Source organism: Quercus lobata, chromosome 10, assembly GCF_001633185.2.
Source record: "Quercus lobata isolate SW786 chromosome 10, ValleyOak3.0 Primary Assembly, whole genome shotgun sequence".
NCBI lineage: Eukaryota > Viridiplantae > Streptophyta > Magnoliopsida > Fagales > Fagaceae > Quercus > Quercus lobata.
Window position 1 is genome coordinate 53,969,147 of NC_044913.1, and position 72,089 is coordinate 54,041,235.

Sequence of the window (72,089 nt, forward strand, 5' to 3'; positions counted from 1 at the left end):
CAGATGGTTTGGATGATTCTGTTTCGAATATTCTCCGATTTTGGGGTTGAAGTTCTTGATGCTCTTGAAGACTTTGAGGCTTGATTCTTGCAGAGCTTTTTCACTTCTGAAACTTGGTCCTCCTAAATGTCTTAGGAAGGCTTCTATTTATAGGAGTTTGGGGGTGGGTGAACGACATGTAGTGGAGTCTGATTGGTGACACATGTCACAGCCTGATTGGTCCGCTTGTGTCATCGCTTACACGTGTGAGGCTGCTTGTGTCATCGCTTACACGTGTGAGGCTGCTTGTATCATCGCTTACATGTGCGCTAATGCGTGATTGGTTTTTTGCATGACACTTGGCAAATTTCTGTTGGCTTCTGAATAGTGATAGTAAAACCTAGTAGCAGTACATGGTGCTTTGTAATCGGTTGTATTTTGTGGACTTGGTAATGTGACGTGTCAGCTTATGATAGGTCGGGAATTTTCCCTCTCTACACTCGGTATTGTTGCAAATTTTGTTCTTCAGATTGTTGCTTTTATCATGAAAATGACAACCTTGATGGTCTCTAGATACATGGAGTTTAGTAGTATGAGTTGTTCGGAGATGAATTTGGGACCTACGCTTTCCACGCGTGTAAATCTCCTAGTTTGCATGGCACCTCTCACTGCTTTAGTTCCCTCTTTTTTATAATTTCCTCTCCTCCCAGCTTTGTTGCCTTATCTGCTTTCATTTCCTCTCTCTCTCACTCTCTGCTCATAGATTTTTCTAAACCAGTTCATTTCCATGACGGTGCGTCGACATTCTGTGTCTCATGAGCCTCCTACTCTGTTGATATTGGTATTACTGGGCTTTGAAGTTATAGAGGTGGCAGAGCTTCAAGGCTGAACCGATGGGAGTCAGGGATTCGAACGCCCACAGAGAAGGATGATGCAGAAGATGTTGATGGAGAAGTTGGCACTAGATGGGCTGTTCTTGTTGCTGGTTCATCCGGTTATGGAAATTACAGGCACCAGGTATTTTTCTTTTTCTCTTATGGTCACTTGTTCAAGATATAAGATGGTCAATTTTAGTATAACAGATGAAAATTATTTTGGGTTACCAAGAGCTATTTGTTTGTAATGTAGTTTTGATATGGTTTATTAATTTTTATATATAGTTATTGAGGTGTTATTTTTGAGTTCATGTACAGGCGGATATATGTCATGCGTATCAGTTGCTGAAGAAAGATGGGCTGAAGGAGGAAAACATAGTGGTTTTTATGTATGATGACATAGCCAACAACGAGTTGAATCCAAGGCCTGGGATAATCATCAATCATCCACAAGGTTCTGATGTGTATGCAGGAGTGCCTAAGGTAACACAGATATAGAATATTCTTTGCCATATAGGATCATGGTATTAATGTAAAAAAAATACAAGTGGTAGGTCACTCAATTAATGTAAGTGGTAGGATACCTCTTGCTAATCATGCCTCCCCTGATATGAGTTTCAATGATCAACTTCATCAATGAAGTCTTGCACATAAAGTTGAATTAAGATCATTCATCTCATTTTAAATTGAGCACAGTTGGATTTGATTAGAATTTCTTATCTTTTGGAATTTTAGAAATTTGATTTTTCAAGTGGAATTGGGTTGAATCAGTCAAAATAGTGGCATTGGAAATTGGATCTCCAATGCTGGCCAAATGGAATGTAGTGATTTGAAATTTAAAGAGAAGATTGCTTGATGTAATTAGTCAACTGTGCTTGTTGTATTGGTTTAGTTTAGTTCTTAAATATGAATAAGATGGTAGCTGTATTAAATTATGTTACTTAAATTAGGTGTATTAGCATTTTTTCTAATCAACAAGTTGGAGAATGCTTCATACCATGGCAGGCCTTTTCTGGATGAATCTTGAGATTGGCCGTCATGGTCCTCTTCCTGCTCATTCTAGTAAATGCAAATATCTGGAGATATTAGATTGAGTTGTTATATTTGGGGAGAGGGTAGAGAATTTGGCCCCCACATGATAATGGAATCATCCTGTAGTATTAGATAGGAGCCAGTTAAAAATTACTTTCATCTTCTTTTGGGGTAAAGACTCCATTTTATGCAACAACCTGGTTGTTTCAGATGCATATAATTCATAAGTAAATTGTTTAATTTCTGCTATCTTCTAGTATATTTATATATAATTTTTTTTTTAGTTTAGGTTAGTGGCTCACTGTCAAAAAAATTAGTCTCATATATCATGTATATTTTCAGTTTTCATATTGTCTTCTCTGGCTTATTTAATTTTTTATATTTTTGTTTGTGTTAATACAAATTTTAACATACTATTAATTTTTTTGATAAGTATGTATTATACTACTTTATTATGTTGTACAATATATATATTTTTTGGACCTCAGATGCTCTTCCAAGGTTAAGAAGAAGAAAATCAGAGACTTTTAGGGCACAGTATATAAACTCAGAGGAACTCAGGTATGGTACACTTAATCTAACAGTTAGATTGATACGGGTAAGTGTAAAAGTGATGGTCTATCTGTCTGAGTTAGCCAATTATTCTAATTTCTGGTCCTTTTTTGTCCTAGAATATGTGTTGGGACTTGGAATGTTGGAGGGAAACTTCCACCTGACAACCTAGATATTGATGATTGGCTAGATATCGATGAGCCAGCTGATATCTATGTGATTGGGTGAGTGTATGTTTTCTTGAATTTCCCTTGGTTACTGATATTACATTGAATAGGTTAGTGAAAATTTTGTATCATTGGAATTATTGTTGAATGATACATAGATAATTCTAGCTCCAAGTTTAATCTGGCATTTGCATGTGTGCATTTCTGCATGGGGGTGATTATTGATAGACTCTAATTAGTAACCAATGATCTCATCCTATGCAGCATGGCAATTAATGGACTATAGTTCATGGTGTCAGTCGGATTTAATGCAGCTGTAAGGTCAGTCAAATTGCAACTACTGTTATTAGTACATTTAATTTATTATTCAACAATTTCTTTTGATGTACAATGATACAAGTTTGCTTTATCATTCAAAGATTCTAATGTAACCACTAAACACCTTTGTGTCAATATTTTTCACATTTTTTTTTTTTACAATCTGCTAAGGTAATAGGTTAAAATTAGAGTAATATATCACTTTTATATTAGCCTAGGTACCACTGATATTGATGTTATAATGTATAGATCAGGACATTATTTTTATAATAAAATTGTGACAAATTTTGTATACAGGAATAATATTCATGTTTTGCCTACATATTTATGCTTGAACCCAAATAATTTTTTCTAACTTTTAAGGCCTGAATAGCATTTGATTGAAACAGTGTCAGGGTGAGCAATGAGCTAGGGGCTGGTAATCCCAAATCAGCAGCATTCAGTGTTAGAATCATGAATATAGTTTCTTTCATTATTGCTGTAATAGAAGCAATTGTTGTGCTCTCACTACGCCATGTCATAAGCTATGCCTTCACTAGTGGTGAAACCGTGGCTGATGCAGTCTCAGAGCTCTGTCCATACTTGGCTGTCACTCTCATTCTCAATGGAGTTCAACCAGTCTTGTCTGGTAAGTACTCCACACATAAAAATTTGGTTATTCAACATAATTTCTGATAGATATTGAGATTTTTTGTATCAAGTAACATATAATTTTTCACAACTATTTGCTTGATGTATATAAGTTTTTCTGCTGCTGTAAGTCTTTATTATAATTAGATCCACTTTAAATAACATTTTTAAGTTTTAATTGTAGGGGTGGCTGTTGGATGTGGATGGCAAGCATTAGTGGCATATGTAAATGCGGGATGTTACTACGTGGGTGGAATACCTTTGGGTTGTGTTCTCGGCTTTAAGTTCGACCTTGGTGCTAAGGTTTACCAATTAAGCACCCTTCTTATAAGTCATAAATTTGATGCAACTTTGTTTTCATGCACTGATACACATTATTTTAGATGTGACCAAAGAAATGAAGCACTGAATAAAATTGCTTGACTGAACGAAACAGGGAATATGGACAGGGATGATAGGAGGAACTGTGATGCAGACCTTCATTGAATTGGGATTTTTTGTTCCCTGAAGGAGCTTTAAGAGGCTGGGTTTTAGTAAAAAAGATGTTAGCTTGCTGTTTTGCAATTCTACTTGTTGAACTAGACCAGATAAAATGGGAAAAAAGTGTCATGAACAATTTGTGCATGTGCTCAAGTATCTTTAAATTAGGAATTGGTTAAAATTTGATTTTGTTTGTTATTGATGTTGTTGGCTAGTTATAAACTTTTTTTACACAATTGATTTGATGTGGATTGTTTCACTTGGGAATGCACTGTTATTCTTCTCTTTCCTCTGCATCTCTTATTGAAAAGGTGAATTGTTTTCTTGTTTGTCTTCAAGTTGATGATTCTGTGCCTGTAAAAATTTACAGATTAATGCCTTTTGGAATTACAAGAGCATGTTAAATGGATGATGATTGTACAAATGGATAAAATGTCTGCTCCTCCATCAAGGGAGCGTGCCCAACGTCTTTATGAGAAGGTATCTACTTTTCCTGTAGTTTTGGGACTTGACTTATTATCTGTCTAAACTTCAACTAATTTATACTCTTAAAAATTTTAATTGAATTTTCACTTCCAGGGCTCTGTGTGTGTGTGTGATTTGTGTCTTCTTTAAAATCACACTTGTCCATAATCCTTTGTCTGAAAAGAGTTTTGGAGGCCACTTATGCAATAAAAAATGAAAGTAGGCCCCGTTGGTTCAATGATAGGTGGGGTTTGGGTTATTTTTATTTTTTAAATGAGGGTGTGGGGTAGGTAAGAAAAAAAAGCATAGGCTACAATTTGAGTTTGAGATAACGACCCCACTTGAAATAAATTTTGCTAAAAGACAATATAGTACGTTTTTTATGGTACAAGATTTTCTAACATGCCCTTGCCAAGTTTTGCTTATTAGCGAGTATATTGTGGATATAATATTTTCTAATTATATATTCTGCAAATTGTGTACCTGGACTGATATTTGGACACTTGCATTCTAAGCAATAATGGGTATCGTGGGGCGTCCTTGGACTATGGCCTTTGATAGTTGTAGTGATGGTAATGCAGCATTGAAATTGATTCAGAGATTTAATTGATTTTTAAAAATTACGTCTATTTCATTCAGGTCCAATTTCTTTGTCATATTTGTTCCCTTTAAGAACAAAGAATGGTTTTGGCAACTATTAATAGATTTTATGTATCAAAACCTATATGCTCCTCATATTGATACTAATTAATTCATCTAAGAACACATACTTTGTACCTTACAGATGTCAATTGAATTAATATATATGGTTTTATGTCTATGGAAGCTTCAGAATGGCTTTTCCGATTAGTTTACTACTGTGTTAATGGAACAAAGTGAAGGCATTCTTGTGCTTCATTTTGAAACTACTAAGATAATATATTTAACTTTTTCCGGTATAATTAAAGCAACATCTAAAGGAAGTTTTTGAAAAAAAGCTAAATCTAAATCAAGGAAGCACATGAGAAATGCTAAGTTCTTAGCACCTAAACCATGTAAGTTCTTTAGAAACTATAATCCCAAGTACTCAGAAGTGATCAATAAAAACAAAACAAAGTTATGACAGTAAAGAGAAAAAGAGAAGCAAAGTAACTTGAAGTTTAAAACTACCAAAACTGTGATAGTTCTAAGTGATTAGTGAGAGAATATTGGTTGTAGAAGTCAAGTTTGAGAGGAAGTGAAATGCGAGAATGGTGTTGAAGGTGGTTCACCTTTATTGGCTAGTGAGCTCTCACAAGAAATCCTACATTTTTTTTTTCTTTTGTGTTTATACTATTAAAAAAAATATTATTGCATAAATTAATGTGGCCATTCTACAATGCTCTATGAGAGTCCACCGCTTACATTAGTCCAATTTTCTCGACTCCTCTAATTGCACCAAGAGAGGCCATTTTTAGCCAAACATCTATCCCTTTCAAATTTATGATTCAAAACTTTGGTAGACCAGACAACTGGAAACTCCCCTTTTTTTTACAATATTTTAGATCCATACTTTATTCCTTTTTGTTAAATCAATTGTTGTGTTGTAATTCTTAAACAAATTATTTGACCCATGGAAATTATGACTATTTATGTTTTCTATGTTGGTGTTTAGCTTTGCTTGAAGCTTCAAGAAAAGTTAATTTCAGACATCTCTTAAGACAAGGCTTGCATCTAGAAGGTATAATTTTTCCTTTTCCTTTTCCTTCCAGTGGGATCTAAACATATTTATTTATATTAGTTTTGTTTACAAGTTTATGCTTTAAGGTAGAAGAAAGTGATGCACATTCTAGAATGTTAATTTCAAGTTCAAAACTTCGGTAGGCAAGAGGATTAGAAACTCTTTTATAATATTTTGTCTACAATATTTTAGATCCTTATTTTGTCTATAATATTTCAGATCCTTATTTTGTCATATTTTCCCCTATTGTGTTCTAATGCTTAACCACATTAAAATTTGATATCTTGTCTCGAAAGTTGTTTATATATTTTCAATCTTTAAAGCAAATATTTTTAATAATCAACAAAGTGGAATAAGATAATGGGGTGGCAGATTTTTTTTTTTGATATGAGAAAAAGTATAGAGAAATTTTCATAGCAAGTCTTAATGACAACTTATGTTTGTTTATTAAAAAGAGTATTTTCTTTCTTTCAAGAGACAAACTGAACTTTGGTGAGATACAGTTTTATTTAATTAAATTCCTAGAACCATTGTTCTCTGTCAGATTTTTTTATGAAGTTTGTCTACAAAAATTTCTAGAAGTGAATTAATAGAGAGATTGAAAATAATCCATTTGTTTTCTCATGTGTAAATAATCCATTTGTTTCTTTATTTGAGTACTGATCTTACGTTATGAGATTCCGAAAATTTTGATCCTAGAATTTGTTTTAGGTTTCAATTTTAAGTAGAAGTTGAGTCTAATCTTGATGTCAAATATGTATTCTTGTATGATTAATGGGGTCAGGAAATCTATTTGTGAAGACTCCATGTTTATTGTCATGCATTATGAACGGAATATTGTATCTGTGAATATGAAACAACATAAGATTGTTTGAAGAAGTTATTCCCTAAATTATGTCCTTTTCTTGGCAAGCTCTTGGCCAGTAACAATTTGTCTTCTTTTTTTAACTAAATTGTAGCTTTCATTTTTAATTTTATGGTATTAGTTAGGTAACTAAGAGTGGTCACTTTTTTTAGTTAATTAATTTATTTTTTATTGTTTGTGTGTGTAGTTTATCGCTGGTTGTGGGAAATTTTTTGAGGGAACACCAGAGCAGATGTATCAATCGCTATGTGTAACACTGGGTTCATTGCCAAAGCCAACTAGAGTATACTGTGGCCATGAGGTAATGGTATTTTGTTACTATCCTTTCTTTGGGTTGATTTTTAGTTCATAAGGATAAATTAATTTTGTAGAAGGAGTTGGGGTTGCTTTTATTGTGTCCACGTGTGTAGATTTTTCTACTGTTGATGTATACTTAGTGCATAATATTCCATTTGGCATAATTACAATCAATAATCACTGGTTTGTTTCTATAACCACCTTAAAATCTCTTTACTTAGATTAGATAAAAGGCCCCAGGTATATACCTTTCTTTGTGAGTGTAGAAAAACATACCCATTGAGGAAATTGCACAGTAAGTTCTTTGGTTTTTGATATATTGGCTTGTGTTTTTTTGTCTCAAATTTTGTTCTTTATGGACTTGCACCTTAAATTTGGTTTGGATCGTTCAGTAAGCTCCCTTAGCTTCGTTTTTCAATTTGTGATGTATTTGACTGCGGGCAGTTAGAGGGGCTGAGCCTCATGAAGTTGGGGAGTTTGAAAATGTGGTTTTTGATTATGTTTTTTATCAGGAGCTTATCTATTTTTCAACTTTGCTCAGTACGTACGGTCCAAGGAAACTGATTAAAATGCTGTGCTGTGACTTTGTTTGCTGGTATATGTAAGAATTAAGAAATAAGCTATCTCTAGTATAGAGATACATATTTTGAAATTTTCAATTGCTTCATCCTTTTTTTCCCTAGTTTTACAGGAGTTACATATATGGCATCCATTGAATTTGACGTCGAGGTACTTTTTTTGATTAATTGTCAAGCTGAGAAGTTCATACAAGCTGTATTAAAATGTATTAGATACCCATCTTATAACTGTTTGAGGATTTGTTCTATATTGTATAATTAACAATTCTAACACTTGATAAGTGCTGGTGTTTTTAAAAACCTTTTTCTTAATACTGTTAGTTATAAGAATAAAAAATCAACTCTACAGGAGGCAAGTCCATGAAGTTTGCGTCTTACCAGGTGAGAAAGCCCTTAGGAAAACCCCGAGGCGAATTGAACTTTTCTTACAAGTTTTGTGAGAAAGTATCTAATGCAGTAGTGGCTCCAAAGGTCTATGGGGCTGAGCCATTGGGCAGGAAAAAAAAAAAAAAAAAAAACTATAGCTGCGTTTTTAAAACGGAGCTATAGCCAAATTCAACCAAAAAAACAAAAGGGCTATTGGTCCTGGCCTATATTTACGGGTTTTAGGCTATGGCTGAAAACGCGGCTATAGGCCGAATTGTCCTATAGCCACGTTTTCAAGAGCTATAGCCGCGTTTTTAAAACGCAGCTATAGGACTCTTTTTTTTGGTAGTCTTGATGCTAAGTAATGGTGTTTTTAAAAACCTTTTTCTTAATACTGTTAGTTATAAGAATAAAAAAATCAACTCTACAGGATACAAGTCCATGAAGTTTGTGTCTTACCAGGTGAGAAAGCCCTCAGGAAAACCCCAAGGCGAATTGAACTTTTCTTACAAGTTTTGTGAGAAAGTATCTAATGCAGTAGTGGCTCCAGAGGTCTATGGGGCTGAGCCATTGGGCAGGGAAAAAAAAACTATAGCCGCATTTTTAAAATGCGGCTATAGCCAAATTTCAAAAAAACAAAAAAACAAAAGGGTTATTGGTCTTGGCCTATAGTTACGGGTTTTAGGTCACGGCTGAAAACGTGGCTATAGGCCAAATCGTCTTATAGCCATGTTTTTAAGAGCTATAGCCGCGTTTTTAAAACACGGCTATAATAATTTTTTTTTTTTTTTTGGGTAGTCTTGATGCTTCTGTTTGAGTTTTACAAATAAATCATGTTACGTTCAAACTCTTATCTAGATTACTATGCCATAACAACTAGCTTGGCTTTAGATTTAGTGATGCCAATGGAACACTTAGGTCCACACGGATTTCTTTTAGTACATAAGGGATCTGGCGCCCCCTACCCACATTGTGCTCTTGTTGTTTTCCCCTACATGAGCATGACTACAAAAGAAAACTTAACGTGGCTCTAATGGTAAAATTATTCCACACGTTAAAACTCAGTTCCCTTCTCATAAAATAAAATAAAAAACCCCTCGTTTCTCTTTCAATATATTAATGTATGGTATGTATAAAATCAAAATAAATTGACTCTCAATTGTTAATATTTTGATTAGGGAAATAATTCTTACATACACACTAACACGCTATTTTTAAACACACCCCCACTTTTGGAGTCTTGTTAGAGGTATCGAAATCTAATAACTGTGAGACATGTCAACACAAAATAATTAAGAGGTGAAGACTTATATGGACCTTGCTGTGATATGTAAGGGGATTTCATTTTAGGCTATAGCTTGCTATAGTATTGACGACTCATTTTGAGAATTTCTTTCACAAAGCCATTGGCTGTTGATGATTACGGCTCTTTAGTTAGGACTGTGAGGTGAACATGAAGTACTGTATTTTTATTTGGGGATAGTAAGAGACTAGGTGTTTGTTTGGGAAAAACTTATTTAGTTAAAACTGAAAACTTTTTGCTGAAAGTACTGTAGATAAAGCTAAAAGGTAGCTGAAATAGTATAGTGAGACATGTGAATAGTACCAAAAAGTTCAATGGGACCCATGAATAGTAGCAAAAACAAGTTGAATGGTAAAAAAATGTTGACTTTTTAAGCCAATGTCAAATGCACACTAAGCGGTGAAGAGGCTCCGTAATATTTATGAAGACCCCTATTTTGCCTTCTATAGCAGCATTGTAGTAATTAGGATTCATGCGTCATACCAATGTTAACCTCTGTTTTCACAGGCTGGCCAGATGCTTGATCAGCTTCAAACAAATTAAAGTGGAGGCATCCATATTGTATTAGTAACTCTAATACATCTTTTCTCTAAAACATATGATCCTTGGGTAAAATGGAAGTTCCAATTCCTATACCTTGTTTTATACTCACACTATTTTGAGAGATAGGAGAGAGAGAGAGAGAGAGAGAGGAGATAAAGGCAACTAATGTGTAAAAAAAAAGGGACTTAAGAATTTGAGAAGCCAATCAAATCATGCCACATTCAAAGTCTTATCTATCCATATATTTAACATCGGAACACTTCTAGCACACAACATTTTTTGCCCTAATTTTTCCATGACTCTGAAGGGCTGTCCATTACTTTTACATTCCTATAATTTTCACAGCCTTTTACTTCAAAATTGTGACAAAATTATGGCAAAAATTGTAATCTTATTTTTGGTTTTAAGGTGTGATTGGACATCTACTTCTAATTCATTCTATTTCCTAATTAACGAAGAGATTCCCTAAGCGCTCCTAAGTTAAAAGGAAGAGAAATGCCTCAAACCAAAGACAGATTTAGAAGTCAAGTTACTTGGGAAAGCTGTTAGGAACTTCACAATGTTTATACTAAGATTTGATTGTACCATACTTTGGAATATATTTCTAATTTTGATTGTTCGAAATGTAACTCAAGTGTTTGGCAATTGGATTTTTGAAAAGTTAATTTTGAAACTATTTTTGAAAGTATAGGTAGACATGCTTTAATCACATATTTATTTGGAAGATAAATTGTAGTTTTTATTAAATTTTGCTTACCTCACTCCATAACATAGCACCAAAAACTCATTTTGCAATTATTTCTCTCAAAGCATTTTGCTAATGCAAAAAGACAACAAGGAAACACAAGAATAAAAAATTTTGAAATGTGGATGCAATTTTGAATGACATTTAATAATTTTACTAATCTTGAAGAAAATCCATTAATTTTGGCTGAAATTTGGGTTTGAAATGGTATTTTTATGATCTTAGGAGCTTTTGTGTAATTTTGGAAAATTTTAAGGGCTTCTCATGATTATAGAAAATTTTTGAACTTTTTCATAGTTTTGGAAAATTTGGAGGATCAAAGTGTAATTTCAGGAATTTTGAGGGTCTAAATGTAAATTTAGGATTAAAAAGTTCCCAATATCCATTAGTCGAGAGTTTATTTCCAAATGTTAAGCATTGGTTTCTTTATTTTATCTTCTTCTTCTTTTTATTTTTAATAATATAAATTTTTGGGTAAATTCCACTAACATACCCTGAGATTTAGGCTAATACCAATAAGGTCCAAGATTTTTCAAAACTAGCCAATTTGGTCCCTAAAGTCAACTTAGTCCCTAAACAGTTAGTGATTTTTTCTCAACTATTTTAGAGACTAAATTAGCTTTAGGGATCAAATTGATTAGTTTTGAAAAGTTTTGGACTTGGATGACATTAGCCCAAACTTTAGGGGGTATGAATGGAATTTACCCTAAATTTTTTATTGAAATAATACAAACTACAACAAAGGAAACTGATTAAGATTCTCAAAATACACATCAAGGAAAGCAGAAGGCCCGGAAAGTTAGAAACTAAAAAACTAAATGCCCCAAAATCTATTCTAAATAGTCCAACCTTCAAGAGCATGCATGGGCGGCGCCATGGATAGTTCAGGGGGGTTCAAATGAACCCCCTGAGCTAGCAATTTTTTTTTTTAATATAGTATATATATTTTTAATTTGACCCTCTTAAATAAAAATTTGAACACTCTGACTCTAAATTTTTTTAAAACCCACTAGAAATAAGTTTAATTATGATCATCTTAACAATATTTTGATATTTTTAAATACAAAAAAATGCCTAACAACAATTCAATTTTATCTAAAATCGGGGAGAAATAGTAAGCTCAACGACAAAGTAATTTTTTTTTCCATCTAAAATCGTTTTAAAAAGCCTATTTAGATCTTAATAAATTTGAAATAAACTAATGGAAAGTTCATAGTTTACATTGTACTATCTATTGTAATATTTACATTGTTTCTAAACAAATGTGTATGATATTGTATAGTTTTTGCAAATGTGTGTAGTATAATTATTTATAATATAAATCTTACATTGATAGTACAATGTAAACATATAATCGTCATGAACTAATAAATAAAAATATTTTAAGCAGTAATAATTAAAATTCACTTAACAACAACAATTAACATGTTCATTATATTAAAAAAAAATGTCATATAAACCTATAGTTTATTTTTTATTCTATTACTAGAACGTACTATAGACAAATTTGTAATAAGAAAACCATTTAGACTGTAAGATTCATATTTTACCTAAGATATATCTTTTTATTGACCCCCTATAAGAAAATCCTAGAGCCGCCATTGAGCATGGCGCACTTTGTTAGCTTTCCTTGAACCCCAACTAGACTATAGGAGCAAGAGGGGAAAGAGGCAGGGAGATCAGAAATTTTGGCCATGCACCCCGCAATTTTCCAAGGGATTTCTGCAACGTTATGTTGAATGGACTTAACTCAATACACAGTTTAGAGTCACTTTCGATCAAGATGGATTCTAAATTGAGGGCCTTTGAAAGATGCATAGCCCATAAGATGGCTTCAACTTCTGCCTTTTTTGAATTGGCTAACAGCAATTCCCCTCTCCAGTCACGACTCACGAACCACCACAGCAATAGACACACATTTCAATTTTCAACCCAATAGCTGCATCACAATTGAGTTTGATACCACCAAAGCTTGGCCTCATCCACCTAGCATCTACTGTAGGAAAACTGGAAAAAGACATCTGATTTTCTTCTTGAATTCCAATGCTCATTGATGGAATTGAATAAAATTCTCAATTGAAATAATACAAACTACAACAAAGGAAACTGATTAAGATTCTCAAAATACACATCAAGGAAAGCAGAAGGCCCAGAAAGTTAGAAACTAAAAAACTAAATGCCCCAAAATCTATTCTAAATAGTCCAACCTTCAAGAGCATGCATGGGCGGCGCCATGGATAGTTCAGGGGGGTTCAAATGAACCCCCTGAGCTAGCAATTTTTTTTTTTAATATAATATATATTTTTTTAATTTGACCCTCTTAAATAAAAATTTGAACACTCTGACTCTAAATTTTTTTAAAACCCACTAGAAATAAGTTTAATTATGATCATCTTAACAATATTTTGATATTTTTAAATACAAAAAAATGCCTAACAACAATTCAATTTTATCTAAAATCCGGGAGAAATAGTAAGCTCAACGACAAAGTAATTTTTTTTTCCATCTAAAATCGTTTTAAAAAGCCTATTTAGATCTTAATAAATTTGAAATAAACTAATGGAAAGTTCATAGTTTACATTGTACTATCTATTGTAATATTTACATTGTTTCTAAACAAATGTGTATGATATTGTATAGTTTTTGCAAATGTGTGTAGTATAATTATTTATAATATAAATCTTACATTGATAGTACAATGTAAACATATAATCGTCATGAACTAATAAATAAAAATATTTTAAGCAGTAATAATTAAAATTCACTTAACAACAACAATTAACATGTTCATTATATTAAAAAAAAATGTCATATAAACCTATAGTTTATTTTTTATTCTATTACTAGAACGTACTATAGACAAATTTGTAATAAGAAAACCATTTAGACTGTAAGATTCATATTTTACCTAAGATATATCTTTTTATTGACCCCCTATAAGAAAATCCTAGAGCCGCCATTGAGCATGGCGCACTTTGTTAGCTTTCCTTGAACCCCAACTAGACTATAGGAGCAAGAGGGGAAAGAGGCAGGGAGATCAGAAATTTTGGCCATGCACCCCGCAATTTTCCAAGGGATTTCTGCAACGTTATGTTGAATGGACTTAACTCAATACACAGTTTAGAGTCACTTTCGATCAAGATGGATTCTAAATTGAGGGCCTTTGAAAGATGCATAGCCCATAAGATGGCTTCAACTTCTGCCTTTTTTGAATTGGCTAACAGCAATTCCCCTCTCCAGTCACGACTCACGAACCACCACAGCAATAGACACACATTTCAATTTTCAACCCAATAGCTGCATCACAATTGAGTTTGATACCACCAAAGCTTGGCCTCATCCACCTAGCATCTACTGTAGGAAAACTGGAAAAAGACATCTGATTTTCTTCTTGAATTCCAATGCTCATTGATGGAATTGAATAAAATTCTCAATTGAAATAATACAAACTACAACAAAGGAAACTGATTAAGATTCTCAAAATACACATCAAGGAAAGCAGAAGGCCCAGAAAGTTAGAAACTAAAAAACTAAATGCCCCAAAATCTATTCTAAATAGTCCAACCTTCAAGAGCATGCATGGGCGGCGCCATGGATAGTTCAGGGGGGTTCAAATGAACCCCCTGAGCTAGCAATTTTTTTTTTAATATAATATATATTTTTTTAATTTGACCCTCTTAAATAAAAATTTGAACACTCTGACTCTAAATTTTTTTAAAACCCACTAGAAATAAGTTTAATTATGATCATCTTAACAATATTTTGATATTTTTAAATACAAAAAAATGCCTAACAACAATTCAATTTTATCTAAAATCCGGGAGAAATAGTAAGCTCAACGACAAAGTAATTTTTTTTTCCATCTAAAATCGTTTTAAAAAGCCTATTTAGATCTTAATAAATTTGAAATAAACTAATGGAAAGTTCATAGTTTACATTGTACTATCTATTGTAATATTTACATTGTTTCTAAACAAATGTGTATGATATTGTATAGTTTTTGCAAATGTGTGTAGTATAATTATTTATAATATAAATCTTACATTGATAGTACAATGTAAACATATAATCGTCATGAACTAATAAATAAAAATATTTTAAGCAGTAATAATTAAAATTCACTTAACAACAACAATTAACATGTTCATTATATTAAAAAAAAATGTCATATAAACCTATAGTTTATTTTTTATTCTATTACTAGAACGTACTATAGACAAATTTGTAATAAGAAAACCATTTAGACTGTAAGATTCATATTTTACCTAAGATATATCTTTTTATTGACCCCCTATAAGAAAATCCTAGAGCCGCCATTGAGCATAGCGCACTTTGTTAGCTTTCCTTGAACCCCAACTAGACTATAGGAGCAAGAGGGGAAAGAGGCAGGGAGATCAGAAATTTTGGCCATGCACCCCGCAATTTTCCAAGGGATTTCTGCAACGTTATGTTGAATGGACTTAACTCAATACACAGTTTAGAGTCACTTTCGATCAAGATGGATTCTAAATTGAGGGCCTTTGAAAGATGCATAGCCCATAAGATGGCTTCAACTTCTGCCTTTTTTGAATTGGCTAACAGCAATTCCCCTCTCCAGTCACGACTCACGAACCACCACAGCAATAGACACACATTTCAATTTTCAACCCAATAGCTGCATCACAATTGAGTTTGATACCACCAAAGCTTGGCCTCATCCACCTAGCATCTACTGTAGGAAAACTGGAAAAAGACATCTGATTTTCTTCTTGAATTCCAATGCTCATTGATGGAATTGAATAAAATTCTCAATTGAAATAATACAAACTACAACAAAGGAAACTGATTAAGATTCTCAAAATACACATCAAGGAAAGCAGAAGGCCCAGAAAGTTAGAAACTAAAAAACTAAATGCCCCAAAATCTATTCTAAATAGTCCAACCTTCAAGAGCATGCATGGGCGGCGCCATGGATAGTTCAGGGGGGTTCAAATGAACCCCCTGAGCTAGCAATTTTTTTTTTTAATATAATATATATTTTTTTAATTTGACCCTCTTAAATAAAAATTTGAACACTCTGACTCTAAATTTTTTTAAAACCCACTAGAAATAAGTTTAATTATGATCATCTTAACAATATTTTGATATTTTTAAATACAAAAAAATGCCTAACAACAATTCAATTTTATCTAAAATCAACGACAAAGTAATTTTTTTTTCCATCTAAAATCGTTTTAAAAAGCCCATTTAGATCTTAATAAATGTGAAATAAACTAATGGAAAGTTCATAGTTTACATTGTACTATCTATTGTAATATTTACATTGTTTCTAAACAAATGTGTATGATATTGTATAGTTTTTGCAAATGTGTGTAGTATAATTATTTATAATATAAATCTTACATTGATAGTACAATGTAAACATATAATCGTCATGAACTAATAAATAAAAATATTTTAAGCAGTAATAATTAAAATTCACTTAACAACAACAATTAACATGTTCATTATATTAAAAAAAAATGTCATATAAACCTATAGTTTATTTTTTATTCTATTACTAGAACGTACTATAGACAAATTTGTAATAAGAAAACCATTTAGACTGTAAGATTCATATTTTACCTAAGATATATCTTTTTATTGACCCCCTATAAGAAAATCCTAGAGCCGCCATTGAGCATGGCGCACTTTGTTAGCTTTCCTTGAACCCCAACTAGACTATAGGAGCAAGAGGGGAAAGAGGCAGGGAGATCAGAAATTTTGGCCATGCACCCCGCAATTTTCCAAGGGATTTCTGCAACGTTATGTTGAATGGACTTAACTCAATACACAGTTTAGAGTCACTTTCGATCAAGATGGATTCTAAATTGAGGGCCTTTGAAAGATGCATAGCCCATAAGATGGCTTCAACTTCTGCCTTTTTTGAATTGGCTAACAGCAATTCCCCTCTCCAGTCACGACTCACGAACCACCACAGCAATAGACACACATTTCAATTTTCAACCCAATAGCTGCATCACAATTGAGTTTGATACCACCAAAGCTTGGCCTCATCCACCTAGCATCTACTGTAGGAAAACTGGAAAAAGACATCTGATTTTCTTCTTGAATTCCAATGCTCATTGATGGAATTGAATAAAATTCTCAATTGAAATAATACAAACTACAACAAAGGAAACTGATTAAGATTCTCAAAATACACATCAAGGAAAGCAGAAGGCCCAGAAAGTTAGAAACTAAAAAACTAAATGCCCCAAAATCTATTCTAAATAGTCCAACCTTCAAGAGCATGCATGGGCGGCGCCATGGATAGTTCAGGGGGGTTCAAATGAACCCCCTGAGCTAGCAATTTTTTTTTTTAATATAATATATATTTTTTTAATTTGACCCTCTTAAATAAAAATTTGAACACTCTGACTCTAAATTTTTTTAAAACCCACTAGAAATAAGTTTAATTATGATCATCTTAACAATATTTTGATATTTTTAAATACAAAAAAATGCCTAACAACAATTCAATTTTATCTAAAATCCGGGAGAAATAGTAAGCTCAACGACAAAGTAATTTTTTTTTCCATCTAAAATCGTTTTAAAAAGCCTATTTAGATCTTAATAAATTTGAAATAAACTAATGGAAAGTTCATAGTTTACATTGTACTATCTATTGTAATATTTACATTGTTTCTAAACAAATGTGTATGATATTGTATAGTTTTTGCAAATGTGTGTAGTATAATTATTTATAATATAAATCTTACATTGATAGTACAATGTAAACATATAATCGTCATGAACTAATAAATAAAAATATTTTAAGCAGTAATAATTAAAATTCACTTAACAATAACAATTAACATGTTCATTATATTAAAAAAAAATGTCATATAAACCTATAGTTTATTTTTTATTCTATTACTAGAACGTACTATAGACAAATTTGTAATAAGAAAACCATTTAGACTGTAAGATTCATATTTTACCTAAGATATATCTTTTTATTGACCCCCTATAAGAAAATCCTAGAGCCGCCATTGAGCATGGCGCACTTTGTTAGCTTTCCTTGAACCCCAACTAGACTATAGGAGCAAGAGGGGAAAGAGGCAGGGAGATCAGAAATTTTGGCCATGCACCCCGCAATTTTCCAAGGGATTTCTGCAACGTTATGTTGAATGGACTTAACTCAATACACAGTTTAGAGTCACTTTCGATCAAGATGGATTCTAAATTGAGGGCCTTTGAAAGATGCATAGCCCATAAGATGGCTTCAACTTCTGCCTTTTTTGAATTGGCTAACAGCAATTCCCCTCTCCAGTCACGACTCACGAACCACCACAGCAATAGACACACATTTCAATTTTCAACCCAATAGCTGCATCACAATTGAGTTTGATACCACCAAAGCTTGGCCTCATCCACCTAGCATCTACTGTAGGAAAACTGGAAAAAGACATCTGATTTTCTTCTTGAATTCCAATGCTCATTGATGGAATTGAATAAAATTCTCAATTGAAATAATACAAACTACAACAAAGGAAACTGATTAAGATTCTCAAAATACACATCAAGGAAAGCAGAAGGCCCAGAAAGTTAGAAACTAAAAAACTAAATGCCCCAAAATCTATTCTAAATAGTCCAACCTTCAAGAGCATGCATGGGCGGCGCCATGGATAGTTCAGGGGGGTTCAAATGAACCCCCTGAGCTAGCAATTTTTTTTTTAATATAATATATATTTTTTTAATTTGACCCTCTTAAATAAAAATTTGAACACTCTGACTCTAAATTTTTTTAAAACCCACTAGAAATAAGTTTAATTATGATCATCTTAACAATATTTTGATATTTTTAAATACAAAAAAATGCCTAACAACAATTCAATTTTATCTAAAATCCGGGAGAAATAGTAAGCTCAACGACAAAGTAATTTTTTTTTCCATCTAAAATCGTTTTAAAAAGCCTATTTAGATCTTAATAAATTTGAAATAAACTAATGGAAAGTTCATAGTTTACATTGTACTATCTATTGTAATATTTACATTGTTTCTAAACAAATGTGTATGATATTGTATAGTTTTTGCAAATGTGTGTAGTATAATTATTTATAATATAAATCTTACATTGATAGTACAATGTAAACATATAATCGTCATGAACTAATAAATAAAAATATTTTAAGCAGTAATAATTAAAATTCACTTAACAACAACAATTAACATGTTCATTATATTAAAAAAAAATGTCATATAAACCTATAGTTTATTTTTTATTCTATTACTAGAACGTACTATAGACAAATTTGTAATAAGAAAACCATTTAGACTGTAAGATTCATATTTTACCTAAGATATATCTTTTTATTGACCCCCTATAAGAAAATCCTAGAGCCGCCATTGAGCATGGCGCACTTTGTTAGCTTTCCTTGAACCCCAACTAGACTATAGGAGCAAGAGGGGAAAGAGGCAGGGAGATCAGAAATTTTGGCCATGCACCCCGCAATTTTCCAAGGGATTTCTGCAACGTTATGTTGAATGGACTTAACTCAATACACAGTTTAGAGTCACTTTCGATCAAGATGGATTCTAAATTGAGGGCCTTTGAAAGATGCATAGCCCATAAGATGGCTTCAACTTCTGCCTTTTTTGAATTGGCTAACAGCAATTCCCCTCTCCAGTCACGACTCACGAACCACCACAGCAATAGACACACATTTCAATTTTCAACCCAATAGCTGCATCACAATTGAGTTTGATACCACCAAAGCTTGGCCTCATCCACCTAGCATCTACTGTAGGAAAACTGGAAAAAGACATCTGATTTTCTTCTTGAATTCCAATGCTCATTGAAGGAATTGAATAAAATTCTCATTGACTTTCAACATCTAATGTGGACCTTGTGATTCCTGAGCTTCCAAATATGGTCAATAGCTCCTTCCCTGTTAGCTTATACTGCCTTAAAGATTCGGGAAAATGTAGTTTTGAAAAAAGGTTGAGGGTTTGAGCTTGATTTGAAAATTGTTATTGTTTTTCTTATTTTTATTTCTTGGATTTAGGATTTTAATTTAAGTTGGGTTGAGTGTCCATTTGTTTTATGTTTCGATAGGAGTGGATTAAATTGTTTTGGGTTTAAAAAAATCAAATTGTGTTGAGCTGTGGGCTTTTTAATTAAAGTTGCGCACCACCGCACATCTTTAGTATGATAGTCATTCTAAAAGTATAAGTGCTTATGAGATGTGGGGGCTAAGAGTCGGGGTTCAAGTCTTCAGGAAAGAGTTTCATATACATATATACTTAGATTATGTTAGAGTAGAATTTTTATCTTGTATTAAAAAAGAAAAAAAAAAAAGTTGCGCTTGAGAGGAAATTTGATTTAAAAATGGATGGGTTCAAGGTGTTGGGTCTGTAAAATTGAGATCTTAAGGTTGCCCTTGGGCTTTATTAATTTCAAAGTGAGATTGTTTTGTTTCAAGGTGGGTTTAAGCAACTTATGCGTTAGTATAAAAAAAAAATAAAAAGCTTATTGTGATGTGGTTTTAGATTTATGTTACAGGGTGGATCATCCGTTAACTTCCATTAGGTGAAAAAAACCTTTTTGATTTTTTATTTTTGATTTTATAGATAATTATCGCTATACCCCCAAGCGTAAGGGGGAGGTGCCGTTGGGGAAAAAACCTAAACAAAATATTGATGTACCTTTTGGTCTTCCTTTTGGAGATACTTAGATTGATTTAATCATAGCACAAGAGATTATATAAAATGTTATATCGAGGCCTATTATGATACTACAATGATTCTAAATTATTGTTATCATCTTGTTTTCAAATTTACTATATAGAAAAATTTCAAGAAATTGAAATAAATTATGTTTGGTGTGTCAGTCTACAATTAGTATTACTGCAATATAATTGCGGTTGTGCTTGAGTTACTTTAATCATGTAGAAAATCAAGCTGATTGGTTAGCCTCCAAGATCTTCAAGAAGGCAGCTTTTATCAAGGACATGTTTATTTCAGATCTCAAAATAGCTTGGTTTGAAGGTGCAGCTATTTGAATTGTCAGTGGGATCCTCCGGGTTAGCTTAAGAAGGTATGCTTTTTATTGAGGAACTTGTATTTATCTTGTTCATTCTGAATTGTCCTCTTAGATTGAAATACCGTATCAATTAAAGAAGTATTTTACCTTTTACATTGGACTCTTCAAAATAAGCATTGCCAACGTTTATTTAATTTCTACTGTAAAGTTCTAATGTAACAATGATTATAGATCAATATATCGATGCACTCCTCATAGTTGATGTCTGGGAAATATGTGGATTTAAGATGGTATAATGGCTGTTCTTATACGCTTGAACGCTGATTTAGTATGACTTTAGTTTAGCAGGCTGCAAAAGAAGAGATCGGTAAGCAACCAAAGAAGAAGGGAGGACAACCTAGAGAAGGGATTGCGAGGTGTACCTTTAAGGATAGGATCAAGATGTGTCACATTGTTTTTTTGCGTGTATGGACTCAAATCCTTGCAAGCTGCTCTCCCATTTGAATGTTCCATTTATTTTGAAGTAAAATATTTTCAAATTTAAATTATTTTACACTGAAAATTTTTCAATCAAACATTTTCATTGTAAAATATTATACCGTATTTGCTTGCATAATGAAAATGCGGCCAAAATTGGGAATTAACCCTGTTTTCCAAACAATATAATTAGTAGGCACTGTTACAAAACTATATATTTTACTAACATCTCGAGTTTAAAAGACTCGATTTAGGGCCTATAAATCGAGTCTCAGAGACTCGATTTTCATGGTCTGATCACATCTGATGTGGCATTTTTTTACGTGGCGTTTACCTGAAAATCGAGTCTCTAAGACTCAATTTATAACCCTTTACAAAACAAGTATAATTTTTTAAGCACACCTTTTACACCTTATCTTCGGAGAAGAAAGAGAGAGAAAAACTCACCAAGCAAAACACATAAGAGAGGTTAAACCAAAAATTTTGAAAAAAACAAAGTTACAGAGAAAGAAATCTTGAATTGCGAAGAGCTATCAGAAACGTTGTCTCCTAATCTCTTAATCTCTGAACTAATCCACCAAGAAAACCCATTCTACTCAGCTTTTTCAAGCCATGGTGATCCACGGCGATCTGAACCCGACCCACGGCTAGCCACGAGCATTGATGGCCACCCACACCCCACCCACCCATGGTCCCACGTCGATCTGAAGCCACCCATGCCGACTTGAAACCCACCCACCCATGGTCCCACGTCGATCTGAAGCCACCCACTTCGATCTCAATCTTCGACGGTGATCTGAACCTGACCCACAGCTAGCCACGACCATCGACGACCACCCATGCCCCACGACCATACACGGCCTACGCCGAGCTGAAGCCACCCACGCCGACTTGAAACCCACGCACCCATGGTCCCACGCCGATCTGAAGCCACCCACTCCGATCTCAATCTTCGACTGACTACAACCCATGTTTCTGTTTCTGGGTAATTTTTTTTTTTTTCTCATCTTCTTTGATGAGAAGGTGTAAAGGGTGTGCTTAAAACATTATATTTGTTTTGTAAAGGGTTATAAATCAAGTCTTAGAGAGTCGAGTTCCAGGTAAACACCACGTGGAAAAAATACCATATCAGACGTTATTAGACCATGAAAATCGAGTCTATGAGACTCGATTTATAGCCGAAAATCAAGTCTTTGAGACTCAATTTATAGCCGAAAATCAAGTCTTTGAGACTTGAGATGTTAGTAAAATATATACTTTTGAAACCGTGCCTACTAACTATATAGTTAGGAAAATGGGCTTAATTCCCAATTTTGGCCATGAAAATGCTGTGAAAATCATTTTCTTGTATTTGGTTCCTTGTAAAAAAAAGTTAAAAAAATATATGAATTCCTTTAAGTATAAACAACCTAAACTCAAAATTCTAACCAACCTGAACTGAAATTCTCAAATTTTAATAAAAAATTCAACTATGAATCAAACTCAAACTCAAATTGGCACAAAAAATCTAGATGTGCAAGATAAAATAAATAAATAAATAAAATAAATCTGCAAAAAAACCCAGCATCCTAGCAAATCTAATACCATAGTCAAGCTCACTGAACCATTAACACTCCTACAACACCACCAAACTACCACCTCCAACACCACCAATGTTGCCGTGAGCCACCACCCAGATCGCAATGCAAAAACAAAGGAAAAAAAAAAAAAAACAAAATCATGAGAAGAGGAAGCTTCCAACTCATGGGATTGGAGCGACAAAGTGATGGCAGTAGCGAGATTTGAGTGTGAATCAGAGTAGGGCGAGCAACGAAGGTGCCAATGGCGGCAACAACGCTAGCTGACAACCAACATTTGCAGTTTGAGAGAGAGAGAGGGGCTTTGCGAGAGAGGTTGCTCTTCAAATTTTGTATAATGTTTAACAGTTGGGTTTTTGTAAAATATTTTAACTCTTTGGGACTTGGTTTTCCTTGTGTTTTCCGGTTAATTGAAAACGTTTTATAGTTAACCAATATTCTACTGCAATACAAATATTGAAAAATAATGAAAATATTTCCTTGAAAATATTTTACTTTGAAACAAATGGAGTGGAAAGTACAAGTAAACATGATTTAATCAACAATTAATTTTTTTTAAAAGATATATAGCATGTTTTCTTGTTAAATAAAGCCAACCTCACTTCATAGCATCGCACAACAAACTCAATTTACAATTAATTCCCTGAAAGCATTTTGCCTATACAAAAAAAAAAAAAAAAAAAAAAAAAAAAAAAAAAAAAAGAAGAAGAAACACAACCATCAAATTTTGTGAAATGTGGAAGCAATTTTAAATGGCATTTGATAATTTTACTAATATGAAAAATATTCCATTTGCTAAAATTTGGGGTTAAAATGGTATTTTGTGATCTTACGAGCTTTTGTGCAATTTGACAAAATTAAGGAGCTTTTCATGATTGTAGAAAAGTGTTGGGTCTTTTTAATAATATTAAAAACTTTTGGGATCAAAATGTAATTTTAGGAATTTAAAGGGTCAAAATTAAATTTGAAATAGTTTTGGGGTTAAAATATGATTTAGGCAAATTTTGAGGAAAAATATAATTTTAGATAAATTTTGGGTTGAAAATGTAATTTTAGGAAAAATTTGAGGGTTTGAACGTGATTTGCGTCTATGTTTCGATGGGAGTGAATTAAATTATTAAAAAATCCAATGGGCTTGAGTTGTTCTTCATGTTTTTTTACTCAAATTTGGGCTTTTTAGTTTGAGCTGGTTTGAGTGGAAATTTGATTTATATATGGGTTGGTTGAAAGTGTTGGGTAGACATCTTAAGGTTGGGCTTCCGCTTTATTAATTTCAAAGTGAATAGCGATGTGCCTTTCGGTCTTTCATTTGATATATTTGGATTGTACCATATGCTTCATTTTGAACATAGCTATAAAAGTCATGTTTTTTTAATAGCATGTAAGATGCTTACATAAAATGCTATGTTGAGGCCTAATATGTAGTATAATATCATATTGGGTCCATTGATAATTGTTATCGAATTTATTATATAAAAAATTTTAAGAAATTAAAATAATATATGTTTGATGTGTTAGGCTATACACTAGGATTCCTGCAACTGTGGTCGTGCTTCAGTTACTTTAATCATGCTAAATTGATCCATTTTGCTAATCAGCCTAAACTATTTCCTTCAGTTATGAATGGACATAGAGAAGTGGCATGTGCAGATCATGCCTGCCTATGGTAAAACGCTTGTCAGCTAATGAAATATAAAATTGCTCATAATTGTTTAAACATTTGATAATCAAAATTATTCTTTTTAAATAATCACTACGAGTGCAAAACACAATAGATTTAAATCAGTCTTTCAAGGAACAATTTGAGAAATTAATAAACGCAAATCGTGTTGCATATGTGAATGTGACAGAAGTGAGAATGTAGGAACTAAAACCCTTTATCAAAACTGAAAGAAATTTGAGAAGAAAACTCTCTCTCTCTTAATTTGATTTATTGACCAATACAACTTACTCTGTTCTTATACATTGAGAACAGAGACTTTTGGGTACAGAGCAGAAGCTGAAAAACTCACTGACTCTAACTGCTTGAAATAAGTAACGTAGCATGATCAATAGGAAATGGACACCTAGATTAATCAATCACGTAATCCACGTTTGACAACTGAAAGTACTAACAGAACTAAAACATTAAGAGCGACAGGTAGTTCGCTGAAGTGCTGAAACACAAATCTTAACTTGGTGTTGATTGATCTGCATCATTTCTGCTACTTTGAGACCTTCTGCAATGCAAAAAGTAGCGTTTAGGAGCTTCATAACATAAATCAACGCACAAGTTGCCACAAGCTAACCAAACATTGCCACAAATCTCCAAAAGGTTGCCAAAGACGAGCACATTTTCAAAATCCCAAGAAATACAACTCATGCTCCAGATTAATTCGTTGTAATAATGCGAACATCCGATAATAATGAAAAGGGCAGGGATGAAGAAGAACAATCCAATAATGACACGATTGGAAATGGCAAGACCCAAGGAATGCATTAACACAGCGAATGTGGCGGTGACAAATGCCAGCAACATTGCTCCCATGGCAGATATGGAAAGGCAGAACAAGATTGTTGTCGTGAAACAACAGTGGCATGTACAGGTAAATAAAGGCAGCAGAACAAGATTTGCAATAATAAATGCTTTGAAAGCAGTATTTCTTATCAGAATTGGAGAGCCTGAGTGTGGCCCTGCATCATGACCTATGAAACCCCCAGGCATGGTAACGCCTGTTGTAAAAGCCACGGTTGCAATGATTGTGTCAACTACCAAATGGACTTGGGATGCTTCTTTCATCATAGAAACAAATCGGGCTTTACGAGTCTCCCACTTAGCCTTCCGGAGCTCCTTGTCACATTTTACCTTTGGTTTAATATCATCTCATAAGAGTCTTCGAAATCCCGCAGGACGATAATTGTACTCAGATGCACGTCTAATCTCCGTATACAACTGTGTTAGAGCAATGTCAAAAGGGTCGAGGTTTTCTTCGTTGATGGCCATTTTATCGACTCTAGAATTAAACATGAGAGCCTTTATATACTTCAATGATCTGGAATGGTGATGGAGAGGTGTGTTCCCTTTGGCATCCTTTTCATTCCAAAGGTTGCTGAGTGATGGTGTATCTAGGATGACCTGCATTGCATACTTAGCCCAATAACTAGATGAGTTCACTGCAAAATGGAGTGCATTCCAGCCTCTCTTGTCAACTAGTTCGCAACAATTAGGACAATATTTTGAGTTTTAACAACTCTTTCATTATATCATAATCACCTTAATGGGCTGCAATGTGAAGAGCTTTCATGCCCTTTGCATCTTTCATGTATGCTATAGATCTATCAACCTCCAGCAACCTGTTTATTGTAGAAGAACAACTGAAGTATGCAGCATAGTGCAGCGGAGTTGAACCTTGTTTGTCAGCTCGCTTAATGAAAACACTTGTTCGTTCTTGAGGTGTTATGCTTTCCAGAATTTTTTCTATAATATCTAAGAGAATTTAAATATTTTAGATATAATAATTTTCTAAATCACACAAAGAAGACTTTTAGAAGATAGAAAAAGCATTCATGATGAATATTATTGAGTTAGCTTATTTTGTCGAATGAAATTCATTTTATCCTCTATATATCAATCGTAGGGTAAAGTAACAAAAGTTTAAAATAACCAAAAAAAAAAAAATCAGACACGTGATAATACTTGTAAGGACTCGATTTGTAACGAACCGTAACAGTGTTGGATTCGCATGTGAAAAGGCCCAAACAATATCATTTATAGAGCGTGGGTTTGAAAGGCTAGGCCCTGGTCACCAGACGATGGGTTTTTCGTGGTGTTCATACATGGTTAAGTAGTTTTCGCCCTGGGAGTCTTTCTCCTGGAGGCGGGCTGGGAGGCTCTGATTTTTGGCCATTTTTCCCAGCCCCTTGTCTGGATTGCTTATTTTTCCTTTTATACTAACCTGTGTTCCTTATCCTTCGTCCACGTGTAGGATCGACATTCCAAGACTGATACTTGTCCCATCAGCCCATACCCAGAGTGGTTGGGGGTGGTTGTAAAAGCTGGAGAGTATGGCTCTGTCAGATGCAGAGTATTAAATGGCAGTAAGGGCAGCTTTCCCTGGTCGTTAAGCGATCCAGGGTGTCCTTCCCTATTGACCTAGATATTTTTAGATTTTTTCCAGACTGTTTCGATTCCGTTTTTGTCCTTCCTTCCAGGGGGACCTCGGACATGCCGAGGACTGATTCGTCCTCGGTTGTGTCCCAGGACTATTTTGTACTTGTATTACCTATCCTAGGCTATAACCCTCCTCGGCTCGGGCCTTGGGCCACAATGAATAAATGGGACAGGGCCTCAAATCATTGGACCTCACAATAGCCCCTCAAAACCCTACTGTCCGACCTCTTGGTTGGAGATGAGGGTTTTGGTGATGCTAAGCCTTTATCACGGCTCGTTTAACTCTATCCTTCATTAATGTTGGTGTCTCTTCATCTACCCAGGAAACATTCCGAGCTACGAGACATTCCTTTTGAATTCATTCATGATGCGTTCCTGCCGTTTGATTATCCAAAACGCGCCTTTAATGATTTCCCTTTACGAGGCCATTTAAATTCGACGGTTATTGTCGGTATGGGGAAGTGGAACGGGTATTTTCTCGTTTACAGATTTTCTTGGAAATCCTGACGGATTAAATACCTTCCGTTCTACCCTTCATATAAGAAGGAAGGCAAGAGGTTATTTCTCTTGTACAGAGACCCTTTTAATCCTTTTGAAATCTGAAACCCTTAGCTTCCTCCAGAGTTTACTTTATCCGCTAGTTGCATCTTAACTTGTGATACATTCGAGATAAGAGTAAGTAATGAAGGAACCATACCCTTCCCAGAAATACCATGTTCTTGTGAAGCTCAAAATGGCTCGGTCAGGGCAGGGATGGCAGAGACTCAAGATCCTTCTTACCCTCCTTTCAGCCAAAATCCGAAGCAGGGGCTCGTCGCGTCAAACTTTTGGCGCAACTAAGCTGGGATCACCCATTATCAGTACCAGCCGCTCTCTTACGAGCATAGCTAACATGGCACCAGCGTGTTAGGAGTCAGGACTAACGCAGGGACAAAGTATCCCTGCTTCTTCCTCTCTTCCTTCACTAGTGCCTCCTTTTGCCTCTCTTTCTTCTTCTTTCCACCGCCAGATCCATCCTGGCGCTTTTCCTTCTTCCTCTTCTTCTCCTCCTTCTTTCTCTTCTTCTCCTCCTTCTTCTTCTGAAGAAGGTCCTCCTCTCAATATGGGCGCTACTGGGGCAGAGTTTGGAAGGATTTCGGAGACGAGTTTAAAAAGACATCTGACTGTTTATTTGTCATATTGTTGTTGTTGTTGTTGTTTTTTTTTTTTTTTTTTTTTTTTTTTTTTTTTTTTTTTTTTTTGTAATCCACCTTCTGTATAGGCTTGTTTAAGCCCTTATTTGTACATTGTAATACCTCTTTATATTAATAAAAGTCGTTATTGCTTTATTTTACATGTTCTATCTCTTTATTTCTGAAATGGTTACATCATGAATAGACATACTATCTTGTGAATTCTTTTTATTTTTACACTTTGACCGATGCCTAGGACCGAAACCCCCACTAATAAAAGGAGCTTGCTCCGTGCTTATCGAAGTTGGTCGGCGTAAGAATGCCGATTTGAACAAATGATACTTAGGGCCGAAAATCCTTACTAAAGATAAAAAATACTATTATAAACGCATTAGAAGTATTGTATACAAAAAGACCGACCTGAAAAATGGGTGATATGCCCCAAACTTAAATGAGGTGATGGCGGAATGCCTGATGCCATGTAGGAAATAATCACCCGAGGATACCCAAAATGAACAGCACCTGTAAGTTGTTGAATAATAAAGCGTTTCGCCATCTTCCTAATAATTTTCGTAGCCTTAACCTTTTTCTGGTGTTTGGTCCGAGGATTGAGTAATTTAAAAATTCTCCTTGAGTAGTTGGTTTCCCCATTGGTTTGAGTCCGAGGACCAGGAAATACCTTGGTGCTGTCCAAAACTTAATTTTGATAAGTAGTTGGTTTCCCCATAGGCTTGAGTCCGAGGACCATGCAATACCTTGGTTCTATCCAAAACTTGATTTTGATAAGTAGTTGGTTTCCCCATAGGTTTGAGTCCGAGAACCATGCAATACCTTGATTCTGTCCAAAACTTGATAGATATTAATAAGTAGTTGGTTTCCCCATAGGTTTGAGTCCGAGGACCAGGCAATACCTTGGTTCTGTCCAAAACTTAATTTTGATAAGTAGTTGGTTTCCCCATAGGCTTGAGTCCGAGGACCATGCAATACCTTGGTTCTGTCCAAAACTTGATAGATATTAATAAGTAGTTGGTTTCCCCATAGGTTTGAGTCCGAGGACCATGCAATACATTGGTTCTGTCCAAAACTTGATTTTGATAAGTAGTTGGTTTCCCCATAGGCTTGAGTCCGAGGACCATGCAATACCTTGGTTCTGTCCGAAACTTGATTTTGAAAAGTAGTTGGTTTCCCCATAGGTTTGAGTCCGAGGACCATGCAATACCTCGGTTCTGTCCAAAACTTGATAGATATTAATAAGTAGTTGGTTTCCCCATAGGTTTGAGTCCGAGGACCATGCAATATCTTGGTTCTGTCCAAAACTTGATTTTGATAAGTAGTTGGTTTCCCCATAGGTTTGAGTCCGAGGACCATGCAATACCTTGGTTCTGTCCAAAACTTGATAGATATTAATAAGTAGTTGGTTTCCCCATAGGTTTGAGTCCGAGGACCATGCAATACCTTGGTTCTGTCCAAAACTTGATTTTGATAAGTAATGGTTTCCCCATAGGTTTGAGTCCGAGGACCATGCAATACCTTGGTTCTGTCCCAAAACTTGATAGATATTAATAAGTAGTTGGTTTCCCCATAGGTTTGAGTCCGAGGACCATGCAATACCTTGGTTCTGTCCAAAACTTGATACATATTAATAAGTAGTTGGTTTCCCCATAGGTTTGAGTCCGAGGACCATACAATACCTTGGTTCTGTCCAAAACTTGATTTTGATAAGTAGTTGGTTTCCTCATAGGTTTGAGTCCGAGGACCATGCAATACCTTGGTTCTGTCCAAAACTTGATTTTGATAAGTAGAAGGGGAGGATTAACCCCTCGGCTATGGCATGAGACCTTGGTTTTGAGGGAATTAGCTCCTCGGCCGAGCCCCTAGAACCATCTGTGCGGCTGACGCTACAAAGCGTAGCCCCTAGTAAAGAAACATAGCCCCTAGTGGAACTTTACGCTAGAACACAACAACCGGCTGTTAGAAATGACAAGGGAACTGTCTCGACCTACCGCCCATGCCAACACACAAGCCTTTCCCACAGACGGCGCCAATTGTAAGGACTCGATTTGTAACGAACCGTAACAATGTTGGGTTCGCACGTAAAAAGGCTCAAACAATATCATTTATAGAGCGTGGGTTTGAAAGGCCAGGCCCTGGTCACCAGAAGATGGGTTTTTCGTGGTGTTCATACATGGTTAAGTCGTTTTCGCCCTGGGAGTCTTTCTCTTGGAGGCGAGCTGGGAGGCTCTGATTTTTAGCCATTTTTCCTAGCCCCTTGTCTGGATTGCTTATTTTTCCTTTTATACTAGCCTGTGTTCCTTATCCTTCGTCCACGTGTAGGATCGACATTCCAAGACTGATACTTGTCCCATCAGCCCATACCCAGAGTGGTTGGGGGTGGTTGTAAAAGCTGGAGAGTATGGCTCTGTCAGGTGCAGAGTATTAAATGGCAGTAAGGGCAGCTTTCTCTGGTCGTTAAGCGATCCAGGGTGTCCTTCCCTATTGACTTAGATATTTTTAGATTTTTTCCAGACTGTTTCGGTTCCGTTTTTGTCCTTCCTTCCAGGGGGACCTCGGACATGCCGAGGACTGATTCATCCTCGGCTGTGTCCCAGGACTATTTTGTACTTGTATTACCTATCCTGGGCTATAACCCTCCTCGGCTCGGGCCTTGGGCCCCAATGAATAAATGGGCCAGGGCCTCAAATCATTAGACCCCACAATACTGTAATTGGCAATTTGGTAGTGTAAAATGTAACATTACAAATGAGACATACGCATTTTATTATGGTTTCTCTACTTTTTTTTTTTTTTTTAATAAGTGAAATCAACAATCACACTGTGGCATTTTTACTCAATCTGTTTGCAAGTAAAACTACTTAAATTTTCTTCAGTATTATACATCTTTTACATGAGTTTAAGTAGTGCCTTTAGTGTAATTGATAAATTCATTAGTGAAATGGCGTATTCTATTTTATTACTGGTATTATCATCAACGGTTGTTGACTGGGTAAATGTGATTTGTATATTTAAGGAAAGAAATATTTGTCTTTTACTATCTAATTTCCCTCTTCTTCTTCTTTTTTTTTTTTTTTTTTTTTTTTTTTTTTTTTTTTTTTTTGAGGAAACGATAGTAGACTTTATTAATTGAAAAAAAATATACATACAATGGGGAATAGAAATAGGGACATATGCCCTCTTTTTTCTCTTTTGCATCACCAGCATATGCTAGAGAAACATGGTTACATTGTAACAAAGAAAACAAAGAAAAAATTATAATGCCTAGAAAACTGGAAAAAATGCCAAACGACACCTTCTTGATTTACATGGACCTCAACACAATGAGTTTTTTTTTTCCCAGAAGTGTCTTCATGCCGGGCATGGTTGCCTTGCAACCTCCATCGATCCCAAGGTTGACACAATACCTTGTTCATTCTCCATAGTTCTACGTTTCTTTTCTCCCTTAACACCCGTAGCCTCCTTATTCATATTTTCTGCTTGCTTCCTTTTATGCCTATGCTCCATGTCAGCAATTGAAGAATTGATAAAAGTCTGAGGTCTTGTGGTAAGCCTCTTCCAATTCATCATTATTTTTGCGCTTTCAATTGTAGACCTCTCCACGAATTCAACTTTTTTTGGGCTAAGCAAGGATTGAGTCACACCTTTATCTCTATCTCTATGACCACTTCTTTTGGGCCGACCCTTATTGTTATTCTTATTTCCTTTCATGTTACCACAACCAACCGTGAAAACCGATGGAGATATTCTTGATTCCTCAAAAACTGGTGGAGATATTTTCTCACTTTGTTTTCCCATTAAGTCACGATTAAGGATGACAATAACCTCATCCATAATTGCCACCTTAATCAAGCCAGAGGAAATCACGCTATTATATGGCATACATTCAATTGAAAACGTTTTTAAATTTGAAAATTCTTAATCGGTTTGGATGGCACGATCAGTCTCCATAACCAACTCCTCAAAACTTGGGACAGGATTCTTCACAACCATGTTTGCATCCTTCTCGATTGTGACACCACCATTTGTTGGAGCAACATTGAGTTTACTTCCTTCAGGTAACCTGTTTGCCTGTGTTGAACCACTTTCACATCCAATTGTTAGATAATCTTGCTCATTTTCCTTCCTTTGTGAAGAACTTCGATACCCTTGATTAGCTTGGTCATCCTCATTCCGTCGCCCCGGGCTACGACGTGCTTTGTTTGTATAACCATAATTTCTACGATGCCTTGCCTTCAACCACTCCCCATAAGGAAGACTCCCTTGGTTTCGGTCCCTTTGAACAGAGTAGTTCCTTACCTCATGACCAATCCGACCACACTGATAACAAAGCCCCACTAAACGTTCGTACTTGAAAGCAATACAAACCTTATCTCCTTCAGGACTTGCGACAACTCCTCCTCAACGTAATGGTTTATCCAACGGTAGCTCCACCCTTACTCTAATAAAGCGCACTTGGTCAGATGAAAACGCCTTCAAATCAACATCCAGTACTTCACCCAAGCCACTGCCAATATCCTTGCCCACCTCTTCCAATAACAAATCAAAAGGTAAACCCCATACCTGAACCCACATCGCCATTGAAGTAAAACTAACCGATGTGGCTGTCATACCTCTCTCCCATCTTCGTAACGCTAGAGGGTGATCCTCAAAACTCCATGGACCATTTGCTAGCACCCACTTCAACTGACTCTCCATAGAAAATTTGAATTGAAAAAGATCATCCCCCACATCAACAATGCGTAAATCCGAGCCCATCTTCCACACAAACCTTAGCAAATCCTTGGCCACACGCTGGTTAAAAGCTCGTGTAGTGAGAAACCTTCCCAACAAACTTAGTGAACATTCTTCCAACACTCTTTCCCTCTATGAGACCCCAACCTTAATGATTTCTCCCTCCTCTTCTGTCAAAGTTATCCTTTGCAACTTGTTTATAAAATCAGAATCCATTATGTGAAAAGGAAAACACTAAATAGACCCCACTAATCTTGAACCAAGTTGCAGACAAACACTAAGAAGAACCTAGTCCTCACCCACAATGTAAGAATAAAATCTCTCCCTAGAGAAAAGAATACTCACCTAGCGTGAGAAGAAAAAAAGGTATCTTAATTTTCTAATTTCCCCTTAATAAGTTAGCATTGTAGATGGATTTTTTTTTCTTTGGGTGAATTGTAGATGGATTTTTAGTTTTTTACCACTTGTCTCTAATTTGCAACCAATGGGGCCGTTTTGTTTATTTTGGGAATGACGTTCTTTTTCTTTCTTTCCTTTTTTGGCCCAAGAATTTTTGGGAATGACTCCTTGTTAAATAGAATTAAAGTTTAAACTCAAATTACAAACAACTTTAGTAATTAATTAGAACTTTTTAAAGTTTTGTCAATGACGTTTAGGTTAAATAACATTATCATTTTAACAAAAACATCTAGGATTTAAATCTTGCTTCCTTTACTTAGAATGTATCCAAAAAGAAAATATATAGGTTAGAATTTGAACTTATGATATGATATTGTCCATAATAATTGTTCCTTATCACTAGGCCAGGAAGCCCAAGACATAAATGAGATTCCTTTTGATATAGGCGGGAAAATTTAATTAGGAATTTAAGGCTTAAAAGAGGTTTCATTCCCCCATTGAGAAGGAGGCATTTTTAATTGTACCTGTAAGAGTGAAATAATTAAAAGAGAGAGACATTTCCATTGTGCAATTAATTGTTGTCATTTTATTAGAAATAGAAATTCGTACCACCCTGTACTCTTGGCACAATGGTCACTTTACAAGAATAAGTGCTTGTAGGGTGTAGAGGTAAGGGTTGGTGTTTAAGTCTCTAGGATGAAGCTCCACACATATACACTTAAATTAGGCCAAAATAGAATTTTTATCTTGAATTTATTTATTTATTTTTTTTTATCATTTAAAAAAAAAAATGGTATGATGTCATTCTTCATTGGTGACAGAACTGTTATTAGACGATATCATTCTTCATTGGTGACACAATTGTTATTAGACTAATAGGACCGTGGTTTCTCCCCCCCCCCCAACCCAATTTTTTTTTTTTTAAGTCAAACTTAAATATACGATTGGTTCCTAAAATTAGTCCATGAGCAATTCCAGTCCTGATGTTTAAGTGATCACTTTTAGTCACTTAAATGATATGAACAAAATAAAAAGTTAAAACTAACATATAACCACTCCATTAAGAAATTTGACCATTTCCCATATATATTTAGCAAGTTCCTTAGGGGTTATGCTCTTTAGTAAACATGAAAATCAAGTTTTGTCAACGAACTACCCAAAATAATCATTAAAGCAACTAATCTTATTATCCAACCAAGAACAAGGCTTAATGTTACCATTTTTCTAAATATCTAACAACCAAAAGCTTTGATTCTTATAAAGAGATGGATAATAGGTGCTTCCCTAATCTATTATAAATCCAAAAACATGCAATCAAAGAGGGGGAATTCAATTCAGTTTTGAAGTCTAGAACTTAACTCAATAGTCATATTTACTACTCTCACTTGGGGTAATTATAGCACCCTAAGGAAATAGCATTTGTGTGTGTGGTGGTGCAATTAGTGTCTACTCTCTTTCCTTCATTACCTCCCTTATTCTCTCCAATTTTTTAAGTAGCATTGAAGGCAATTATTTGTACCATTTTTTAAATAATGGATATTCCGTTTGTTTTTATTATGAGCTTGTGTCCTTGTATTTCTTCTTTATTTTGCACCATTAGCCTCTATTTAATACTAAAGTGAGTTGGGCCCTTAACTCCCCTTTATTTTGAACCAGGGTTTATAGTCCCAATTTATTGACCTTTACAAAAATCGACCTAAACAATAGCAATAGCTTTTTACCTTAGATACCAAAATCACTCATGGGTTAAAATTTAGGAACTAAATATTGTATTTTTACCAAAATTTTAGTAGTACATTTATGTTGAATATAAAAAATTTGAAAGTTTGCATTCAAAAAATTTATATTTGGCCCACCCAAAATTGGAAACTAGTCTGAAATTGAGCCCAAAAATCCCAAATATAAAATAACCACATGACATCTTAGTCATATTTGTTTTTGACAGGACTCTTTGATATTTGTTTGCTGTTTGGGACCCCAAACTAACAAAGTTTAGGACTTTACGATTTGGGTGTTATTGGATTGTCTGATTCCACCTAAAGAATTGTTTGGTGCTTCTCTTTTTTAAAAAGAAATTCTTGTATGTGTTTGGAATTTTCATTTTAACAAATCTTTTCAGGTTATCTACATCACTTCATAGATCATGAGAAAACTACTTATGAAAATAAAACGTCAATATTATAAGGTTTGGCATTTGAACTTTAATAAATTTTCAAAGGTTTTTTAATTGTTTTAATGGCTATTAAGGACTAAAAAATTAATAGATTATCAACTTGTCTGTAGCATTTTTATACTTGTACTTACTCGATCTTTTAATTTCTACAAAATCAAAAAAAAAAAAAAAATTAATGAATATTTTCTAAACTAGGGCCCACGGGAAAATGTAAGATAATTTTATGAAATTTTTGACTTTGTACAATGAGTTGAAAATTGCCATGAAATACAATCAAAAATCAATCATAAAATATTTTAGAGTTTCAAAAAACATCAAATTTTATTTTGATAGGTCATAATCGATTAAATTGAAATGTATATATTACGACATAGTTTAAATTTTATTTGTTTTATATTTTGTTAGTACTAAATTGATGTTAGTTTTATTTTTCATATATTAATTTTGTTTTATTTAAGTATATTTTTTATTCTTGAATTGTCATTTTTTATTCATGATTTAACGTACCAAAATTGTTAACGTGTATAATGTTGTGGGCTTTAGACCCAGCTAGATTACTTGTATAACACACATTCTTGTACTACACACATATTTACTTGTACCGCACACATATGCCTCTTATATAAAGGCAGTCATGTATATTCTTTGATTAGGAAATACAATACTATAGATTTCAGCATTTCTAACATGGTATTAGAGCCACTACTCTGACCTTTTCCTAGCAGTCTTGTCTTTATTAGTGTTACTCCATTCTCAACATTGCTTCTGCCATCACAATAGTTGCCGCAGCCTCTTACCGTTGAACCTCCGACGTCTTCCAGCTGTTGTCTTTAGGTTTCGGACTTGCAGCCGCTATCGTTGAGGAGTCCTACACCGCACAGACCACTGCACGTGTCATCACCATCGTGAATATTGCTCCGATTACATTTTTGCAAGTATCACTGAGATCGTCTTGCTCCGATCTACACGTCGATGGAAGCCTCATAGTCAACGGAGTCCATACGCGCCGCCCAAAGATTCTGCGTCAAAGCCCACGCGCCATACGCACCGTCCTCAGTTCCAGTTGACGTCACTCATGACGTCATCAGTGCCACGTCAGCCTTAGCTTACGTCAACATCCAATCATCTGCTGACGTTAGCACCACGTCATCTTGTTAACGTCATCAACTGACTGTTGACCGTGTTGACTCTAACCGTTGACCGTTGACTTTGACTGGGCCGTTGACTTTTTCAGTCCAGGTTCTCCTTACCCATTTTTTGCGTAAATTTCATTTTTGCAGTCTGTTTTTTCATATTGTGTCTCTAAATAGATAAAAATGATATTTTTCTTCCTCGCCCCATTAATACTGTATTGAAGGGGAATAAGAATTACTTATCTTGGTCTCAAGCTATGCGCGGTTTTCTTAAGGGTCGCATGCTCTGGCATTATTGTACTGGTGCAATCACTATTCCTGTCAAGGGAGGCAGTGAAGAAGATGCTGCCTTCCTTAATTGCATGATTGAATGGAATAGTCACAACCACATGATCCTCACATGGATTCAGAACATTTCCATACCCTCCATCTCTAATCTGTTGGGCAACTTTAATGATGCAAAATCTACATGGGATATGTTGGCCAAAAGGTACTCCACTACTCATGGATCCATAAAATATCAGTTAGTGGTTGAATTGCATCAACTCAGGTAAGAACCAGGGCAGTCCATCAATGACTACTATGATCAGCTTCGCTTCATTTGGAACCAAAATTGACCTTTTTGATCCAACTTAGGCATGCTCAAAGGATTCTCAGCAATATGCTACCATTAGAGATGAATTTCACCTCTATGAATTCTGATGTCACTTCACAAGGATTTTGAGCCCATTCGAGATCAGCTTCTTAATCGCAGTCCTCCTCCCTCTCTTGATACTGCTGTGAATGAGTTGGTTAGAGAAGAAGCTCGTCTTGCAACCCTTCAAGCCTAGAAGAAGCTCAATGTTTTGGCCAGTACTCCTTCTGCTCCACCAATAGAGCAACCTCAGCAATCAGGTGATTCCTCTGGCTCTAGCAATCGTCGCAAGTAGATCAACAAAAATTTTTGCAACTATTGCAAGCGTCCTAGCCACACCATTAAGATTTGTTACCGTCTCCACAAATCTACTGCTACTGTTGCTAATACTAAGTCTACTCTGCCGATGCCTTCCATTTCAGCTGAGTCCCAGTCTTCTGGATCCACTATCAACCTCTCCCCCACTGAACTACAGGAGATCATAGCTTAGGCTGTTCGTATGGCTGGTAATGCATCTCTTTCCACTGCTCTTTTAGTTCTACCCGGTAAGTCTCAAACTTGGCTTTTTGATTCTGCCTGTTGCAATCACATGACACCTCACTCGTCCTTATTCTCCAAACTTGACCCTGCACCACATCCTCTAAATATTCATATAGCTGATGGTTCCACCATGCATGGGAATAGTCTAGATTTTGTTTCAACCTCCAACCTCTCTGTTCCTAGAGTCTTCCATGTACCTGACCTATCCTATAATTTGTGCTCTGTGGGACAATTAGCTGAACTAGGTTATCGCTTTATTTTTTACTATTCTGGGTATATTGTGCCAGATCTGAGAATGGGGCAGGAGCTTGGGATCGGTCCTAGAGTTGGGCGTATGTTTCCCGTGGACAATCTTCATCTTCCACCTGTTGCTCCTATTTCTGTTGCTGCTACAGCGATTGCTGTTTCTTCCTTACCTTCTCTCGCACTTTGGCATTCTCGTCTTGGTCATACACCATCTTCTTGGGTACAACAGTTAGCTTTTAAGGGTCTATTGGGTTCTGTGTCCAAAGACAATTTTGATTATACTTCATGTCAGTTAGGAAAACAGCCAGCTCTGCCTTTTAATAATAGTGAATCCATTTCTAGTAGTATTTTTGAGTTAATTCATTCTGATGTTTGGGGACCCTCTCCTGTTGCTAGTATCGGTGGATCTCGATATTTTGTTGTTTTTATTGATGATTATTCTCGTTGTAGTTAGATCTTTCCTATGAAATCTTGTTTTGAAATTTTACCAATATACAACTATAAGCGACTAAATTTCTCGGTTGGAAATAAGTCAAACAAGTGAAATAGTTTCGCAAATACGAATTTGTATTTATGATTGTGTGGTACAATTCTCTGAAATTACAAAAGAGTGATCCTCTGATTCGATCTCCTTGAAAGACTTGTTGATTGGATTTGTAGTAATGTGATTTTGATTCGAACACCCAATATACTTCAATTTGGCTGAAGAATGGATCGAAGACACTTGGAACAGAATTACAATGAATTTCTGGCTATGAGCTTGTTGGAAATCCTTTGTTCTTCACGTTCTTCGTGTTCTTCGTGTGTTCTTTGTCTTCGAAGGTTTGTTGTGGAAGTTCTCTGGGGCTTTAGAGGCTTGAATCCGTGGAGCTTCACTGATTTATGATTTCTTGAGGTTTCTGGAGACTTTTGAGCTTGATTCCAGTGAACTTTGAGATCTAAGAAGATGATTTGGATGATTCCTCTTCAAATGTTCTTTGTATTTGAAGGTTTGTGGCGGAAGTTCTTTGGGGCTTTAGAGGTTTGAATCCGTAGAGCTTCACTGATTTGTGATTTGATGATGTTTTCGGACCTTTGAGCTTGATTCCCGCAAACTTTTGGATCTAGGCAGATGGTTTAGATGATTCTGCTTTGAATGTTCTCCGATTTTGGGGTTAAAGTTCTTGAAGTTCCTGGAGGCTTCAGGGCTTGATTCCAGCAGAGTTTTGTCACTTCTGAATCCTGGTCCTCCTGAATGTCTCAAGAAGGCTTCTATTTATAGGAGTTTTAAGGGTAGGTGAGTGACACGTGGTGGAGCTTGATTGGTGACACATGTCACAGCCTGATTGGTCCGCTTAAGTCATCGCTTACACGTGCGAGGTTGCTTGTGTCATCGCTTACACGTGCGAAGCTACTTGTGTCATCGCTTACACGTGCAAGGTTGCTTGTATCATCGCTTACACGTGCGCTGATGTGTGATTGGTTTTTGCATAACACTTGGCGAATTTTCATTGGTTTTTGAATAGTGATAGCAAAACCTAGCAGCAATACATGGTGTTCTGTAATCGGCGGTATTTTGTGGACTTGATAATGTGACGTGTCAGCTTGTGATAGGTCGGGAATTTTCCCTCTCTACAAATGCCCCCTCGAGACTCGTTCACGCACATAGTCTCGGAGTGTGGTGTGGGAATGAGTTTCGAAAAAATGGATTTTTGGTACTTGACTCTTTAAGTGGAGCTGTTGAAGGTGGTGGAGTTTTCAGAAGGATGAGATAATTTCCGAAGAGTAGACTCACCCATATGAAAGGCTTTGATGAGATTGGAAAAGGGTCTGCAAGTATTTGAATGTACTTGCGTGATGGAGCCTTCTTAGCAGAGGTTAAGTTGAAGTAGTTTCAAAAGAGTATTTTAGATCGTTGGCGGCGATCACAAGATGTTGAAGATGGGGAAGATGAGAGAATGGTGGCTGGATACAGCATGCAGGGTCATGGAGCTAGCCTCGTGTTCTTAAGAACTTCTGGAGAAGTTATTTCGAAAGATCATGCTTTGGATTACAACGAGGACAGGTGGGAAAGTGGTTGAATGCGCATGCGTAATTGTATCACTCAAGTTAAGTCGAGGTAATTTCAGAAGCTTATGGATTCTGGGTATGCTGGTGGTGGCAATAAAGAAGACGGAGATGAAGCAAAGCAAATGGGCAAAACATACACTACCATGGTGCTGGCCCTATATGCTGGGACTCTTCTGGTGTAGATGTTTATGGGAAGTACACCTTTGAATATGGGACTGACTGTATGTTAAATGAGGTCCGACGGTAAGTAGTAGAATGCGCATGCATGATAGGACCATGCTAACGGACGTTAAGTTGAAGTAATTTCAGAAGAATATCTTCTGAAATTCTTCAAACTGATTTTAAGTTGGAGTAATTCCAGAAAGTAAGTTTTGAGGTACCAGCAACGATGACCTTTGGGTCCCATAGTAGAGAGGACATGGAATAAGGCTTTAGTGACCATTTACCAACACCAAAGGCTGAATTCTGATGAGCTGGCACCTTGGAAGTTGTTTTAAGTGTTGGATGGAAAACAATTTGTAGGATACCCCAACACTTTTTACCATCTTTACTTACTACCACTTGTTGGAAAAGCACAAAAAAATGAAAGATGGAGCTAACTTGTGATTTTGGTCTTAGAAACTAGCCAAGTTGTTGTTTGTTCCGAACTACTGCTTCTGCTGAAAGACCAAGCAATTGGAAAGAGACTACAGGAGCCCTGAGATTAGGAACAGGTGTGTCCGCCGGACTTGGATTTCTTGGCCAACCAAGTCCACGGAAGCATGGGAGGTCGATACAGGCCTTGTTATGAGTAATTTTATGGACAAATGCAGTCATTAAGGGGAGAAACAAAATTTGTTTGGATCTCAAAACTGTAATGATGTTGTTAATAGGGTTTTGACCGAACCATGAGAGGGTTAATCTCAAACCGATTATGAAGCAAAATAGGTTGCTAGGTATTGAGAATGATGAGGCCATAGTGAGAAATGACTGTGAAAAGGAGGATTTGAAAATCTGAAAGAAGCAAATCTTCATTTCATGATTCTGTGTTTTTGTGTTTTTTTTTTTTTTTTGATGATGAGTTCTTGGTGAACCCGGCTCTCCTATTTATAGCAGAGAGATGAAGGATGGTAGATAGGTAGTTGAGAATTTTTGGTGAGAACGGTAAGTGGGAATGGTAGGCACCGAACGAGAATGGTAAGTTGGAGACTAGTAGGCACCGAACAAGAATGGTAAGTTGAATTAATGATCCAGTGTAATTTCAAGTTCCAACACACTTGTGAGAGTTCATTTGTACTTTGAAAGAGAAGTCTTGATGAAGTCTGGAGAATAACCCTGAGGAGATCCCAATTAAATGGATGAATCTGAAATTTTGATCTCAGGAGCTTAAGTTTTGGACACCGTCAGTACTTCAAATATGTGGGTTTGATTGGTGATCACCAAGTTCAAAACAAATAAGTGGATTTCAAAATCAGAATCTTTGTGAAAGTCCAAATAGGACAAGCTTTGCTCGAACGTCTTGATTCTTGGTCAAAGTTCACTTTAAAGCCAACAGTTGTAGAATCACACTATTTGAGAAATTTTGGATTTTCAAATGAAGAAATAGACCCCAAATTCGGAATGTACACGAAAAATTGAGCAAGGCAAGTGTGGCTTGAAAATTTTGACTTTAGGTTGATTTCAACATAAAAGTCAACTATCTTGGAATTTGGGCCATTTGTGCAATTTCCGAGTCTCAAATGATGGAATGGACTCCAAAATCGGAATGTACATGAAAAATTGAGCAAGATAGGTCCATCTTAAAAATTTTGACGTTTGGTCAAAATTTGTACAAAAGTCAACTTTTTGGAAATTGGACGTTTGCACAATTTTCGAGTCTCGAATGAAGAAATGGGTCCCAAAATTGGAATGTACTCGAAAAATTGAGTGGGACAGGTCCGTTTTGAAATTTTTGATTTTTTGGTCAAGGTCAAAGGTCTCCTCGGTCAAGGTTTTTTTTTTTCAGCGGTTCGGATCCGGGTCAAATTTGCGGGTCGGCCCGGGTCAAACCGGGTCGTCTGGACAAACGGGTCAACCTGGTTGATGACGTCATCCATGACGTCATAAGTCTGAGGCGCGCGTGTGGCGCGTGCAGCGCGTTTAATGTGTGGCTCATCTGCGTCGGCGCGTGTGAGCGCGTGAAATGACGCTGGCGATCACCGGACTTTCTGATGGCGCGTTCCAGCGCGTGGCTGATCGTTTGGGCCTGAAATTTTCAGATTTTGTAGATCGGGGCCCGCTGGATCTAGTGGAAGTTTCTATTTTTTGAAATGGTGGCCCGATTTGAACAGAAGTGGAGGAGGAAGCCGCGATCCTCTGAAGCTTGGCGGCGCGTGGAAGCGCGTGTTAGCTCCGGTGACCTTGATTTTTCAGGGTTTTGTCAATTGAAGTCCGTTTAAGGTCCCTGTGGGGTCAGTTTTGTGAAATAAGGTCTGGATTTTAACCAATCTTAAAGGGAAGGCCGTGGGTGACAGTTTGCCTATGATGTCTTTTCTGGTCGTGGGCGGCTCTGACAGGGCAGAACTTGAGTTTGGACTTGTACTTCATGAGGTGGGTGATGAGCCACCATTTTCTATCTCTCTGAATGTCATTTTTTTTATTCTCAAAATTTGGTGCAGACTTCTTTGATTTTGAGCGCATTTGAGTTCACAAAATCTGAATGCAGTTTTTTCCATTGGCCGGTTGGTGGAACCATTTAATGGTTTGCTGACTTCCTTCATTTTTCTTGTCTGTTGTCTGAGAAATTTTCTATATAAAAGCATGCTATTACCTTCCTTCGTAATTGAGATAAATGCTCAACCTTAAGCTTTCTCCTCCTGCTTTTAAGATTTTTATTTTTTATTTTTTATTTTTTATTTTTTATTTTTTATTTTTTTACGTGCTATGAGATCTTTTCCTTGACAATTTTTTTTTTTTTTTTTTTTTTTTTTTGTGCTTGTTTTTGTTTTGCAGCACAGTTTTCTTGATCTTTAGGTTTTGACATCAAACTTTACGCTGACGTTCTCATAGAAGTGTTTGCCTTCATTTATCAAATTATTGCCCTTTGTCTTGGCAATTAAGTTGCACCAACACTTGTTTTTCAACATAGCCATCTCAAGAATCTTTGCAATGCAACCACATCAAGAGTCATTTGCAATGAAGTCGTGCCAACATTTGTCCTTGTACTGAAACCATGCCAACATTCATCTTTGCCATGAAGCAATATTTGCACCGAAGTCATACCAACGTTCGTCTTTGTCATGAAGCAATGTCAACACTTCATTCGTGCCAACATTCATTTTTGTCATAAAGCTGCCTCGACATTTTATTTGCATTGAGGCCACATCTACACTTCATCCATATCGAAACCGTGACAACATTTATCTTTACTATGAAACTACGTCAACACTTCATTCGCCGAAGCCGTGACAACATTCATGAAGCCACGTCGACACTTCATTTGTATAGAAGTCATGTCAACGTTCATGAAACCATGTCAACACTTCACATTGCCATTGAAGCTACGTCAACACTTTATTTGCCAAAGTTGTGCCAGCATCCATCTTCGTCATTGAAGCTACGTCAACACTTCATTCGCCGAAGCTGTGATAACATTCATGAAGCCACATCAAAACTTCATTTGCATAGAAGTCATGCCAACATTCATGAAGTCATGTCAACACTCCACATTGCCATTAAAGTTACGTCAACACTTTATTCATCGAAACTATGCCAACGTTCATCTCTGTCATAAAGCAATTTTCAGAGGCAACATTGCTCAGACATCAAGGGCGTATAGCACTGTAGCCAGACATCAAGATTTCAGAGATGCCAACAAGATGTTGAAAATGCAAGGAGTCCCTATCAAGACTTTGAAGATGCAAGGACTTCTCATTAAGATTTCAAAGATGCCAACGAAACCTTGAAGTTTCAAGAAGAATGCCACTAAGACTTTGACATTGCAAAGAGCTCTTATTAAGACTTTGAAGATGGAAGGAGATGCCAACAAAACCTTGAAGTTTCAAGAAGAATGCCGCTAAGACTTTAACATTGCATGGACATGCCCTTGGAGGAGAGATGATGCAACACCAACTTCAGATGCTGGAGGAAGGTAACATTGTCCAACTTTTGAAGACATGATATGAAACTGCACCACTCAGAAGGGAGATGATGTGGTTCAAATTTCAGAGTTGTGAAGTGGCACAACCTAGAAGAGAGACGATGTAGCCTAGACTTGGAAGGTACAAGAAGATGCCCCCAGGAGATAAATGATGCAAAGTATACTTCAGAGATGTGGGAGGATGTCCACAGAAGATGAGTAATGCCATGAAGACTTCATTTCTTGCAAAAGAGGTTGGAGATTTTATTTTACTCCACAATCAAGCATCAACTTATGTTCATCATCATTTCAAAGAAAGTTAAGCAATGTCAACTCCTTAGAGTCTTCAACGATCTTTGATCATCCTATTGAATAGTCGTCTGTCTTTAAGCAATGTCTTGCCATCCAAAGGGACCTCAAAAGCCTATTGATGACCGTCGGAAAACTCTTCAAGCTAGATTGGCAATCCTTCTTCTTTTCATGTGACTGAACTTAGTGACAAGTACTAAGCTACCTACGTACCCCGGAGAGGGATCAAGTTATCACGTAGTTCAACAATTTTTTTTTTTATGACTTTTTTTTTTATGATTTTTTTTTATAATTTCTATTTTTTTGGATGATTTTTTTTTTTTAAATAATTTTTTTTTCTAGTGCGTGACTAAACTCAGCAAAAGATACTAAGTTGCCTACGTACCCCGGAAAGGGATCAAGTCATCACGTAGTTCAAAAGATTTTTTTTTGTATAATTAAATTTTTTTTTCTTATGTGTTTTTGCAAAAAGGGGGGCGCAGTGTGTAATAGTGGGTATCACCACTAATCGAACCCGAGACCTTGGCCTCAAGGGAGACACGGGTGTCCAACCGCTACGCCACACTCGCAATTGGTGACATGGAGTGGGATTAATTTCTCCTTATTGGTACGCTTTCAAGGGTAATGGAAAGACATCATGTACTCTTGCAATGCTATAGTGGGTAGTTTAAGCTCTTATCGAGGAGCAATTCTTGATTTTCAAGCATAGAAGCGTTTGAGGAACTTCCCATTGATGGGGCCGATCCTTACATCATCATTGTTGATCAACTTGTGAGCTTGGTTAGTGTTTGCCCCCTACTTGAGAGTTGGAAGTACATTATAAGCAATAGTCACGTGGTTTGACCCGACAACTTCATTGAAGTCTAGATCAATCTTGTTTTCTTTGACAAAAAATGAGGGCTCACGTGTGTAATCCTCGCCCCACGCCCCAAAGTATTTCATGGGTACCAATTGTGCAATAGTGGGTATCACCACTAATCGAACCCGAGACCTTGGCCTCAAGGGCGACACAGGCGTCCAACCACTACGCCACACTCACAAATGGTGCCACAAAGGGGGATTAATTTTTCTTTATTTGTACGCTATCAAAGGTAATGGGAAGACATCATGTACCCTTGCAACGTTATAATGGGTAGTTTAAGCTCTTACCGAGGAGCAATTCTTGATTTTCAAGTGTAGAAGTGTTTAAAGAACTTCCCATTGATGGGGCCGATCCTTGCGCCATTATTGTCAATCAATTTGTAAACTCCAATGGTGTTTGCCCCCTGCCTGAGAGTTGGAAGTACATCACAAGCAACGGTCACGTGGTTTGACCCAATAGCTTCATCAAAGTTTAGATCAATCTTGCTTTCTTTGGCAAGCTTCATGATTTGTTCTTTGAAGACGAAGCATTTTTCGATTGGGTGGCCAATGATGCGATGATATTTGCAGTAGTTAGGGTCATCAACTTTCCCCATGTCTTCTGGTCGCTTGCATTCTGGCAATTCAATTAGCTTCAATTGCAATATTTGTTCTAAGATGTTTGGCACATCTTCATTGGGGAACGGATATACTTTTTGCTCATGTTCCTTAAAGGTCAGGCGACGCACTTCATTCTTTTGCCACCCTTCAAGCTGTTTTTCATTTGCATTTGCTCCTCTTCTTGGAACCTTGACTTCGGCAGTGTTAACAATCATTGGGTTTTTGAGGCTGACTTTTGCATTCCTGTCATTCCTCCTTCCTTCCTTTATGCTTTCCTCAAGTATGGGAGGGTTTGTACTTCCGCGGCTAGCAATGCTCAACTCCATGTCATGGGCACGAGTTGCTAACTCTTTAAATGTTCGGGGTTTTATCCCTTGAAGGATGTAAAGAAGTCCCCAATGCATGCCTTGGATTCACATCTCTATAGCAGATATTTCAGAAAGTCTATCCTTGCAATCTAGACTCAAAGAACGCCATCAATTGATATAATCGACCACTGGCTCATTTTCCCATTGCTTGGTATTAGTAAGCTCCATCATGCTCACCGTGCGACGTGTGCTATAGAATCGATCAAGAAACTCTCTTTCGAGTTGCTCCCAACTGTCAATTGACTCAGGTTCTAAGTCTGTATACCAATCAAAGGCATTTCCCTTGAGTGAACGGACAAATTGCTTTACAAGGAGGCTTCCTTGAGTCCCTGCGTTCTCACAAGTTTCTACAAAGTAAGCAATGTGTTGCTTAGGATTTCCTTTGCCATCAAACTGTAAGAACTTGGGGGGTTGATACCCATTTGGCATTCTCATGTTGTCGATGCGCTTTGTGTAGGGTTTTGAATATGTGAGAGAACTTGTAGAAGAACCTCCATATTGTGCTCGGATCGTATTTGTTATCATGTCTTGTAATTATTGGACTGACAACGAAGCAACTGAAGTAGATTGTTCTCGTCGGGGAGTGTTTTCAATTTCTCTCCCTTCGTCATCCTTTACAGATGTGAATTTATGACCATGGCTTGATTCACCAAGATCTTGTACTTCAAGTTTGTTCATCAAAGTTGCAATTTGGAGGTCCTTATCTTCAAGTGCTTTTGTGAGAAGGACAACCCTTTGTTCCATTTCGGCCATCTTTTCTTCCATGGTAGAGGTGTTAGTCATCATGACTGACACAACTTCCCAAGATGATGGAGAAGGAAGTGAATTGAAGTGAGCACGTGGAATCTCATCTTTTGGGTTCCCTTTGATGGGAGAGAAATCGTGCGACCAACTTCTTATGTAGGAAGAAGGGGATTTGCCCCCATACTTAAGGTGTTCCAAGGTGGAGATGTCCTTGTTGATGACCTTGTTTCTTATAAGAGGGCCTAAGGAGATGATTTTCTGGACCTTGGCTTCCTTGGTTGATTGAGATTGAAGTTGATTGTTTGCTTTAGGTTGGCTACAATTGATTGCACCAATGCAGTTGTTGGTAGTAGCCGTACCAAGTCTAACTGAAGTAGCCATTGTTGAAGTTTGAATATTCTTGCTAGAGGCCATTGAAGTAGGCAGCAAGATGGTGATGTTGATTTCTTTCTTTGAAGGAGAATGAGATGAGAGGCAGAGAGGTCCCACTGGACGTGCCAGAATTTGTAAGCAACTAAATTTCTCGTTTCGAAATAAAGTCAAACAAGTGAAATAGTTTCTTAAATGCGAATTTGTATTTATGATTGTGTGGTACAATTCTCTGAAATTACAAAAGAGTGATCCTCTGATTCGATCTCATTGAAAGACTTGTTGATTGGATTTGTAGTAATGTGATTTTGATTCGAACACCCAATATACTTCAATTTGGCTGAAGAATGGATCGAAGATACTTGGAACAGAATTACAATGAATTTCTGGCTATTAGTTTGTTGGAAATCCTTTGTTCTTCACGTTCTTCGTGTTCTTCGTGTGTTCTTCGTCTTCGAAGGTTTGTTGTGGAAGTTCTCTGGGGCTTTAGAGGCTTGAATCTGTGGAGCTTCACTGATTTGTGATTTCTTGAGGTTTCTGGAGACTTTTGAGCTTGATGCCAGTGAATTTTGAGATCTAAGAAGATGATTTGGATGATTCCTCTTCAAATGTTCTTTGTATTTGAAGGTTTGTGGCGGAAGTTCTTTGGGGCTTTAGAGGCTTGAATCTGTAGAGCTTCACTGATTTGTGATTTGATGATGTTTTTGGACCTTTGAGCTTGATTCCCGCAAACTTTTGGATCTAGGCAGATGGTTTAGATGATTCTGCTTTGAATGTTCTCCGATTTTGGGGTTGAAGTTCTTGAAGTTCCTGGAGGCTTCAGGGCTTGATTCCAGCAGAGCTTTGTCACTTCTGAATCCTGGTCCTCCTGAATGTCTCAGGAAGACTTCTATTTATAGGAGTTTTAGGGGTAGGTGAGCGACACGTGGCGGAGCTTGATTGGTGACACATGTCACAGTCTGATTGGTCCGCTTAAGTCATCTCTTACATGTGTGAGGTTACTTGTGTCATCGCTTACACGTGCGAAGCTACTTGTGTCATCGCTTACACGTGCGAGGTTGCTTGTGTCATCGCTTACACGTGCGCTGATATGTGATTGGTTTTTGCATGACATTTGGCGAATTTCCATTGGCTTTTGAATAGTGATAGCAAAACCTGGTAGCAATACATGGTGTTCTGTAATCGGCGGTATTTTGTGGACTTGATAATGTGACATGTCAGCTTGTGATAGGTCGGGAATTTTCCCTCTCTACAACAACAACTTTGCAAAAATGGTTGAAACACAATTCTCCAAACGTATCAAAACTTTTTGATTTGATAATGCTCTTGAATATACTCAATATGCGTTTCAAGCTCTGTTACATTCCTATGGCACTGTACATCATCCAACTTGTCCAGATACCTCTCAGCAAAATGGTCGAGCCGAAAGAAAACTTCGTCATATTCTTGACACTGTTCGTGCTCTTCTTCTTTCTGCCAAAGTTCCTGCCCCATTTTGGGGTAAAGCTACTCTTCATGCTATTAATCGCATTTCAAACGCTTTCATCCATAATCAAACTCCGTATGAGTGTTTCTTTGGGTCACCCCCTGACTATCATTACCTTCGCTCCTTTGAATCTTCTTGTTTCGTTCTTCTTCAGCTTCATGAGCACAACAAACTTGAGCCTTGATCTAGACTTTGTTGTTTCTTTGGTTATGGTGAAGCTCAAAAAGGGTATAGATGTTATGATCCTGTCTTTCATCGTCTTTGTATTTCTCGTAATGTTGTCTTTTGGGAACAACGATTGTTTGTTGAACTTTCTCACTTTCGTTCTTCCCTGACTACCTCCTCTATTTTAGAAATTTTTCCAGATGAGTCTCTTGTTCCTTCTACAAATACTCTTGATCCTCCTTTGGACTTCTCTATCCAACCTCCAGATATTTTTGATGATTCTCCTAGATAGGTCGAAGATGAATAGGTTGATGACGAGCTACCCCATCTTGAGCTTAGGTCCCCTACTTTTGCTCTACTTGAAGATTCTCCACAAGACATTCCACCTCGCCACTCAACCAAGGTAAGATCCATTCCTGCATATTTACTTGACTATCATTGTTACACTACCCATGCTATACTTCACGAGCCTCACACCTATCGTGAGGCCTCCACTGACCATTTATGGCAGATTGCAATAAAAGAGGAACTTGATGCATTAACCAAAAACCATACTTGGGATCTAGTCACTCTCCCTCCTGGATAGTCTGTGGTTGGTTGTAAGTGGATCTATAAGATCAAGACTCGTGCCTATGTTATTTTGAATTCTTGTTAATTAATGCTTCTCTAAAACTTCATTATAAAAGCAAAAGCATATCAGCCCACAAGGGGGGATAGACTCCCTCTGAAATTCCTGATCTATTTGCCATTTTACTGGTGGTTTAGCTCTCTTTAAGCTCACTACTCATCCCCTTCAGCCCACACTCATCTAACCTTAGAGATTCTTTTCTTTCCTTTACACAATCATAGCTTATAAATGTCTCCTAATTAGTCACAAACTCCCTCTGAAATTCCTGATCTATTTGCCATTTTATTGGTGGTTTAGCTCTTCTTAAGCTCACCACTCATCCCCCTTTAGCCTACTACTCACTAAAGCCTTAACCTTAGTGTTAATCCTATCCCACTCACTCAGAACAGCCCACATTACCTCATTCATGCCTTATTCACATATACTCATGAAAATGTTAGTTTAATACTTGCTGCATTGAGCTGGGGTCTCTCCCTCCCTTCATTCCATCCTATTTTTCCTCTTGTATTTGTAACTATAAAGCCTTTTATCCTTGTTTAGTATTATTATTATGAAGGCCATAATGTTTTGGAAACTAAAGAAGTTTTCCCTTATGTTGACTTAATAATAATAAGAAAAACAGATGATTTTTACCATGTAAACACACTTATTAACCTGAAATTATCCTACTGCTGGAGATAATACCGTACCACTAGAGGACTGATTTGAACTATAATGTTGTAAAAGAACTAATAATATAACAAACTAACAACAGCAACGTGTTTATTGTGCTTTATTGTTGTCTTCTTGTTAGGGTGCAGCCTCCATCTCTTGCTTGGGCAGGCTTACAGGACACCAAAAGCCTTTGGACTTTATTTTAAGCGCCTATCGTCGAGTTTTGGCTTGGCTACCCTATATTCTATTTGGGAACATCAAAATTTTTCCCCTCAATAGAATTTAAAGCTTAAAATTAAGAGGTGTCATTCCCCAATAAGAATGAGACTTTTTTTTTTTGGGGACAGAAAGAAGGAGACACTTTTAATTGCACATGTAATAGTGAAATAATTTAAAGAGAGAGTCGTAGTACATTGTTATCATTTTATTAGAAATAGAAAATTTTTGTATCATATATGTATTTTTTAAGAGAGTTATGTATCATATCATTCTCCATCGGTGACAAAAATATTCTTAAACTAATAGGACAATGGTCCCTAGAATTTGAAAAAAAAAAAAAAAAGTATGGTTGGTTCCTAAAATTAGTCCATGAGTAATTTTATTACCTGATATTTAAGTGATCACTTTTAATTACTTCGATGACATGGTTAAACTAAAAAAATAAGAATTAACATATTACCACTCTATTATGAAGTTTGACTGGTTCTTATATATTATGCAAATTCCTTTTTCTTGTGGGGGGGGGGGGGGGGGGAAGGAGGGGTTATTCCCTTTTGTAAACACAAAAATTTGGTTTGGTCAACAAATTACCTGAACTAATCAGTAAAACAACTAGTCTTATTATCTAACCAAGAACAAAGCTCAAGGTTGCCATTTTCCTAAACATCTAACAACAAAAAGCTTTGATTCTTATGAAGAGATAAATAATAAGTGCCTCCCTAATCTGTTAGAAATCCAAAAACATGGAATCAAGGGGGGGGGGGGGGGGGAATTCAATTCAACTCTCAAGTCATGAACTTAACTCAATAACCATATTTACTACTTTAACTTTGGGTAAATACAGTAGCCTAAGGAAATAGTGATTGTAGTGATGGCTCTAGGATTTTTGTCCAGGAGGGTCAATAAGAAACATAAATTAATTATTGTTATTAAGTGAAATTTAATTATTATTACTTAGAATAATTTAATTTATTAGTTTATATTTTTTACTCTTTACCAATTTTTTATTGAATTCACAAGACATTTTGATAAATTCTTTTGTATTTTTTTTTACTACTCTTTAATTTAATTTGTTAGTTTCTATCTCCCCACTAACTAAGTGTTTACAATTATTTAATTGTTTATTAGTTTGCAATTCTTTAATTTGTTTACAATTCTTTAATTTATAAGTTTACAATTCTTTAAACGTTTCATATTTTTATTGTGTTTTAGTGTTAATGTACTGGCCCATCCACATAGCCAACAACCACTCACATAATCACAAGTCACAAATTCGGTCAAAGACTCAAAAGTGAAAGAGACAAAAACTCATAACTCAACCAAAAAAAATCAAAACACTATAATCCCCCCCCTCCCCTCCTCCCCCCCCCAACACACACACAGTGATTCAGTAAAAGAGTCTATCAAAACATTATAAACAAAAACTCCCACAGTGAAAGAAAGAGAGAAAGGGAGAGGTAAAAATACCAGACCAAGTGGCAGCAGATCAAGCAGTGGTGACAAATCAGGGACGGCCTAGGCGTTAGCAATTTGGTGGCAAATTGTTTCGTGGGTGAAGTGGCTACCTTTTTCCTTTGGGTTTGGAAAGTGAAGAGGGATAGTGGGAGAGGGCTACATTTTTCTCTCTTAGGTTTGGTTTGGCCTATTTTTTTATGATTTTTTTTTTTCTGAGATTAAAGACCAAAAATTTTCTATTGGACCTTTTTTTTTTTTTTTGGGGATTTTAAAGCTGAATTCAGCTAGGCTTAAAAAAATTAAGGTCAAGGTCAGGGTCAGGGTGTGCAAATTTTTATTGTAGAGGGTTCAAAAAAATTTTTAGAAAAAATATTATATATATATAAATTTCGGGTCAGGGGGTTCATTTGAACCCCCTGACTATAATGCAGCGCCTGCCTTGAGTGATTGAGTGTGTGTTGGTACAACTAGTGTCTACTCTTTCTCCTTCATCAACTCCCTCATTCTCCCCACTTTATTATAAAAGCATTGAATGTAATTATTTGCACCATTTGTTCAATATTTTAATGGATATTGTCTTTGGTTTTTTTTTTATGAACTTATATCCTTGCATTTCTTTTTGTTGCATGGGCTTAACTTCCTTTTATTTTGAAAGTGGGTTGATAGGCCCAAACAATAGTGATTAGCAATTGTACGGTTATTGTATTTTTATAAACAATTTTGTGTGTATAACATAAACGATTTTTTTTTTTTTTTTTTTAAGTACTAAAATCGCGCATGGATTAAAATTTAGGAACAAAAATTTTATTTTCTCCAAAATTTTAATAGTATGTTTATGTTGTATATATATAACATATGAAAGTTTGGATGCAAAAAATTTATATTTGGCCCTCTAAAAATTGAAAATTAGCATTCTTAGATTGAAATTCAGCCCAAAAATCCCAAATATAAAATAGCCACATGACAACTTAATCATATAAAGTGTTTGACAGAACATTTTGACCTTTGTTTGCTGTTTGGGACCCAAATTAAAAAAGGTCTAGGACTTTGTGATTTGGGTGTTATCGTATTGTCTGATTCTGCCTAAGGAATTATTTGGTGCCTCTATTTTTTTTAAAATTGTTTCTTTTGTATGTGTTTGGATTTTTTTAACAGTTTTTTTTTTTAAGATTATCTACAAGACTTCACAAATCAAATACTTATGAAAATAAAACTTCACTATTATAAGGTTCAACATTTAAATTTAATTTTTTTTTTTTAAAGATAGTTGTGTTAATGGCTGTTAAGGACTAGAAGATCAATAGTTTATCAACGTTTATAGTATGGTTAAACTTGGGCTTACTCTTTTAGTTCTACAAAACTACAAACTGAAAATTTTTGTTATGAATATTGTCTAAACTAGAATTCATGAGAAAATGTAAGATGATTTTTAACAGAATTTTTGACTTTGTACATTGAATGGAAAATTTCCACGAAATACAATCCAAAATTAATCATAAACTATTTTAGAGTTTCAAAAAACATTAATTTTTTTAATAGAGTTTCAACCTATGGGTGTCTGCTTTTAATAATTGCTCTATTTATCATCAAATCGAAATATCAATTGGTTTTTGTTGTAGGCAATGATTGAACCTTATATCTCTTATTCAATCATTAGAGACTTTACTAGTTAAGTTAATTGGAATCCACTATCAAATTTTACTTTATTTTATTTTTTTATAACCAAATTTTATTTTGATAGAACATAAGTACTGATTGAATTGAAATGTATTATGACATAGTTTTTTAGTGTTTTTTTTTTTTTATTTGTTTTATATTTTGTTAGTACTGAAATAAAGTTAGTTTTATTTTATGCATTGATTTTAAATTTTAGTATATTTCTTATTTTTTTTAATGGTCAATTCTCTTTTATTCATGATTTAACGTCGCAAAACTAAAATTCTAGTTCAATCTCATTCTTCACTTCTATAACTGCATAAGGATTAATCGCAGACTTTCACTTTGACCATTATTAATAAATAGTATTTATAATTTTACTGTGCGTACAAAAGTTGAGTAATCCATAACCTTAATCTGTAAATATATATTAAAAATTTATTATAGATATATGATATAAGATTAATCCTATAACTTATTTACAAAATTATTTAATTGCTGAATTGTCATTTAGAATATATTACACATTCTTATATTTTAGAGATTTGTAAGATGAAATATATAATCTTTGGGTGTCGTATTCATTATAAAAATATGATAAATCCTTGGCTGTCGCATATTACGTTGCTTCCACTAGTTTTTATCAATCTTATAATGTATATCTAACTTTATATTCATATAATAATATAAATAAAAGTTTGATTTTTATTGATTTATTCTAATGTTTGTCACATAAATATTTGGAAGCCAATATTTTTTAATTTTACTTTTAGAATTACAAGTAATAATAAATTATATTAATTTAAATTAATCTGAAGACAAACTTGTATTTTATTTTTTTTGGGATGAAAAAAAAAATCCAATACCTAATAATTTTTTTTAAAACTAGGTCTGATCATTAAATAAATTTTAATTAAATTGAGTGTGTTATTTTCTATAAATTTTGGGATGAAAAAAAAATCCAATACCTAATAATTTTTTTTTAAACTAGGTCTGATCATTAAATAAATTTTAATTAAATTGAGTGTGTTATTTTCTATAAATTTTCAATTTGATTATTTATTTATTTATTAATACTTCTTAAATAAATATATGTCACACAAAAATATATGTTAACAAACTTCTTGTGTATTAAATAGGTGATTACTGACAGCAAAATTTATGCATGCTGGAATGTTGAAAAAAAATAGATAGGCATTACCTTGATTATCCCAAATTACTGCAGCATGCAACGTTGTTCTACCAAGGGGACCATCGTGAGCTGGTGATTTGCATTTGTCTAAGATATGATCCATCACATTTTCAAATCCTCTCTTCACAGCCAGGTAAAGTGGAGTCTCATCAGCATCATTACGAGAATATGAAAAATCTGGGCCCTCTTCAATCAACTGTTTCACCACATCAAGATGATTATTACGTATAGCCTCATGCAATGCCGTATCCTTTTCATTATTCGTCTTCTCCAGCATCTTCTTTACCGCTTTATTAACCCCATTTTCGAGGTCTCCTTGGAAAGTTTTGTAGGGAATTAACACGAAATTTTCAGCTTGTGAGAAACAAAAAATAGAGAAAACACTCGCTAAAGAAAAATAGTCACATGCACAAGATAGTATTTACGTGGTTCAGTAATTTGTATACGTCCACAGAGTTGCAGGGATTTTACTATTATCAAGGAAAAATACAAAGTGTGGCAGTACAATATTTTAGTCTCTCAAAAACGACAGCAACAAAACCTTAATCACCAAAGCTGCGTTTTCTATATTCTGCGCATAGGATTCATAATGGACTAAGCCTCAGATTTTCTCCCATTAAAAACCACGCAACATTATTTGGGTCAGGTCCGGTCGTCAATCGGATCAAACATAACTAGGCTCCACAAAGTCCAACAAATCTCCCACTTGGAGACTAGTTCAATCACCAACATCAACCGCAATCCTCCAAAAAACAATCCCTCATCCTTGCAACTCATCCTCCTGTTCTCAAGCTAGAAGACCAACTGAAGTTGCACACAACTTTAGCTTTTCAATAGTGACACCCTTAGTTAACATGTCTACTGGGTTCTTAGATCCACAAATCTTCTCAAGTATTAACAACTTATCTTCAACAAGGTAACGGATAAATTGGTATTTTGTTTGTAGATGCTTCAACTTTGAATGAAAAGCCGAATTTTTAGCAAGAACGATTGCACTCTGACTATCACTGTGTAAAATGCTCATCTCCTACTTCTTATCCAATTCATCTAAGAAGCCATGTAGCTAAATCATCTCCTTTCCAGTTTTAGTTGTTGCAGCATACTCAACTTCTGTAGTAGACAAAGTAACAATTTTTTGTAGATTTGAGGCCCATGATATAGCTGTACCACTGAAAGTAAATACAAACTTAGTAGTACTCTTTCTAATATTAATATCACCAGCAAAATCAGCATCTTCATAACCCTGCAGTTTCAAACTTGCACCTGTGAAGTAATAACATGAATTTGATGAACCCTTTAGATATCTCAGAATCCACTTGACTGCCTTCCAGTGCTGCTTTCCTGGCCTACTCATGAATCTACTCACAACTCCCACTGCATATGCAATGTTTGGCCTTGCATCATCAAAATCAATTTCTACAGACGACAATTGATTTGTGACAGTGTTAAATTCGTTCAGATGTTGTGCTACTAATGCATTCTTTGCCATCTTCAAATTGAACAGTTTCTTCATTAGATGTACCTTGTTATTTGTTGACGGCTTTTCATATATACCAGACAAAGCCTTCATCAGATCTATTGTGGTCTTGTCCTTTACAACATTGTGTGCAATAGACCTAGACAGAGTTAACCTGATAACTCCCAGTACATGTCTGTCATGAAGAGCCCATTCCTCAGCCTTTGTAGTCTCAGGTTTTTCCCCTAGAAGCAGCAAATGCAACTTCTTCCCATAAAGATAATCTTCAATTTGCATCCTCTAGCATCCAAAGTCCGTGCCATCAAAATTTTCTATTCCAGATCCCTTTCCTGCTTCCTCTGCCATTGCTCCCACTCAAACCTAATCCTAGGCTCTGATACCAGTTGTAGGGAATTAACACGAAATTCCCAACTTGTGAGAAACAAAGTCTAAACATCAGAAAATCTCCCATTAAAAACCACGCAACATTATTCAGGTTGGGTCGGGTTGTCAACCGGATCAAACATAACTAGGCTCCACAAAGCCCAACAAGCTTTTGCATGTTCAATTAAAACTTTCACCATGGGGTCATGCCCATATCTTGCCACAATATGCAAGGGAGTTTCACGTTTGACATTAGGTTGTGATAGCAGTAATGGACATGTGTTGAGAATTTCTTCAACAAAGGCTGTTGATGATTCTGAATCTTCTGATATTTTAATTAGGCTTGAGAGGTAAATATGAAGTATTGTATTTCTATTTGGGGTTAATAGTTGATTAAGAGGCTTTGGAATATTTTCGAAGCCCCTGATATCGCCTTTTGATGCAGCGTTGTAATAAACAAGTTCCATGCCAATTGCAATGTTGTCCTCTATTTGCAAAGGCTCACCGGATGCTTAATTAGCTTCAAACAAAACGGAGGAATCCATTCTGATCCAATATTTCTCTCTCTTAACAATCTGACACTACCTCGTTTTGATGTCTTTTACTTTTAAAGAAGAGAAGGAGGGGGGGGGGGGGGGGGGGGGGGGGGGGTGTTGGAGAGGGAGAAGATATAAAGGCAACTAGCGTGTCAAATAACAACAATTTTTTTTTTTTTTTTTTTTTTTTTTTTTTTTTTCCTATGCCCGTATGTATTGCCGTATACCTTGACTTTAGCTTCAATGATGCCAAGGGAACACTTGCGTCCACATGGTTTTCTTTCCATGCATAGGCCCAACGCCCGACACTCATGACTCATCACATTTTTTTTTTCTCTTTTATTTTTATTTTATAAATAAAACTCATCTCTGACTTTTGAAACAAGAAAGAGATGACCCATCCCAATTACAATAGACCATCCGACACTCATCACATAGTGCTTCATGTTATTTTTCTCAGCATGAGGATGAATGCTTGCATAAATAGGAAAGTATAAAGGTAACATTCTTCCACGCTAAAACTCGGCTCCCCTTCCCATTTAATAATGGGAAAAGTTGAAAGAGCATTGGATTCGGTAGTATGATTTTTTTTTTTTTTTTTTTTTTAATTATGGGAATAAAATTAAATTTTTATGACATTTTAAATTTCTCATTAAAATAGTATCAACATTTTTTGAAAATAATTTATTAACAATTATCCTTAAAGTATTCATTAACAAAACTTGTTAATAATTATAACAAAAACTTGGTTCTCTTTTAATGCATCAATTGTGGGGAATCTTAGGATAAATCTAAGTATCGGAGAAAATAGAACTCACGCTAGTGTAAAAAAAAAAATCAACCACATAAAAACATACCAAAATTACGTAGAAAAGGCTATAGTATGGAGGGAAAAATTAAAAAGCAATTCCAATCTGATAGACCAAGAATGTATTAACTCCTTATAATGAATTAATCAATTACTTAGCCAAGTTAATTAATTAATTCAATTTACATGTAATAAGCGTGGTAGCACAAACAAATCACCAACTAAGTTAAAATGCAACAGAAGATAAATTGACATAGTGATTTGTTTATGAATGGGGAAAACCTACACAGTAAAAACCCCACCGGGTGATTTTAAGATCATCACTCCTAAGAATTTACTATTATCACAATAAGCGGTTACAAGTAAAGGAATTCCAGTACCTTATACCAACCTACAGTTGAACCCTTATCCCAATACCCAATTGGACTTATTCTGTAGTGACAATCTCTTCATTTAATGCACGGCTCCTAGTACGTGACAAACCAATTCGATGCGCAGATCTCAGTATGCGGCTTACTCACCAACTTGAGAAAGATGTTGGCTGCAAAGTTCTTCAGTTCATCACACGGTGAAGATCACGAAACTCCTTAGTTACAAAACCCTACAATGTACAAACACAGCAGCTTCTTGAAGAGAAAGATGAACTATGACATATGTCTCTAGTTCACAATATGCTTGTGAAAAACTTTTGTATTAAGTTGCATCAGCTGTGATGACACTTAAAATAATCCTTATATATGTTTAGGGTTGTGAGAAAAGAAAGCTCAAACATCTATTCATGAATTGGAGTGAAATCAGCTATGAAAAACTGAATTTCATAAACCTCGATAGATACCCTATCTGTTTAGAAGCTGTCGAGCATTGGGCTTCAGCAGCCTTTTAAACCTCGATAGATACTAGCTATCTAGATAGCTGTCGAGTTTTAAAATCCAGCACTTCTCCACTTTTTTCTTGGACAGACTTGCATGGCTTTAACACTTGAACTTGAAACCTTGTTCCTTACAGCATTAAACACATCCTAGATTTACCCAATTACAAGTAAAGTGCATTTTGTCAAAGGATTAGCCAATTCTATATTTACATATGTTCCTAACATTGATTCACATATGTTCTTAACTTTGATTCACATATATCCTAACACAATCAATCCACTACAATTAAATGGATATTACAACAATATAAACCCTCCAATATCGTAAGGAATAAAATTGAAAATAGTTTTTGACTTTCAGTTTATTGTGTCAAGGTTTTGTTTGTAATTCTATTGATTTCATCCTCTAACATTTTATTTGACTTGCAATAATCTGACTAATCAGAGACGAAGAGTTTGAAAGAAAAAATGTTCAAGTGTTGCTACTTGCTACAAAGAATTCGAGTGAGAATTGAAATTTTGCACAAGAATATGAATGCTCTTACAAGGAAGCTAACTCGAACACTATTTCAAATTCAAGTGGCTCTGGAGTCTGGAACATCTATGAAGACCTCGATTTCACCAGTTGCTGCAGCGATGCAGTAATCCGGCTTCATGTCCATGTTGACTTTTGCGCAGGCTGACCAGATGCCAGCCTGATCAGCTCCGAACAAACAGGAGGAATCCAGTGGCTAAAATATTTTTCTCTGCCTCGTGTTGATATTTTTGAGAGAGTGGAGAGAGTAAACTCAAGTACAAAAATATATATAATGGCAACTAACGAGTCAATTAAATAACGTCACGTTCAAACTCTTATCTATATTACTAACAACTGCTACTGCCTTGGCTTCAGCTTCAATAATGCCAGGGGAACAATTGTGTCCACGCCGTTAGCTTCAATAATGCCAGCTGCGCGTATTTTTTTTTTTTTTTTTTAGAAATGATTCTCTCACATCCAGTAGCAGCTCTAAGATTTTAATTCAAGATTGTTATTATAAAATTTACATTATATAAAATCTAATAAAAATTTTTCATATATTGACACAAAAAAAAAAACACGCAAAGTCATAAAATCTTATAATTTCCTTTTATGAGTCTTTTTATTTTGAAATTATTGAATGATAGTCTCATTATTAATGCTATAAGCTACATTTCTTTCAAAATTTTAGTTCAATAAAATTTTTCTTGAACTTTTTTTTTTTTTTTTTGCAAGGCCTCAATATATTGTTAAGGGGACTAAAATTTATTGATAAAGTTTGGTTACAAATTTAATTATAGCTTAGGGATACAACTCTCACTAAACAAATTAACATGATTGCATATATATTTTGAAACTCTAATAGTTGAATTGCATGTTCTTTATGTTTTTAAAACACATGTCAAATTTCATGTTAATTAGATTTTATTTACTATTTGACCTATAAACTTTTTTGTTAACATTTGATTGATAACATAACTATTAATCTTTGATTTTATTAATATTTTGCAAATATGTAGGATATAAGAAGAAAATATAATCCAACAATGAATCTGTCAAAATTCATATTCATTAAAAAAAATATTAGTCTACAACCAAATTTATTGTCAAACTTTATCTATAGTGTAATTATGTTGGTCCTAAAAAATTTTAGGGTGGTCACAATTTTTTATTAAAGGTAAAAAAATCATAAAATTTTTTAAAACTTATATATAATTATTTTTTTCCAACTTAGGGTGGTCTGTGACCACTCGGACATCATTGTAGAGCTGCCACCGCTCACATCTTATCTTCTCTTTTTCTTTTCTTTTCTTTTTTTTTTTTTTTTTTTTTTTTTTTTTTTTTTTTTTTTTTTTTTTTCCTGAATTTGCATTGTTAAAAGCAACCCAAACACCAAAATATCACTACATGGATTTCTATTGCTAAAATATTTTAGATGTTTGCTATGTTTGTAAGGGGTGAAAAAGTGGGGATAGAAAATGGGGGTGGGGATGAAAAAGTTGAAAGGTAGAAAAGCTTTAGAGTATGTTTGGTAACTATTTTTTCCCCATATTTTCTGTTTCCTAAAACAATTTTCTATTTTTGAAACCAAAAAACTCGTTTAGCAACCCAAAATAGATAGAAAACAAAAATTGTTCTCAAAACTTAATTTGTAAAGGAAACTGAAAACATGCAAAAGACTGTTTTCAGTTTCTAATTTTCAAAATTCAATGAAAATACGCATTTAATTTAATAAATCTGTCTCATTTAATAAGTTAAAATTAGAATTCAAATCCTAGTAACAACACATTTTAGTATTTTTATTTTTTTTTCTTCAAAAATCTTTTTTTTTTTTTTTTTTAATTTCAACTAACCAAACATGTTTTTGATTTCAAAAATACAAGAAAATTGTTTTTTCTTTATATTCCCAAAAAAAAGTTTTTGAAAATGGAAAACATAGACTGTTACCAAATATAACCTTAGTTTTCTCATATGGTGTTTGGTTGGGAGGATGACAAAGTGAAGACATGAAAAACTCTTGTTTAACTAAGAAGAAAAATTGAACAATAAAAAACAGCTTTTGTAAAAATTCACTATTATATCCCTATTAGATAAAATAAAAAGTAACACATTATATTTTATTAATACTTCATTCTTTTTTTGTTAAAGAAGTTCAATTACCAAAAATGTTTTCTCAATTTTTTTTTTTTTTTGACTTGAAAGAAACGGATGAGCAAAAGTAAAAATAAAAAAACAAATGAGAACTTCATAAAAAAAAAAAAAAAAAAAAAAAAAATCAAAGATGAAATGAGAAAAAAAAAAATTCAAAATATTGAACGTTGTTGGGTGAAAAAAAGCAAAGAAGAAACTGACAAAAAAATCATTCAAAATCTATGGGTAGTTTCCTCTAAAATGCCTCAGAGCTTTTGCTCGTCATTTTCACTTGCATTTTCTCCTCAATTTGGGGAGATTGAGTTTTAGTGAACCTAAGAGGAAAACAGCCACGTCTCACCATTTTCTTTCCATTTTTCTCCTCTAAACCAAATAACAATTATAAAGATCCAAAGTAACTATAGGGTCTCGTTTTTCAGTCCAATATTGCACGGTGGGTGGGATCTTGGACCAGCGGGCCCAATACAATGAATTTGTAGAGAGTGGGCTAAAAGGCTAGGCCTTGATGAACAGACAGTCGTTAGTCATAGTGTTCATGATGATCACACAGAGGTGAACTGAGCTTATCCAAGAGGACTTTCTCCTCGGCATGGCCTAGGTGGCTCCGGTTCTTGGACCTACTCCCAGTCCCCTTTCTGGACTGCTTCTTCCTCCTTTTATACTCGCTTTTTCCCCTCTTCGAACGTCTACATGTAGGTTCAGCTTTATAGGGGTGGTACTTGTCCCATCAGCCCATTCCCAAAGTGGTTGGGGGTGGTTGTAAAAGCTGAAAAACATGGCTCTGTCAGGTGTAGAGTAATTAATTGCAGTAATGGAAGCCTTTCCCTTATTCTTTGTCATTTTAGTACTTTTCCTGTTAGGCGAAATGATCCGGAATGTCATCATTAGGACCGAGTTGCTCCCTTTGCCCTCGGCTACATTTATGGCCTAGGAGGGTCCTTCCCATGGCCTAGGAGGGTCCTTCCCATGGCCGAGGAGGATCCTTCCCATGGCCAAGGGGTGGGCCTTCCTTGGATCGGGCCTTAGGCCCAGCGTAGACATTGGCATGGGCTTCCCGGTTTTATACCTCTCCATAATAGCCCCTTAAAATCTTGTTGTCCGGCTCCTCGGACAGAGAGGAGGGTTTTGGTGACGTCGGGCCTATATCATGGCTTGCCAAGTCTTACCCTTCATCAATGCCGGAGCCTCTTCGTTTGCCAGGGGCACGTTCCTGGTTGTGGGACATTCTTTTAGTTTGCCCATGTCACGTTCCTACCGTTTTGGTACACGAGGCGCGCCTTCATTAGGGTCTCTTTACAAGGCGACGCAAATCCAATGGCTGAAGACTGTTTTGGGAATTGAGCGGGACTTATCTCGTTTGTAGTTTTTCTTGGAGATTTGTACAGATTAAATGCCACCAGGCTTGCCCTCCATATAAGAAGCACGGTGGAAGGTCATTCCCTTTATTTGCAGACCTTTTAAGCTTTTTAAATTCCTAACCCTCCAATTGTGCCCAAAGTCCCCATTACCAGTGCGATTGAGCCTTAGGGAGTGACATGGTCAAGGCCAGGATGAGGGTGAAGGGACCACACCCTCTTCAGAAGCCTTGGGTATCTTTGAGATTCAAAACGGCTCGGTCAGGGCAAGGGAGGCAAAGACTCAAGATATTTCTTCTCCTCGATAAGGCAAGAAAGGAGTCTCTTCTTCCTTCAGCCAAAATCCGAAGTAGGTGGAGGTCGCATCAGATTTTTGGTGCAACAGCACTGAGATTTCCCATCGCCAGTACCATTCGTTCTCGCTCGATTGCTGCTAATACTATACTCGCTCGATTGCGGTTAGAGCTGGTATGGGGATTTGGCATCCCCACTTCTTCCTCTCTTCCATCACTGGTGCCATCCAGACTTGCTTAGTCGCTGCTAGAGCAAGGTTGTGGATCAGGTGCCTCCACTTCTTTTTCTCTTCCATCACTGGTGCCATCTAGACTTGCTTAGTCGCTGCTAAAGCAAAATTGAAGGATCTATCGTTCCCGTGTATCCCTTTTTTTTTTTTTCTTTTTTTTTCTGTAGTTAGATTCTGGTATAGGCTTGTTTAAGCCCCTTTTTTGTAAGCTGTACTATTTCTTTGTCTAATAAAAGATGACTTTATCCCATTTTGCATGTTCTTTCTTTTCTGTAATAATTATTTTGTGAATGGATGTGCTAGTTTCCTCTTCTTTCGAACAGTACTTAGGGCCAATGCCCTTGTTAGCAAAGAGTTATCACTTTGAACTTATCAAAACTGACGAGCACAACAATGCTGACTTCAAGTAGGTTAGCCATATGAGACTAACCGAGATAACAGTTGAATGTTCTGTATTGCGTATGGGGTGATCACTCGAGGATGTGTAACCTAAAATGAACTGTCCAAGGGGGTCGCCAGGCATTAGGGTGCTTTGCCACGTTTCAGATGATATTCATAGCCTTAACTTGTTTTCGGCATCCGGTCCGAGGACCGAGGCATGACTGTACCGGGTCTAAACACTTGGTTGTGTTAGTTTCCTTAGAGCTGGGGGTCTGAGGACAACGTGGGATTTCCATTATGTTTAGGACTTAAGCCTTTCTTGATGTAGTTAGTTTCCCGTAGGTTTGAATCCGAGGATCATGCAAGACCTTGGTTCTGTCCAACACTTATATTTTCTAGTGACTAGTTTCCCCATAGGTTTGAGTCCGAGGACCATGCAAGACTTTAGTTCTGTCTAGCACTTTCTTCTTGAAGTAGCTGGTTTCCCATAGGTTTGAGTCCGAGGACTATGCAAGACCTTGGTTCTGTCCAACACTTATATTTTCTAGTGACTAGTTTCCCCATAGGTTTGAGTCCGAGGACCATGCAAGACCTTAGTTCTATCTAGCACTTTCTTCTTGAAGTAACTAGTTTCCCATATGTTTGAGTCCGAGGATGATACAAGATCTTAGTTTTGTCCAACACTTATATTTTCTAGTGACTAGTTTCCCCATAAGTTTGAGTCCGAGGACCATGCCAGACCTTGGTTTTGTCTAGCACTTTCTTCTTGAAGCAGCTGGTTTCCCCATAGGTTTGAGTTCGAGGACCATGCAAGACCTTGGTTCTGTCCAACACTTTCTTCTTGAAGTAGCTAGTTTCCCCATAGGTTTGAGTCCAAGGACCATGCAAGACCTTGGTTCTGTCCAACACTTATATTTTCTAGTGATTAGTTTCCCCATAGGTTTGAGTCCGAGGACCATGCAAGACCTTGGTTCTGTTTAGTACTTTCTTCTTGAAGTAGCTAGTTTCCCCATAGGTTTGAGTCCGAGGACCATGCAAGACCTTAGTTCTGTCTAGCACTTTCTTCTTGAAGTAGCTGGTTTCTTCATAGGTTTGAGTCCAAGGACCATGCAAGACCTTGGTTCTGTCCAACACTTATATTTTCTAGTGACTAGTTTCCCCATAGGTTTGATTCCGAGGACCATGCAAGACCTTGGTTCTGTCTAGCACTTTCTTTTTGAAGTAGCTGGTTTCCCCATAGGTTTGAGTTCGAGGACCATGCAAGACCTTGGTTCTATCCAACACTTATATTTTCTAGTGTCTAGTTTCCCTATAGGTTTGAGTCCGAGGACCATGCAAGACCTTGGTTCTGTCTAGTACTTTCTTCTTGAAGTAGCTGGTTTCCCCATAGGTTTGAGTTCAAGGACCATGCAAGACCTTGGTTCTGTCCAACACTTATATTTTCCAGTGACTAGTTTTTCCATAGGTTTGAGTCTGAAGACCATGCGAGACTTTGGTTCTGTCTAGCACTTTCTTCTTGAAGTAGCTGGTTTTCCCATAGGTTTGAGTTTGAGAACCATGCAAGACCTTAGTTCTGTCTAACACTTATGGAATTCGGTGAATTGGGCTACTAGACCTGCAAGGATTAGCCCTTTGGCAAATGTATGGGGCATAGACTTGGTGTTAGAAGCCCCTAGAACTGCCCGTGCCACTGGTACTTCGAAGTGCAGCCTTAAGTGGGAGCTAAGTTAGGGCAATAACCGCGTGCTACTGGAAATGATAGAGAGGCTTTCGCATAGCTTGCACCACTGCCAAAATTATTTCTTTCGAGGGACCCTTGTTGACAGGGGCTTGATCCTACCATGACTAACCGCCGCCAGCGCCAATGCACAATCCTGCCCATAAACGGTGCCAATTGTAGGGTCTCGTTTTTCAGCCCAATACCGCACGGTGGGTGGGATCTTGGACCAGCGGGCCCAATATAATGAATTTGTAGAGAGTGGGCTAAAAGGCTAGGCCTTGGTGAACTGGCAGTCGTTAGTCATGGTGTTCATGATGATCGCACAGAGGTGAACTGAGCTTATCTAAGAGGACTTTCTCCTCGGCATGGCCTGGGTGGCTTCGGTTCTTGGACCTGTTCCCAGTCCCCTTTTTGGACTGCTTCTTCCTCCTTTTATACTCGCTTTTTCCCCTCTTCGAACATCTACATGTAGGTTTAGCTTTATAGGGGTGGTACTTGTCCCATTAGCCCATACCCAAAGTGGTTGGAGGTGGTTGTAAAAGCTAAAAAGTATGGTTCTGTCAAGTGCAGAGTACTTAATTGCAGTAATGATAGCCTTTTCCTTGTTCTTTGTCGTTTTAGTACTTTTTCTGTTAGGCAAAATGACCCGAAATGTCATCATCAGGACCGAGTTGCCCCTTTTGCCCTCGGCTACATTTATGGCTGAGGAGGGTCCTTCCTATGACCGAGGAGGATCCTTCCCATGGCTAAGGGGTGGGCCTTCCTTGGATCGGGCCTTGGGCCCAGCGCAGACATTGACATGGGCTTCCCGGTTTTATACCCCCCCACAATAAAAAACTCCATTCAGACCACCAAAAGAGAAGAATTTCTTGCTCTCTTGGCTAAAGCATGTAATGCTATAAAGAACTAGCATTAGCCAAAATGTCTTTAATCAAGTGACCAAATGAAGAGTACAAAAACCCTCTATGTCTAAGAGCATTAATGGAAGTTTTAGAATCACCCTAAAAAACTAAGTGAAAGTTCAATTAGTGTATAAAACACTATGAATGTTTAGACTCCCAATTTACAAATTACCAATTCAAGCTTAATGTCAAACAATTAATGTGCGGAATATGGATATAAGCTTAAAACAGAATTGATAAACAATCTAAACCAAATAAAATCACATCCATAGCAGAAATTAATGGAAAAGATTAAGGGAAGAGAGATGCAAACACAAGGACAACACATGATGTGTTATCGAAAAGGAAACCGAAGCCCTTGGCATAAAACCTCTCCGCTGCCCTCCAAGCGATAAACAATCCACTAAAGAATGTAGTTTGTATACATGAACAGCAGAAGACCCTCCAAGCCTAATCTACCCAATGTACCTAAGCCCTCCAAGATCCTACTCCAACGAGGTTACGCCGAACCTATTTCTTCTTTAGTTTATCGGATTCTACTACTTGACCATAGTATCAACTAATATGAAATTGGTCCCTTTTTAACTGCTTCCCAAACACCAAATGGCCTTCTCACAGATATGGGTATGGTGAGAAAAGGTTTTGGTAATGTACCTCTCAAGGATTTGACAATGGAGAGGAAGAGAGTAGAGAAATTTGAAGATTCTCTATGTGAAGATTGTGGATGAATCAATCTTGTTTTTCTCTAGGGTTTCTCTCTCAAAATTCTCTCTGGAAGCTCTCGGAATATCGTGGGTATAAGGGTATATATATAGTAGGGTGAGAAGGAATGTGAAAAGTCAGTTTTTCCCAAACAGGGTGGTCTGGCGACTTGACCTCGTGATTGGGCTGAGTCACGAGTTCAAGCTGCGAGCTAACGGCCTGGCCAGCTTGAGACTTTTGTCCTGTAGTGCAACAACTAGCATGACTCTTCAGCTCCCTTGCATGCTCCACACGTGTGCCAACTTTGGCGGCTTGCCAGTCGCAAGTCAACCACGAGTCTCTGCATCCTTGCACAATCTTGAGCATTTCTTCACACTCTCTCACTCATTACCCTTAGATGATTCCCACCTAAATACAAGGTTACTAATTACTAAAATACAAGCAAATTTGGCACGGAATAAAACCAACAAGATGGATGATACAATTCAACCTTACAATCTCCCCCTTTGGCTATTCCGTGACAAAACCCTTAAACAAACTCTAGACTTAATATGTGAGTCAGGAATAGTTGAACAAAACTCACTCACACCTAACTCTAGAATCTGATAAGCTCTTGAATCATATGAACAAGAATCTCCTGAAAGATAACAACACAATATCATCATTGTATGCAGAAAAACTTGTAATTGCATATGAGACAAGCACAATGCGATCAAGCAAAATGGAATGAGAAATAAACCATGGCTTGACCAAACAGGCAATCACTATAAAATAATGACCACAATGCTCATTCATACTTGGAATGAACATCCGGACATATAAGCCAATAAGCTCAATGCAAATCACTTGCATGCCTAACACTCAACCAATGCACAATACATAAAGTATATGCATCTAGGAACAAAATCCTACAAGGGCACAAGAGTGAGAATACTTAAAGAAAATGTATAACATTTAGCTAGAAGTATTAGACAACAAAACATAAAGGCTACATAGAATGGTACAAACCATAAAAGCCTACAAAATAGCACATGGAAACAAACCTTAAAAGCTTACAAAAGCAACATGGGCACAAACATAAACATACTGAATAACAACTTTAAATATTAACAAACCAAAGTATCATAAGTGTTTTAAAACAGATTCATAAGTTTTAAACCAAAACAATAACCTAAGTGTTTTGACATATCAAACCCATAAACTATAATAAACATAAAGTAAAACTAAAGTATAAATTGAAAAACACAGTTTGTGACAAGCTCCCCCTCAAAATGACACTCCCCCTTAAGAGTCGTCCCTCAAAAGTTCTCCCATTTTTTGACCAAAATGGCCAAAGGGTCACTGCTGGGTGCTGAAGCTGTCAAACTTGGCTAAAAGTATGTTGACCTGATCTTGAAGTGCTGCCATCCTGTAAGTATGCTCATTCTGGACTTCTCTGAAAGTATGTTGAGCCGATCTTGAAGTGCTGCCATCCTGTCAGTATGCTCATTCTAGAATTCTCTAAGTCCATCAATCCTCTCTAGAATGATCTGGAATGCATTAGGAGGGACCTCTGATGAGGTTGAAGTTCTGCTCCTCTTGCCTCGACTTCTGGGTGTTGAAGTTTTTCCTACAGTCATTGTCTCAGTCTCCATTTGGTCCCCTTCACCTTGATCACCTACCTCTTCATCACTTGGAAGACGGACTTGAATCCTGATGATGGTTGGCTTGTTGATGGCTGAAAGTGTAGGCATAGGGCTGATATCTTGAGGGATTTCAACACTTTTTGCTCTGAAAAGCCTCATAAGAAGGCTAGGAAAGATCAGCTTAGGCCTAGAGGTGGTTTTAGTCTTATCCACAATAGTGTCAAAGATGTGAGAGTTGATGTCAATGAAGGTTTTCTCCTTAAGTTCCATGAGCAAGATAGCTCTGGCATTGTTGATTGTAGTCAGCTTCCTCACAGGGTACAAATTGAACATCATGATGGTGGTTAGGCACCTCATGTCAGCTGGAAATGCTGTAGTGTTGAGGCATCTCCCTTCTCTTTGTCCACCAATGCGAGTTTGGACAGTTTCTATAGATAGCATCCTGTTCTTGTAGTTGGTGAAGTCAGAGTCCTTTAATCCTTCAAGCCTTAGCACCTCATCAATGTTATGGGCATATATGGTGAATTCCTTTCGTCTAACCCAACAGCTCAACTCATCCTCCCTTATCACAGCATTTGCATAGATTAAAGGGTCACAAACAAGAGGTAGGTCACTCAACAATTTTTTCCATCCTCTGCACTCAAAACAACCTGGAATGAAGGTGTCCTTCAAATCCCCTAAGTCAACAAACCTCTCCTAAATTATGGTTCCCCTCAAGAAAGAATGTCTATATCTCTCAAAGTGTCAAATAGACCTAAATAGGTTATGGTCCATTTTCAACCTTTTGTCAGCTTTCTTAGTCGGAGTCTTTTTCTTTGTAGGAGAGGGGGCCATCTGTAAACAAGCAGAAAAGGCCACAATACAGAGCACAATAGATGGACACTCAGAACATTAGTAACATGTTATTGTCAACAAAAATTGCACCAAAACACTCCATCAAGACATAGTTTAAAGGCAGGTGTTGAATGAGAAAGCTCAAAGTAGAGAGGTATAGAATAACTTATCAACATAGCAACAAAAAAAAAATTCTAGGTCACACTCCCAAGGACAAATTTCAACAGCCAATACTCAACTGTATTGTAGTAGTGGATACCACATTTATCCCAAAAAAATGTCTATGAGACAAATCTAAATGATTATGATATGATCAAACCAACACAGAGCAAACAGTATCCTCAAGGCAAAAGCAGCATACATGATAACAATGAACTATAGCAACTAAAAGTCAAGACAAAATAACCCAACAAACAGAACTCAACCATATTGAACCAGAAATACTCACAAACAAAGTATATCCCAAAAACAATATCATATGACAATGTGACCAAAAAAATGGGTATGAGATTTACCAAACATCATAGATCAGTTAATAAACTCTAATAGTGAAATGAAACATGAAAGTAATCATATTTAGTAACCTAGAAGCAAGATCGACCAAGCCAAACACCCAAACTCAACAAACATGAACCCAGCCCATAGCCGAAACCACAGAAATCACAAAACTTAGTAATGAATCACAAATCCAAGAAAACAAAGCTCAAAACATGAAATATGTAGTGAGAGAGAGAAAACCCATACCCTTTTCTTGAAGATTTGAGAATGAAATGAAGCAAAATGGAAGTTTGTTTGAGAGTGATACAGTGAGTTTGAGAGTGTTCAGGTAAGGAAGCAGATGAACAGTCAGAAATGTTCGAGGGAAAACTGAAAAAGTTTAAAAACTGACCCATTTTGTGCAAAACACGTGATTTTCGCGACTGAAACAAGTCGCGTGCAAGTCGCCAGGGCCAGCCGCCAAAACACTTGAAAGAAAACTTTTGAAAAAATTTTCCAAGTGTTTTTTGCGACTAAAAGTTCCACTTGCGAGAGAGTCACGAAAATCTTTGTGTATCCCTCGCGACTAGACCTTCCACCCGCGAACAAGTCGCCAACCTGAGCTGCGAAAAGCATGAAATTCCAAATTTTTGAAAACTATTCTAAGTCTTTTTTGCGACTAAAGAATTTACCCGCCAATGAGTCGCCAGTGAGTCGCGAAAAATCTCTGTGATGGACTCGCGACTGGGGCATGTGACTGGTTCTACCCGCGACTGAGTCGCCAGAACAGGGCAATACAATTTTTGAAATATTTGACAATTTTGCAAAAACAAAGTACTTTCCAAAAACAACTAAAACACTTAAAAATATTTTTGTGATTAATCAACAAAGATTGAGCATGTGAAAACACATTTAGTCAAGTACAATCACACGAATGAATATGACATTCAATGAACATAGATATGTGTGTTGTGTGTGAATATAAAAAATGAGATAGTCCTTAGTCTAATGTGAAACTTCAATGATCAATTCAATCAAGGTATACACAACTAGTACTAGATAATGTGATCCATCTCAATTATAGAAATATGCATATATGACCTCCCACAAAGGCTTGAGTACAATATCTTTGAAGTTTTTCATTTGGCTCAATGTTTGACATAACATTTGATCTTTTTGAATCAATACATCTCATTGTGAGATTGATGCTTGAAATTTTTGATATTTCACTTTGATGAGATAGCCTTTGGCTTTTTGGGCATCGTACAATTTTTAATTTTTGGTCGCTTTCCCTTTTCCCTAGTCAAATACTAGTATGTGCAACAGGCTTTTGATACTCAATATCTCTTTTCATTTGGAGATTTACATTTGGTGAGCTTTTTTAGAAAAAAACAATAAAATAAAGAGTGGGAAGATATATAGACACAAGTCTATGTATGTCTCAAGATCAACAAAACCATTCACTAATCATTCATGACAAGGTTGAAGATCTATTTACAACAGTCACATAGATTTCAAGATTTCTCCTGCAATGATATGAGTGCATAGGGAACAAGCTATGCATAGATGCATAAAGCCATTTGCACAAAGGTACAAGGTAAAACATATTTTGAGACAAAACTCAACAATGTCGATCAATCTTTTTGGATTTTCTACTTTTTATGTGGTTTTTGGATTTTTGACATACAAGAAGGAAAAGATTGATTAGAAGCAACAATGTAAAAAAAAAAAAAAAATGAAACAAACAAACAATTTTTAATTCTCATAATCAATAAACAAACCAACAGTCACACAACATAGAAAGTATTAATGCATGGACATGTGGTAATGCTTATGCATGAGTACTCTT

At 36.1% G+C, this 72,089-nt stretch overlaps 1 pseudogene; it reads left to right on the plus strand.

The window, feature by feature from the left end:
* Positions 1 to 2,499: 2,499 nt before the first annotated feature.
* LOC115964973 lies at positions 2,500 to 7,614 on the plus strand (annotated as a pseudogene).
* The last annotated feature ends 64,475 nt before the right edge of the window (positions 7,615 to 72,089 follow it).